Source organism: Salvia splendens, chromosome 14 (assembly GCF_004379255.2).
Source record: "Salvia splendens isolate huo1 chromosome 14, SspV2, whole genome shotgun sequence".
NCBI lineage: Eukaryota > Viridiplantae > Streptophyta > Magnoliopsida > Lamiales > Lamiaceae > Salvia > Salvia splendens.
In genome coordinates, this window is record NC_056045.1 from 15,558,183 (window position 1) to 15,630,271 (window position 72,089).

General features: G+C 38.7%; 5 protein-coding genes, 1 long non-coding RNA gene and 1 pseudogene across 16 annotated transcripts in view; 3 read left to right on the forward strand and 4 right to left on the reverse strand.

Moving 5' to 3' along the window:
• Nucleotides 1-16,550: 16,550 nt before the first annotated feature.
• Nucleotides 16,551-27,604, forward strand: LOC121766089 (phosphoinositide phosphatase SAC6-like). 8 transcript variants are annotated; one of them, XR_006042896.1, is made up of 9 exons: nt 16,551-17,042; nt 17,143-17,219; nt 18,495-18,565; nt 25,145-25,241; nt 25,777-25,849; nt 26,410-26,503; nt 26,905-27,008; nt 27,087-27,153; nt 27,356-27,604. XR_006042896.1 is itself a non-coding variant. In XM_042162431.1 (7 exons), the coding sequence occupies exons 2-6, from the start codon at nt 16,937-16,939 to the stop codon at nt 27,103-27,105; spliced, it is 396 nt and encodes a 131-aa protein (XP_042018365.1). In that variant the 5' UTR covers nt 16,556-16,829; nt 16,922-16,936; the 3' UTR covers nt 27,106-27,153; nt 27,356-27,604. The 8 variants fall into 8 exon arrangements, 2 of the variants coding, with proteins under 2 accessions (XP_042018365.1, XP_042018363.1); XR_006042898.1 differs by lacking the exon at nt 25,145-25,241 and having other exon boundaries at nt 16,552-17,042; XR_006042894.1 differs by lacking the exon at nt 18,495-18,565 and having other exon boundaries at nt 16,554-17,042.
• Nucleotides 27,605-27,625: 21 nt separating this feature from the next.
• LOC121766088 (dehydrodolichyl diphosphate synthase 6) lies at nt 27,626-28,767 on the reverse strand. The gene is made up of 2 exons (XM_042162428.1): nt 28,704-28,767; nt 27,626-28,558 (listed from the first exon to the last, which is right to left on the reverse strand). The coding sequence occupies exon 2, from the start codon at nt 28,529-28,531 to the stop codon at nt 27,734-27,736; it is 798 nt and encodes a 265-aa protein (XP_042018362.1). The 5' UTR covers nt 28,532-28,558; nt 28,704-28,767; the 3' UTR covers nt 27,626-27,733.
• A 3,447-nt stretch (nt 28,768-32,214) lies between these two features.
• On the reverse strand, nt 32,215-36,556 carry LOC121765261 (rab escort protein 1-like). 2 transcript variants are annotated; one of them, XM_042161344.1, is made up of 7 exons: nt 35,678-36,556; nt 34,962-35,001; nt 34,607-34,844; nt 34,452-34,527; nt 34,024-34,219; nt 32,916-32,986; nt 32,215-32,732 (listed from the first exon to the last, which is right to left on the reverse strand). In XM_042161344.1, the coding sequence occupies exons 2-7, from the start codon at nt 34,989-34,991 to the stop codon at nt 32,633-32,635; spliced, it is 711 nt and encodes a 236-aa protein (XP_042017278.1). In that variant the 5' UTR covers nt 34,992-35,001; nt 35,678-36,556; the 3' UTR covers nt 32,215-32,632. The 2 variants fall into 2 exon arrangements, with proteins under 2 accessions (XP_042017278.1, XP_042017279.1); XM_042161345.1 differs by lacking the exon at nt 35,678-36,556 and adding an exon at nt 35,077-35,616.
• Nucleotides 35,676-41,679, reverse strand: LOC121765260. 3 transcript variants are annotated; one of them, XM_042161343.1, is made up of 3 exons: nt 37,751-41,679; nt 37,110-37,231; nt 35,676-35,777 (listed from the first exon to the last, which is right to left on the reverse strand). In XM_042161343.1, the coding sequence occupies exon 1, from the start codon at nt 41,476-41,478 to the stop codon at nt 38,485-38,487; it is 2,994 nt and encodes a 997-aa protein (XP_042017277.1). In that variant the 5' UTR covers nt 41,479-41,679; the 3' UTR covers nt 35,676-35,777; nt 37,110-37,231; nt 37,751-38,484. The 3 variants fall into 3 exon arrangements, with proteins under 3 accessions (XP_042017277.1, XP_042017276.1, XP_042017275.1); XM_042161342.1 differs by having other exon boundaries at nt 37,729-41,679; XM_042161341.1 differs by having other exon boundaries at nt 37,110-41,679.
• A 137-nt stretch (nt 41,680-41,816) lies between these two features.
• On the reverse strand, nt 41,817-42,850 carry LOC121765262 (annotated as a pseudogene).
• Nucleotides 42,851-61,128: 18,278 nt separating this feature from the next.
• Nucleotides 61,129-62,448, forward strand: LOC121764620. The gene is made up of 2 exons (XR_006042572.1): nt 61,129-61,454; nt 61,629-62,448. It is a non-coding gene; the product is annotated as an uncharacterized LOC121764620 (long non-coding RNA).
• An 8,817-nt stretch (nt 62,449-71,265) lies between these two features.
• LOC121764619 (serine/threonine-protein kinase/endoribonuclease IRE1a-like) overlaps nt 71,266-72,089 on the forward strand; it is a 3,157-nt gene continuing 2,333 nt past the window's right edge. Inside the window, 1 exon segment of the mRNA XM_042160638.1 lies at nt 71,266-72,089. This exon segment is cut by the window's right edge and continues 815 nt beyond it. The gene's annotated coding sequence lies outside the window, so the exon portion shown is untranslated.

Sequence of the window (72,089 nt, forward strand, 5' to 3'; positions counted from 1 at the left end):
CATCTTGGAGGAGACTCTCCATTTCCAACACCCTTCATCTTCTACCATTACTCCCACAAACCAAGAGTCACCCACTTCTTCTTCATTAACCTCTTCTCTAACTCCTCACCATTTGCACTCAACAAAAAAAAAAGAAGAGAGAGAGGGAGACTTGCGAGAGAAATAGCCGAGAGGAAGGAGGGAGAAGAAGGAGTTTGCTTTCACCATTTTTTGTTCAACCACCATCAAGTTTAAGCTCTTGAGGTATACTATCTTTTCCATCCTCAAAGCATGAGATTATTATAGTCTTGCATAGTGTATATAACCATTATTATTGTTCCATGACAAAACCATGTAACAATCCTTAAGAATCAACCAAACGATCGCCGTACGTGACCGAAACTAAGAAATAACGTAACTTTATGACCATAACGCGTGTTGCGGGTTGATTCGGGGTCGTTCGGGGTAGTTTCGAATGAGAGGAAGTTACCGCCGGCGACGGGCAGCGACGGACATGCTGCGCTCGACGGTGCTGACGACATTCAGAGGCGGCACGGTTTGCGGCCTCCTAGGCGACGACCGCGACGTTTCCTCCACGGCGCTCGAGCAAGCGGCGACGACGGGTGAAGAGGGGTGGACGGCAGCAGCCCTCGGCGGATGGTAGCAGCTCCCGGCGGATTGCCGCAGCTCCTGATCTGTGGCAGCATCTTCCGGCGGGCAGGAGCACCTCCCGGCAACGATCGGTGACGGCTGGGGAGTCGACTTCCGCCGGCTGCTGCGATCGGCGAGCGGCAGAGAGAGAGACGGGGAGAGAGAAAGATAAGAGGATAGAGAGAGAAGTGGGGTAGGAGAGTGAAGAAGATTGGGCCTCTTTTGTTTTTGTGAATTGGGCCTTGAATTAAATCTTTTTTTAGTTGGGCCCTTATAAATTATTGGAAGATTAAGTTGAGTTTTGGGCTCCTTTTTTTAATTGATGGGGCTCACTATTTAATTTTGGAGGAATAAGGTGGCTGAGAAATTTAATCTTGGGCCGGTAATTAAAATTTAATCGGGGGAAATTATTTAATTAATTTCCATAAGACTTTTGAAGAAGAATAATTTACCCAAGTATGAATTAATACTTTTTTTAACGGTAAATAATTACGGAAATTTAAAGTATACGCTTAAATAATTTTTAGAAATTATTTTCCGACGTCATGGAAAATACGAGGGGCCAACGAAGAAAAGAACGAGCGTAAGCAGCCGACCGGCGTCGCACGCGACGCCTTGGGCGGCCGCCGAATAACCAAAAATGCACAGAAACCGAGAAAGAAGATTTAAGGAATTTAATTAGAGTGCATGCATTCTTAATATCGTCGTTACCGAGAATTTATATGAATTTTATGTATTTTCTGAAAAGGTGGTTCACACGCACGCTAAAAGTCGGAACGAGGAATTTTACGGAAATCCTAAGCTTTTGAGGTGGGCTTTATTACTTAAACTCTTTTATTTGAAATGATATGTTATGGTGAAATAAGGGTGGTTTAAAATAGTATGTCATGCCGTATTTTATGTTTTGAATTGCCTATCTGATTGTCTACTGGGATAATATCCTACTAGACTTTTATAGTTAACGAATTCGGGTCTGACTAGGGAGTGAGTCCCTACTCGGACTAGTGCACTGATAGGGATCGTGAGCCGTCCCCTAGGTTGGCCGGTCTAGTGATCGAGTTTGTGGCCACATTCTCGTTTCACATGATGGTTCAGATATGGTATATGATGGAGGATGATGTTAGTCCGCGCGGACACTTTTTTTAAAGAAATGGATTTTAGTGTTTCTCGGCCTTTGAAAGAAAAACCCGGGATTCACTCGATGATGGCTTGACATATCTTAACGATGAATGTTTTCGGGCATGAGTTCACTGGGTGCATCAAGTACTCAGCCCCTGCATATGTTTTCTCTATGTGCAGGTTGAGCGAGGTCGAGAGGCGGAGGATGTTGAGTGATGATTCAAGAACTGGTCCGGTTACTATTATGTCTTCATACATAGTAGTAGCTAAACTCTCATTTTGCTTCCGCTATTCTACGTTTTAAGAATTTCTTTTATTTCCATTGGATTATCAAACTATGTCATTCATGTTATGTACTTTCGAGATTTGAAACTTTGAATAAATGAAATTTCATCTTTGATCGTTAAGTTGCATTGTCTTGATTGTTTCCCCCCTTCTTCCCCGCTTCTTAATTCCCCCACTAGTCGCGATCCACCGTGCTTTCTATCCTTAGGAAGTGCGGTCGTGACAGAATGGTATTAGAGCAATTTTTCCTTCCGCTCTGGACCGAGAGTCATTTATTCAATCTAGTCTAGACTCGTTTCGCTAGACTAAAAGAGTATTCGCTTAACACTCAACACTCCGTCTCACCGCGCTCAACGCGAAAGAAGGCAAAAGTTTGAAACAAAGTATATTAGAAGTGATAGAACGAACGGGGCGCAGAAGGGCGCGATTTCCAAAGAATGATGAGGTGACGAGGCAAGGATAACCTTGTGAAACACGATTGTGATAGATTGAAGGATAGACGAAGTTGCAAAAGTACCACGTTTATAAAATACGAAACATCTATCCTTAGATGTTAATAAAAAAAAAGAAAGAAAAGAATTGTTATGACTTTTCCTTTTGGAAATCGACAGGTATGCACGGTAACACGGATGACGTTCTTTGCGCGTTTTATCTTTTCTACCTTGCTTTGTTTTTTTTTTCTGCGACTGGTTGCTAAGGGGACTCACTTTTATGTAGATGGCGATCATGATCCACGCACCGTTAAGGGGAAGGTATGTCGAGAATGGATTGCGGGCGGTGGAAATGTATCGCGGGTTCGAGAGGGACGAGAGGGCCCCTTTGATATCTTATGTCGCCGATTACTTGACATTATGGCGGGATGCTCATGGCTGTGGAGTGAGGCACTATGAGGGAATCAAGAGATTGATTGATGGACTACCGGCACCTTGGAATAGGTGGGCCGACGAGGCTTCACGGTCATACGTCTGGCATAAGCTTCCCGAGTACAGCATGCAAGGGGACATGCATGGTTTTGTGAAGGTTCTCATGAAAGCACTGGTTGATGCTCGTAATGGACCACCCCCCTATGCTCCTCCTAGGAAGGAGGCATCCTCATCGAGTCGCAGCCCTTACAGTGGGGGTAGGTATGAGAGTGAGACGCCGCAGCCAAACTTCCCCAAGAGGAGAAGGCTTGGGATGCGCACCTCCGCACCTCCCGCGACGGAAGTTCTTGTGGTCGATAAGCATATCGACGTCGCTACTTATGTGCGGGAGAATGATGAGGAAGAAGAGGAAGATCCTCTCGAGTATGAGGAAGACCCCGAAGAAGAGCCCCTTGAAAGGGAGGTTGAGGTTGACAGCGAGGAAGGGGCAAATTACGAGAGAGCTCCCGAGGAGTAGTGTTTTCTTTACCGTTTGCTAGCTTTTGAACGTTTTGTTTTGACGAACTATGTAATAGTTTCTCTTGATGTTTGTTTTCTTTCCTTGTTTCAAAGACCTTGTGGAAACACGTACTTGCCTGGTTTTAAGTTAATAAAGCTTCCCGTTGTTTTATCGTGGTGTTCGTTTACCTTGTTATGTTTGGGAAAGTTGGTGTTATCGCTTTTGGAAAAGTTGTGTGGTGTGGTGTGGTGATGGTAAAATTGGACTTTCGTACTAACGCATATGTTGAACAGAATGCCTCCCCGACGTGCAGCCGTTCACCACGAGAATGAAGCAAGCAACGAGACCCAAAGCAGTATGGGTCCTGAAGGACAACCACCACAACCACCTCACCACCGCCACAGCCGGAACGGAACATTGAGAAGGAGTTCCGAAAGGAACGTCCTCCCGTGTTTGACGGAATGGGAGATCCAACCAAGGCCGAGACCTGGATTCGGGCCATAGCGTTCATCTTTAAGCTCTTAAGGTGCACCGACCAGGAGCGCCTCTCGTGCGTGACTTACCAGCTCACCGGGTCCGCAGAGTTTTGGTGGGAGACTAAGCAGCGGACAATGACACAGGAACGGTTAGACACCCTGACGTGGGAAGACTTTAAGGAGGAACTGTATGACAAGTACATTCCAAGGAGCTATCGCAAGGCTAAGGAGGCCGAGTTCTACAATCTGAAACAGGGGCGGATGACTGTGACAGAATATGACCGTGCCCTATGTGACATGTCTCGGTACGCACTGGAGCAGGTAAACACAGATGAGAAGATGGCGGAAAAGTTTTGTGCCGGTCTGAGGCACGAAATCAGGATGGCTTTGGCATGCCGTGGAAGACTCTCGTATGCCGAGTCATTGTCCCGTGCACTAGATGTGGAGGAAGCGATGCCACGGGAAAAGACAGTTACACACACTACTCCGACATCGCCGACCCCACAGCAGAATTTCCGGGACAAGAGGAAATGGGACGGGAACCGCGCACCCTTTGACAACAAGAGGTTCCAGAGTACCCCAAACTCTTCCCAGGGAAAAGGAAAGCAAGCTGCTCCATTCCAAGGTGGAGATTTCCGCCAGAGAGCACCTCTTTGTGCCAAATGTCAGAGGAACCACATGGGAGAATGCAGAGTCGGGACCAACGTGTGCTATAAGTGTGGCGGAGTTGGACACTTCGCCAAAGAGTGCCCGAGCAACAACAATACTGGAGGTGGGGGAACGCCGAACGGACCTCGAGGGAATCCTACACCACCTCAGCAGCAGCAGCAACGTCGCCAACCGTACCCGACTCAAGCTAGGGCCTATGCCTTGGGACGCAAGCAAGCTAAAGCCCCACAGGGGGAGCCAAAACAGGAAAATCTGGCAGGTATGGGAACATTACTTGACATGCATGTTGTTGTTCTGTTTGATACGGGTGAGTCGCACTCCTTTATATCGCACTCTTGCGTGACTGCTTTAAGACTGCCTGTTGTTGAACTTGAACGTAAGATGAATGTGAACTCACCGGTAGGAGGCCTTGTAGAAATTTCACAATCTTGCTCGAACATAGAACTCATGGTGGGAGAACTTAGCTTAGTGGCTCACAACTTGCATGTTATGCCGATGGATAACGTCGACATTATTCTGGGGATGGACTGGCTAGCTGAGAACTATGCTACTATCCGATGCCAAGAGAGACAAATCTCATTACAAACCCCGGGGAAGGAGCCCTCTACCTTCCACGGAATTTCGATGAATCAGCGAACTTGTGTGATATCGGCACTTCAAGCAACTACGATGATTAGAAAGGGGCGTCCGGCCTATCTTGTGTATCTACAGGGACATGACAAGAAAGAGAGGAAAGTTGAAGATGTGGCAGTGGTACGTGAGTTTCCCGACGTATTTCCCGATGCGTTGCCAGGCCCTCCGCCTGATCGACAGTTGGAGTTTAGTATCGATCTGGAACCAGGAGCCGCACCAGTGTCGAAAGCACCCTATAGGATGGCGCCGAAGGAGTTGGAAGAACTCAAAATCCAGCTACAAGAATTACTGGACTTGGGTTTTATCCGACTGAGTGTGTCGCCATGGGGAGCACCGGTGCTGTTTGTGAAGAAGAAAGAAGGGACACTGAGGATGTGCATAGACTACCGGGAATTGAACAAGTTAACTCTCAAGAACAAGTATCCTCTGCCGAGAATAGACGACCTATTCGATCAACTCAGGGGAGCAGGAGTATTCTCGAAAATGGATTTAAGGTCGGGATATCACCAGTTGAGGGTACGAAGGGAGGACATACCCAAGACGGCATTCCGAACGAGGTATGGGCATTATGAGTTTGTAGTAATGCCGTTTGGACAGACAAATGCACCAGCAGTATTTATGGATTTAATGAATCGAGTATTCCATCCATACTTAGACAAGTTCGTCCTGGTGTTCATAGATGATGTACTGGATTACTCGAAGAATGAAAAAGAACATGAGGAGCACCTAAGGATCACGTTGGAAACACTCAGAACGGAAAAGTTGTACGCCAAGTTCAGTAAGTGTGAATTCTGGCTAAAGGAAGTGAATTTTCTGGGGCATATTGTGACGGCCGAAGGGATTCGAGTTTACCCTGCAAAGGTGGAGGCCGTACAACAGTGGAAGGCACCGAAGACCCCAAACGAGATCCGGAGTTTCCTTGGACTGGCAGGATACTACCGGAGATTTATTGAAGGATTTTCTAAAATCGCAAGGCCAATGACTCAACAACTGAAGAAAGGGACCAAGGTCAATTGGACACCGGAGTGTGAAACTAGTTTCCAATTGTTGAAGGAGAAGTAGACCACTGCACCTATTCTAGCCGTTCCGAAACCGGGAGTAGACTATGTGGTTTACACCGATGCGTCGAAGGTTGGACTGGGGTGTGTTTTGATGCAGAATGGTAAGGTGATTGCCTATGCTTCGCGGCAGTTGAGGCCACACGAGTTGAACTACCCTACTCATGACTTAGAACTAGCGGCTGTTGTGCACGCATTGAAGATTTGGAGGCACCATCTCTACGGAGTTCGGTGTGAGATTTTTACAGATCACAAGAGTCTGAAATACTTCTTTGAACAGAAAGACTTGAATATGAGGCAACGCAGATGGCTCGAACTAGTCAAGGATTATGACTGTGGCATTAACTATCACCCGGGCAAAGCAAACGTAGTGGCGGATGCTTTGAGCCGGAAAGCTCAACCGCAGTTGGCTACTTTTCTCACTCAAGAAGCGGAATTGATTCGCGATTTTAGCAAGATGCGATTGGAGGTAGTGAGAGCTCCGGAGACCGTGAAGGGAAAGATTGCCACCTTGGTAATTGCATCCGATCTACGGACAAAGATAATAGAAGGGCAGCGAAATGATGAAAATCTGGAGAAAGTTCGACTGAAGGTGAGAAAGGGCGAACAAGAGAAGTTTAGAGAGGAGGCTGATAATGCTCTCTCCTACGAGGGGAGACTGTGTGTGCCAAGCGACGAAGGACTTCGAAATGAAATTCTGACCGAGGCACACGAGACTCCATACACCGCTCATCCTGGAAGTACAAAGATGTACCAGGACTTGAAGGGATCATTCTGGTGGGATGGAATGAAGAGGGACATAGCTTCGTTTGTGGAAATATGTTTGGCGTGTCAACAAGTAAAAGCTTTACATCAACGACCCTATGGAAAGTTGCAACCGCTGGAGATACCAGAATGGAAATGGGAACATATCGCCATGGACTTTGTGACGGGATTACCAAAGACCCGGCAAGGGAATACGGCCATTTGGGTAATCATAGACCGCCTCACCAAGAGAGCGCATTTTATACCCATCCCTATAACACATGGATCCGACAAGCTAGCTCGGATTTATGTGAAAGAAATCATTCGGCTACATGGAGTGCCAGTGACAATCACGTCGGACCGAGACACCAGGTTCACTTCAAGATTTTGGATAAGTTTGCAACGAGAGCTTGGTACACGACTAAATTTTAGTACTGCTTTCCATCCACAAACCGATGGACAGTCCGAGAGAACGATTCAAACTCTCGAGGACATGTTGAGAGCCGTGGTTCTTGACAGAGGAGAAAATTGGGAAGTTGTACTACCGTTGATCGAGTTTGCCTACAATAACAGTTTCCAGGCGACGATAAATATGGCCCCATATGAAGCATTGTATGGAAGGAAATGTAGATCACCACTCTACTGGGATGAGGTTGGTGAGAGAAGAATACTCGGGCCAGATTCAGTAGAAGAAATGATTGAAATTGTGCGACAAATTCGTCAGAGGATAAAAGAAGCTCAAGACCGACAGAAGTCGTATGCTGATGATGTCCGGCGTACAGATTTACAGTTCAATATGGGAGATAAGGTGTTCTTGAAAGTATCTCCGTCGAAGGGGATAACGAGGTTTGGTGTAAAGGGGAAGTTGAAGCCACGATACGTAGGGCCTTATGAAATCCTTGAGAAGGTGGGACCCGTAGCGTATAGGTTGGCACTACCACCAAGTTTTGGGACTGTGCATAACGTTTTCCATGTGTCTCAATTACGAAAGTATATGTTCGATCCCAAACACGTGGTGCATCAAGAGGAAATGATTTTGAATCCCGACTTGAGTTATGAGGAAAAGCCCGAAGCTATTCTGGACAGGAAAGTGCAGGAGTTGAGGAATAAATCGATCGCGTCCGTGAAAGTACTTTGGAAACATCATGGTCATGAGGAGGCCACTTGGGAACTCGAGGATAAAATGAAAGAGAAATACCCGGAGCTTTTCGTTACGAATGAGTAAATTTCGGGACGAAATTTCTGTTAAGGTGGGTAGAATGTAACACCCGTACCTTAAATAAGAAATTAATGTTATGTAACGAATTAAGTGATAAAATTATTCCGATATGCTGTGCTTCTCGATAAATGTGATATGAAAAAAATTATGGTTTATGTGTTAAATGTGAAAAGGAACGTGCTTAATTGTTTAATTGTGAACGTTGGGAGACATGTTGAAGGTCTCGTTGAAAGAAGGACGATGAAATTTCTATTCTTGGCAAGACAAATGAATTTATGTGGAAAGGAATATACGTTTATGGAAGATGACGCGCGAAAATCGAGGAACGGTCGAAGAAAATATATTTGGAACAACACCAAATATAAATGATGCCGTTAAACGTACTTTAATTTTTGGTTGTGAAGAACGAGATAACAAAATTAAATAAAGACCCGTGAATTTTAATTATCGGAGGAAAATATGAAAATATAAAGTATGAATTTATTTTGGACTTTTTCAAAATAAATTAGAGTCCAATTACCTACAAAATAATTTGGATTCTAATCACTCTTTTAAATCCACCAAGTAATAGTACTTTTTCTAACTTGGGCTTCCAAATTATTTTGAGCCCAAACCAAAACCAATTAAATAAAAAAAAAGCTTGAAGCCCAAATGTGGGATTTAAAGTAGACCAAGCCCAAACCCCATTTTTTTTTCTCTTCTTCTTCTCTTCTCCTCCCCATGACCGACGGCTTTCCCTTCATCTTGGAGGAGACTCTCCATTTCCAACACCCTTCATCTTCTACCATTACTCCCACAAACCAAGAGTCACCCACTTCTTCTTCATTAACCTCTTCTCTAACTCCTCACCATTTGCACTCAACAAAAAAAAAAGAAGAGAGAGAGGGAGACTTGCGAGAGAAATAGCCGAGAGGAAGGAGGGAGAAGAAGGAGTTTGCTTTCACCATTTTTTATTCAACCACCATCAAGTTTAAGCTCTTGAGGTATACTATCTTTTCCATCCTCAAAGCATGAGATTATTATAGTCTTGCATATTGTATATAACCATTATTATTGTTCCATGACAAAACCATGTAACAATCCTTAAGAATCAACCAAACGATCGTCGTACGTGACCGAAACTAAGAAAGAACGTAACTTTATAACCATAACGTGTGTTGCAGGTTGATTCAGGGTCGTTCGGGGTAGTTTCGAATGAGAGGAAGTTACCACCGGCGACGGGCAGCGACGGACATGCCGCGCTCGACGGTGCTGACGACATTCAGAGGCGGCACGGTTTGCGGCCTCCCAGGCGACGACCGCGACGTTTCCTCCCCGGCACTGGAGCAAGCGGCGACGACGGGTGAAGAGGGGTGGACGGCAGCAGCCCTCGGCGGACGGCAGCAGCTCCAGGCGGATTGCAGCAGCTCCTGATCTGCGGCAGCATCTTCCGGCGGGCAGGAGCACCTCCCGGCAACGATCGGTGACGGCTGGGGAGTCGACTTCCGCCGGCTGCTGCGATCGGCGAGCGGCAGAGAGAGAGACGGGGAGAGAGAAAGATAAGAGGAGAGAGAGAGAAGTGGGGTAGGAGCGTGAAGAAGATTGGGCCACTTTTGTTTTTGTGAATTGGGCCTTGAATTAAATCTTTTTTTAGTTGGGCCCTTATAAATTATTGGAAGATTAAGTTGAGTTTTGGGCTCTTTTTTTTAATTGATGGGGCTCACTATTTAATTTTGGAGGAATAAGGTGGCTAAGAAATTTAATCTTGGGCCGGTAATTAAAATTTAATCGGGGGAAATTATTTAATTAATTTCCGTAAGACTTTTGAAGAAGAATAATTTACCTAAGTATGAATTAATACTTTTTTTTAACGGTAAATAATTACAGAAATTTAAAGTATACGCTTAAATAATTTTTAGAAATTATTTTCCGACGTCATGGAAAATACGAGGGGCCAACGAAGAAAACAACGAGCGTAAGCGGCCGACCGGCGTCGCACGCGACGCCTTGGGCGGCCGCTGAATAACCAAAAATGCACAGAAACCGAGAAAGAAGATTTAAGGAATTTAATTAGAGTGCATGCATTCTTAATATCGTCGTTACCGAGAATTTATATGAATTTTATGTATTTTCCGAAAAGGTGGTTCGCACGCACGCTAAAAGTCGAAACGAGGAATTTTACGGAAATCCTAAGCTTTTGAGGTGGGCTTTATTACTTAAACTCTTTTATTTGAAATGATATGTTATGGTGAAATAAGGGTGGTTTAAAATAGTATGTCATGCCGTATTTTATGTTTTGAATTGTCTATCTGATTGTCTACTGGGATAATATCCTACTAGACTTTTATAGTTAACGAATTCGGGTCTGACTAGGGAGTGAGTCCCTACTCGGACTAGTGCACTGATAGGGATCGTGAGCCGTCCCCTAGGTCGGCCGGTCCAGTGATCGAGTTTGTGGCCACATTCTCGTTTCACATTATGGTTCAGATATGGTATATGATGGAGGATGATGTTAGTCCGCGCGGACACTTTTTTTAAAGAAATAGATTTTAGTGTTTCTCGGCCTTTGAAAGAAAAACCCGGGATTCACTCGATGATGGCTTGACATATCTTAACGATGAATGTTTTCGGGCATGAGTTCACTGGGTGCATCAAGTACTCAGCCCATGCATATGTTTTCTCTATGTGCAGGTTGAGCGAGGTCGGGAGGCGGAGGATGTTGAGTGATGATTCAAGAACTGGTCCGGTTACTATTATGTCTTCATACATAGTAGTAGCTAAACTCTCATTTTGCTTCCGCTATTCTACGTTTTAAGAATTTCTTTTATTTCCATTGGATTGTCAAACTATGTCATTCATGTTATGTACTTTCGAGATTTGAAACTTTGAATAAATGAAATTTCATCTTTGATCGTTAAGTTGCATTGTCTTGATTGTTTCCCCCCTTCTTCCCCGCTTCTTAATTCCCCCACTAGTCGCGATCTACCGTGCTTTCTATCCTTAGGAAGTGCGGTCGTGACACCAATCTTCTAAACCAAGCATCCACTTCATCTTTCAAAGAGAGAGCAATAATTCTCAGCTTGAAATCCTCCTCACTTGACCCTTTTGGCCTGTACACTCTGCAAATTTTGTTGAACTCACGATGGAACTCAATTGGATTCTCATCACTAGCTCCTAGGAATACAGGTAGAATAGCTAGCAATTCTGGCTTCACATATACAGCTTCTTGACCAGAGGTGTTGGAAATAGCGTGGGTTGGCTCGTTCTTCTCGTGGGAATAGAGCGAACCTATCTCTGGATCATTCTCCTGATTGCCATCCATGGTGGTTTCTACCCCCTCCGGGTAGGCTACTGACCTTGGCGGACTCACGAAGGTGATGTCCTGTTTTTCTCCTTTGTCGGCATCTGGATCGTTCGCCTGGCCAGGAAGTGATTCTGGTCGGACAATGTTAGACTCCTCTTCTTCCTCTGACTGCTTCCCGAACTCAGTGCCTTCGAACGGAGGAAAACAAAAAACAACAAAGAGCTTATTTACAAAATTTAAACTAAAATGCTTAAACAAACCCTGAGAAGCTCTGTTCATCTAGGTGCTAGCATAATCCAACATTCCCTTCGGTCACACCAGCAGGGGATAACGCTTGATCCACATAGACATGGATATCGATTCTCCACTATTGTCGCCCTGAGCTGCCTCTTCACTGAAACCAAACAAGAAATTGTAAAAATTTAAAATATTTACGCCCAAAGTTGTCGCCCTGGGCTGTCTCTTAACTTGGAAATGTAGGGTAAGCGCCATAATCCCCGGCAACGGCGCCAATTGAAAAAGTTGTTGCAGTCTAGCATCTCTTCTCTCTCTTTTATTATCGTTGTGGCTTGCTCAAGTTGGATTGTCAAACTAATCCGGCTAGCCAATTTTGTGCGCTTCTACCCGTGAGAACAGGTTAGTGGATCCAATTAAAGATTTGGCCTGATCAACTCGACCTACTCCTACTCGAGTGAGATGAAAAGAACTCGAAAGCTTGTTTTCAAAACCTTAACCCACAATACTATTAACTAGTATAGGGAAGTAAGGATCCCACAGAGATGATGCGTTTAACATTTGCTTGTGAGACACGGAATGGGAATGGCTGTTGCCATGCTTTACTACGGTAAGTTAAGTTAACTACTGGACTTGAGAAATTAAAACTACTCAACTGATCAACTCATGAAAGCTTAACTAGTCTACTTGATCAACTTAACTGAACTTTCCAGAAGTGGACAAACAGAATAAACGGGGGAATGTCTGTCCCCTGCAAAGTGTACGATAAAGTAAAAACTTTTTAACAACTTCATCTTCTTCACAGAATCAACATGAAAAAACAGAGCAAGAACAAATCTGAAAATGCTACGGAAGACGAAATATCAAAACAACTCATAGAATTGAATCTACTCCTAAGATCTAAACTGTGACTGCGTAAACCAGAAACTAATCCATAATCATGCAGAAATGAAACATAAACACCCAAATCTAAACATCCTAAGGCAGCTCAGATAATAAACATCTGATCTGACTCAATCAAAGCACAACGAAACATTCTTAGCTAAGACATGAGTCGGAAAACAGAATTCGAAGGCAGATCAGAAGTATCATGGATGAAACAGAACACATCAGCGGGAAATGAAAACATAACTTCAAATCTACTAAATCAAAACATGAAAAGTCAATAACATCCAAAAGTAAACTGAAAATAAACTATGAAAGCAGGAAATTGTTTCATCACTTCTTCTCAAAGTGGAATAGCAAGAACAAAACGATAACAGTGCAGAAAACTACCACCAAAAGCAAACTAAACTAGACTAAACTAGAACAGGACCAAGTGTGTGTGCGAAAACAGGAAGATGAAGTGTTGGAGCTCCCAATTCCAGCTCTAGACGAGAGTTGAAAACTAATGAGTGACACCGATCGAAGCTCCCTCCTTCCTCCTTCTCTATGTCCATTTATAGGAAGGCGTGAGGTTTGAATCCTTAGGACATTTTTTCTTTGAAAGGTCATCTTTACCCTTTGCCCTTGAGGATTTTGTTAGAGTTTGTATACTATAAATCACCTTTCGAGTGATTGAATACTGTAAAACTCTATATGTTATTTTCCAAAGGAATGAAACAGATTATTTTTGTCATAATGTTGTTATGTTTTATATTTAATGGATGTTTATTGCATATTTAAATGTATAAGCAATGTAACAAAGTCTAAGTCTTTGTTTTAGTAGACTGGTTGTGGGTGTCGTCCACTGTAAGGTAACACGGTCAGTTCTGAATAAAGAAAAATAAGAATTTCACTATCTAGATAGGCCTAGACTACCTATCGTGAAAGGTAGCAATGTCAGTCCGCATATTTCTAAGCCTTACTGAAATAAGATGACATTGGTGTGGTATAGCACTGAATTGGATCTAACAGCAAGACGAGTCTTCATGCTATCTACTGAAAGACGAGGTCTTGATAATTAATTTCTTGATCAATGTGCTTTAGCATTAAGCATACGGTATTGATTATGCACTACTTTGACTTACCAAAAGGTGCGGGTTTTTCACAGCCCAAGAATCCTGGTATATTGGGTAGTGGTGATTAATATCTAGCGGTGCTAGGATTGCTATTATATTGAATCGTGCGCGAGGTGAGTCTCGTTTGATAACGTCCACATGAGGAGTTCGAAACAAGGTTTTATTATTCAGAACCTAGCTAGTTGGAGTTTGATTACTCTATGAATAATAAATAAGCGTTTCTTGCTAAGTACACTCTTGGAGATAATAATATGTTAATTAATTAAGTCCATAGCAGACATTGATTAATTAATGGACGTTTCTATCTTAAGCATGAGAAATAAATGACAAACAAATGGAAACCCGAAATACTTGTAATTTCGGATTTGGATGGGCAGTGCAATATTACTTCTGTAGTGACTGCTCGTAATATTCCAATATAAGCTTATATAAAATTGTGGGTTCAATTTAATTAGTAAAAAGATAATTGGGGGAGGCCATATCCAAATTTTCCATAGATCCTTGACTGAGCCCAATATGTGACTTCTTTATTTTCATAAAAAATTTTGTCCCCCTTTCCTTTAAGCTGAGGTACTATTTTCAGCTCCCTCCGTGAGCAGTTTTCGTCTTCTTTATTCAAGTCCTAGTATTCCGGTGAGATCAGCCCACACTGATATCAGATTACAGTCTGGGAACCAGTCAGAAGATTCGTGGTTTAGTACTCAAGATCTTCACGTGGAGAAAACGCGAGCCATCTTCGATTCTTCAGTGAATCAACGAGGTAGATTGGCTAACTCCGTAGCAAGCGTGTTTTAGGGATTATTTGTGTTAAAGCATGTTTAGATTCAAGTTATAAGCATGATACATGTGAAAATTACGTGAATAGAATTTGTCTAAATAATCTGCTAAATAGATCATAATTTTATGTGATCCGTTAGAACGCACGCTTCTGCTGCCAACCCCTTCAGATTTTTCTTGTGCGACGCATTAGTCTTCTCATTGGATGCCCCGCTGCGTGTTATTTGCATCAACTTGATCCATTTGTGCAGCAATTTGGCTCTTCCTCCAGATCCATTCGTTCGCCCAATTGATCAACTCATTCTTCTGAAACATGGCGGACTTCACACACACTTGGCTCAAAATTGGACGTTAGATTAAAGGATTTGATGTAGTTTTAAGGCAGAAAACATGAGTGAAACGAGCCTCATCAAACTTGTTCCCGACTTCTTGATGAACTATTTAGATAACCGACTAAACATAAAAAACTATTCCCTCTGTCCCGTTCAAGATGTCCACATTCTTGAATGACATGTGATTTTAGGTGGAGTAATTGAGTATGATAACAATGAGTGAAAAAAGTGATTGAATATTTTAATAAGGAGAGAGTGATTTGTTTTTATATATGGAAAGTGAACATCTTGAGTAGAACAAAACAAAAAAAAGAAAGGTGGATATCTTGAGTGAGATGGAGGGAGTTTCATAAACAAAATTAACTACACATGAAATAAAGTAAAATTTTGAAAACCAGAAAACTTCAATATAATGTATTACCTGTGTCATAGATTCTGCCGGGACGTAAGCGACGTCCATCTAAAACAGAAATTCGAAGCAATTTTAGTAGTTAATTAAATTGGTCTTACTGTGTTACCTTTTGCGACCATATCTAATGAAAGTGTGTTTTCTTCAATAAAATTTTTAGCAGTTAATTAAATTGGTCTTACTGTGTTACCTTTTGCAACAATATCTAATGAAAGAGTGTTTTCTTCAATAGCATTTGTTTAGTCAGAGCTACAAAATTTAATGGGAGTTGACTAGTTGAATGACGTATATTTGGTGTTATACAACGAGAAAGAAATGATCACTATTGTTTCTAATTTTGAGTCATTTTTAGGATATGAATATTTGTTGAAGTCAACTACTCCATCATCTCTCTTTCTAAGTGATCCATATTCCTTTTTGAAATGTCCGAAGATAAGTGCGTAATTTTCTTTTTTGGCATTCCCTCTCTTACTTTTTTTTCACTCTACTAAATTCACTCGTTTAGTTTGTTCACTTTCCACTTTATTAACTAAACCCTATTTTCTTAAATCTCGTGCCAAAATAAATGTCTCTCTTAGCATGAGACGGATGAGTACTATTTAAAGATATCTAATAAAACTATATTAGGGGTAGTGATAAAATACAAGCTCTATATATTGTACAAACTCCAAACTCCTCAACACAGTGTTACACATTATTAAATTTCAAGATTTTGATGTTAACACAACATCAACCGTTGAAACTGTGTTGACATTTTTTGTTGCTGTTATTTTGTCATATGTTGACATTTTCTAACGGTTTAAATCATAATTTGGAGTTTATATAATATTTAGAGTTTGCATTTGATTACATCCCCCATATTAGGAATATATTTTCAACAAAATATCCGTCCACCAAAAATATACATAGTTGTGTAAGACGCGGGTTTTCATGTGCAATTGGTAAAGTAAGAATATATTTTTCTACGAAATATCTGTCCACCAAAAATAGATATAGTGGTGTACGACGCGGTTTTAATGTGCAAGTGGTAAAGTAAGAGAAAAGTAGTGTTAATGGATTATGAGATCCACATTATTAGTAGAATTTTAATGTTTACAACTTTTCATATTTTAAAAATAATCTAATTTTGGTGAACGAGCAATAATGGTAAAACTAGCCTATTTTTTATGGACGGATAGTATTTATTATTCTATCCGTCCCATTATAAGTGAGACATTCCTTTTTATAATAAAAAAACAAGACTCTATCTCTATGTTACTTCATCCTCAACTTTTTTTTCTCTACTTTTTTTTCAGTCATATTTTATTCTCTTTTCATTTAATAACTAAACACTACTACCTAAAACTTTGTACCCCAAAGAAATGTCTCACGTGCACCGTGTCCAATCCCACGGGACACATTTGGATTCATATAGTTTGTATATAGTGTATCAATATTAAAGTGATTAGTTCGGAAATCGGGTATGACTGTATACGCGGCATTTTCAGTTCCGTTTTTTATTTTGTCCATTTATTTGAACCATTCCACTCCGTCACGCGATTTAGACGCTTTTAATCAATCGCGTTTTGCTTCCGCTCCGACATTTTTCTGCTTCAATCTGTAAGAATGTCTCGCTGATTGGTTCATGTTGGGATGAAATAGAACTGAGTGGATTTGCAGTCGGTAATTTCATGATGACGGATCCTGCGCAGAAGCTGTATGCCAAAATGCGGCTGTGGGAATTCCCGGATCAGTACGTGGTGGAGCCGACTGACGGATCCTCCGCCTCCTTGCTCGCTGTTAGCCGCCTTGATGGCTCCATGAATCTTGTTGGTAATTTCATTCCTTTACATTTTTTTCTTCCTTATAATTTTACTGTATTTTTCTCTGTGTTATGGGAAATGTGTTTTTAATATTACCTCCTGGTGTATAGGAGAAATACCACAATGCAGCAAGCTTCGAGTTCCTAAAATTCAGACGATCTATGGTGTGGTCGGTTACTAGTGAATTGTGAGGGTTTTTCTTTTTTTGTTCTAAAATATAACTTAGATTCCGTGTTTGTACTGAACTTTTTTTTTGTTCCGGGTTTGGGAGAGACGCATGACCCTCATGCGTCTCCTTTTAATGAAACGCATGACGGAGATGCGTCTTTTATAGAGACGCATGAGGGACATGCGTCGTTAAATTTTTATTTTTTTTCTTTATTTTTTTTGAAAGACGCATAAGCGTCATGCGTCATAGGCAAAGACGCATAAGCGTCATGCGGCTTTCATTTTTTATTTTTATTTTTATTTTATTTTAATATTAAAAATAAATAAAATAAATAAAAATATGAAAGACGCATGACGCTTATGCGTCTTTGCCTGTGACGCATGACGCTTATGCGTCTTTCAAAAAAAATAAAGAAAAAAATAAAAATTTAACGACGCATGTCCCTCATGCGTCTCTATAAAAGACACATCTCCGTCATGCGTTTCATTAAAAGGAGACGCATGAGGGTCATGCGTCTCTCCCAAAGGCGGAATAAAAAAAAGTCCAGTACACTCGAGGAATGTTATCCGTGGTCTAGAACAGTCAACGCTAATTAACAATGACATGACTGTTAGTTTTTGACGGAACCGTCAAAAAAGAACCACTCCGACAAGGATTTCATTTGTTATGGACATGATTTTCATAAAGTAAATGTTTTTGACCAAATTCGTATTTTGGTCATATGTTTAGAACTAAAATTGACCTTTACTCTTCAATTCCACAAACATCTCTTCCATATATGAGAATATCAACAATATATACAATGAGAATGACAATACCTTATGCTTGATGTCGCACAAAAACCGAATTGCAGACATGGTAATGCATAAATTGCTCAAAAACTAAAAGTTCCAAGAACACTGCTCAAAACTAAAAGTTCCAAGAACACTGAACTTATCAAACCACGCCTTCGGACTTTGTTTAAGACCATAAATTGTCTTTTTGAGACGACAAACCTTATTGGCATCCCAGGAAAAACCTACCCCGAAAGGTTGCTCCATAAAATTACCATAGACGAAAGCATTCTTCACATCAAGCCGATATATAGTGTGAAAAACAGTTCTCATCATTTGAAGGGATCATATGAACCATTACATAGGTTGAAAACTCCTAGGACTTTTACAAATATTAGAAGTCTACGCTGAGGTCAAATTGGTATTAAATCATATAAGTGACTCCCGTTATCTTATATATTATAATCAATCTACTGTTGAAACTTGGCTTCCCACCCTATTTCTTTGAAATTTCTAACAGCATGGAGATGAGGGGCGCTTGTCTGAAAAGTTTTGCCAGGCAGTGGAACCTATTGTTAGTGATGATATAAGGTAGGTCGTATTTCAGTCTTATTATTTTGCAGCTATACATGAAACACTTAAATGTAAACTTTGTACATCCTAACCTACACCATTTTCAGATATATACACTTTGATTTTCACAAGATTTTTTGGCATGTCCACTTTGAGCGCCTAGCCATTCTTTATGAAAAACTTGAGGATTTGCTCATTAAAAGCAGGTGCAGTTACTATTTAGACGTGCTTAAAGTTTTCTTGCATCACCCTCACTTTCTTCAACGTGCCCCGTCAAGATGGACTATATATGCTATTAAAGTTCATCTTGTCCAAGATAGACTTAAAAGCACTTTCTCCCAGCGGCTTGGTGAAGATATTGGCCAACTGCAGATTATTCCGTATGTGTAGCGGCTTGACTACTCCATTCTAATATTTCTCTCTAACCGTGTGACAATTAATCTCTATATGCTTAGTTCTCTCGTGGAAAACTGGATTAGAGCATATATATATGGCCGATTGATTATCACAATACAAAGGAACAACCTTTTGTACCTTCACTCCAAAATCACCAAGTATGGCCACAGCCCAAACTATCTCACAAGTTGCTTGAGCCATAGCTCTATATTCTGCTTCAGCGGATTATCTAGAGATTGTACTTTGCTTCTTTGCTTTCCAAGATATCATAGAATTTCCAAGAAAGAGGCAATATCCCGTCATAGATTTTCTTGTATCAGGGCAGGCAGCCCAATCTGCATATGAAAATATGCTCAGATTTGGCTTGCTGCTGCTAGAGTAGAATAGGCCATGAGCTGGACTTCCTTTCAAGTATTTCAGGATTTTCTCCGCTGCTTGGCAATGTTCAACGCAAGGTTTTGAAACATATTGACTCAGTTTGTGAACAGAAAAAGTGATATTTGGCCTGGTGATGCCCAGATAGAGAAGTCTTCCAATTAACCTTCTATACTTAGAAGCATCTTCCAATGGTGTACCTGAATCTAGCCCTAACTTATTTAGGGTTTAGGTATTGCTGATGGTTTGCTGCCCATAAAACCCTAACTTCTTCACAGGATCCATAGGTATTGCTGATGGTTTGCTGCCCATAAAACATGTATATTTCAACAAATCCATGGTGTATTTTCTTTGTGAAATCTGGATCCCTTTCTTATTTCTAGCTATTTCAATTCCAATGAAATACTTAGGAAAACCAAGATCCTTGAACTTGAAGTGTTGTGTCAGAAACTTCTTGAAGCTATCAGTCATCTCTGGATCTGTGGTAGCAACCAAGATATCACATACATAGACCACTATTCCAAAGAATCCAGCATCACCATCAAATTTATAGAAAAAAGAATGATCAGATGTGTAACCCGAAGTCCTGGAGAACTTCTGATAATTTCAGATACCACTGCCTTGAAGCTTGTTTCAGGCCATAAAGAGATTTCTTCAACTTGCAAACTAATGTTGATTCAGGAGTGGCCCCTTCAACAGTCAGCCTATCTACTTCAAGGCCCGGTGGCAGAGTCATGTAGATGGATCTCCATAAAGGAAGGCATTATTGATAAATGAGTTAAAGACCAGCCCTTGATTGCAGCGAAAACAAGCATCATCTTTACTATTGTGAGCTTAGCAACAGGAGAAAAAGTATCCAGAAAATCAACTCCTTCAAGTTGTGTGAAGCCTTTGACTACTAATCTAGCCTTATATCTTTCCACCTAAGCATCAGAATTATACTTGACCTTATAAACCCACTTGCAATCAATTGGTACTTTGAGTTCTTTCAAAAGCAGAAAGCTCATCTTGCATTGCCAACTGCCACTCTTTTATTTGTGAGGCTTGTTTATAGGTAGTGGGTTCATAAATTGCAGACATGAGGACTATGTATTTTAGGTATTCAGGAGTGAGCTTTGAGAGAGAAAAGTGAGCTGAGATTGGATAAAGAGAGGAGGAAGAGACAGAATTGCACACAAAGTTTGTCAAGTGTGCTGGTTATTTGGAGGATCTGCCTGTTGTTTTAATTGTTGAGCTAGGCTGATTATTTGAGGAGACTTGGTTTAGTGAAGAACATGGTGAGGGAATAGTGTTATTTAGAAGGTCAGAGGATGGGAAATTTATCTGAGAATTTTCAGGAAAGTCAGATGGTGTGAGATGAGAAAAAGGAAAGACTTCTTCATGAAAGACAACATGTCTTGTTATAATTTCTTGCTTGGAATCCACCTCAATCAACTTATATCCTTTGTAGTCAGAAGGATAGCCTAGAAGAACACACTTAGTGGCTCTAGGTAAGAATTTATCTCTGCCTCTGTGCAAAGTTGAAGCATAATTTATAAAAAAGAGCTTGAAAGGGTGTGATGTTATCTGGGAGTACAAAAGAGGGGGTTTTGTTTATCAGATATGAGGCACTCAGAATGCTATCCCCCCAATATTGTATAGGTAGATGGGCTTTAAATAAAAAACTTCTGGCAACATTGAGAAGATGTTTGTTGTGGAGTTTCAACACATGAATGTTGTACAATGGTTTCAAAGGAAGTGTATAGAGAGGGTAGATTGAACTCAGGTGCATTATTGTTCTTATGGCTTTGATTTTTCTGGAAAATTGAGTAGAATGGTGTTGAAAAACTGGCTGAGAATGGTTTGCACGTCTGATTTATTTTGCATCAGAAAAGTCCACACAAAACGTGAACAATCATCAACAATAGTGAGGAAATATCTGTATCCCTGGGATTAAAAGGTCCCCAAACATCATAATGAGATTAAAAATCTATGAAGCAACAGAATCGGATTTATTGAATGAAATGTGTTACTGTTTAGATAAAGGACACATTTCACATAAGGAATGATTTTTATTGCTGAATGAGAGAATATCAGACATAGATTTCAACTTATTGTAAGATAAATGACCAAGTCTCATATGCCAAACATCAATGCTGACAACTGAATTGATACTAAGGAGATCAGATATGGGGCTACTAGCAGAAACAGAAGAACCTTAGTGAACTTTAGGCTCAGAATCCACATTGAGAGTGTATAAATTCCCCAATCGACTACCTCCCAATCACAGTTGCCTGAGAAGCTTCCTGAATTTCAATCAGGCGTGAATATGACATTGCAAGACAAAGAGCTTGTCTAGGAGCTCACAGATATGAGATTAAAAGTAAAGGAAGGAACATAGAGAACATAGTGAAGAGTTATGGAGGAAGTCAAACACAATGTTCCTATGTGAGAGATTGAGGCTGTTGCACCATTAGGTAATTTGACAGATGCATTCTGGATAGGTAATGAAGAGCTAAAAAGAGATAGGTTGCAACATACATGATGAGTAGCTCCTGTATCCAGAAGCCAAACAGCTAGTGGTATGGAAATATTGGCAGTAAAAGGAAGATACAAAGTTGTACCTGAGAATGGAGGAGACTGTGTTGGTGGTGGTGGATTTTGGAGTGTGGCTGAAGGAGAGCTGGAGGAGGTGGTAGCAAGCTGACTTTGCAAGAGAGCAATCAGCTGTTGACACTGATCCTAGGTAGGCATAGCTTGTGCTGCAGCACATTGAGAACCTGCAGCTCTGTCATTTACATCCATGGAACAATCATCAACAAAATTAACAGACTTAGATGTTCCAAATCCCTAGGACTTGGTTTGAATTTGCCTTTCCCAAATCCTGGTGGAAATCCGTGGAGAACAAAGCACTTATCAACGGTGTGGTTTGCAACCTGTTTTTATTGAACGAAGATGAAGCAGCATTAGCCATATACGGTTGCTCACTCTGAGGCAAACACGCAAATGAGGTGTTGCTGCCTTCAATCTACCGCTGCCTTTCCTCTTGCAACACTAGAGAGAAAACCTTAGATAGATTCGGCAAAGGAACCATGGATAAGATGTGTGATCGGATCTGAGAATAAGAGGCATTCAAACCGATCAAAAATAACATCACGCACTCTTCTTCCTGGTGATTGCGCCATTTAGTGGAGCTGTGACATCTGCAGGTGGTGCAGACGCACCATGAAACCGGCTGAGTGCCCTTATACTCATCCCAAACTATGCGTAAATTGGTGAAGTATTCATTAACATCATCATTTCGTTGAGATAGCACCATGATTTTCTGGCGAAGCTGATAAACGCGAGCTGAATCACATACAGAGAATCCATCACGCAGATCTAACCAAATTTCCCAAGCATCTTCCAGATACATGATGCTAGAGCAGATCTGCTGCGAAATAGAGTTTCTAATCCAAGAGATAACCATGCTATTGCATCGGATCCAGGCTGGAAGAAGGAGATCTCCATCATCTGCCAGAGGCAAAGCACCATTGACAAATTGCAGTTTGTTTTTGGCGATCAAAGCTGTGATCACAGATCGACTCCAGTTGATGTAGTTGGAGCCAATTAGATGCTGAGGAACGAGTTGTAGAGCTGGATTATCGCTCGGATGTAGATAATACGGACTGGTTGTATCTTCAAACTGAGGAGGAATGGCATTACCGCCGCCGCCGCCACCTCCATTACCACGTCGGCCGTTCATCGTCGATCAATCGACGAAGAGAAACAAAGCGGAAGAGATATTGTTCACTGATACCATGTAAAAATTCACAATGTAAACTCCATTGAAAGGAGAAACTTTTATTGATACTCAAAATAGAGAATTACAAGATACAATCAACACAAAAGAACTAGAGCTATTTATACAAGCAAGCTCAAGTTAAGATCGAAAATATCTTCCTAACTAACTGACCAACCAACTCGTTCTCTTTTCACACTCTTGCTGACTAAGAGCTGACGTGTAGATGACTAGACTTCAGCTCATCATGGCCACAGTTAGTTATCGCAACTCCCTCGTCATTCATGCATACACATGCGTGCAAGCATGCATCACCCTCACTTTTTTCAACAATGTTAACTGTCGAAAGTTGATTTCTTCTCCATCGGGTAGGGATAAAAGAAGATTCACTGTTAAAACTTTGTTTCCTGGTCCATTTTAAGACAGCAAGCTCTCAAAAGTTGAACGAAAGGTACATAGATTGCGGGCTTGCAGATGGTTAATCTCCAAAAATCATTGATAAACATATGGAATGAGCATGAAAAGCGTTTGTAAAGAAAAATATAGAGACAGCTTCTGGGACACTTAGCTTTGATTTGGAGACGCAAGAAAATTTTCTGTCAATAGCTTATAGTTATTCCTAATTTGTTTATCTTTTCCATATCCTGCTTCTGAAGTTAAGCGAGCTGGAAATCAGTTCTACATGTTTGTGATAAATTTTGGTTTGTATATGTTAAATTTGATTGACGTAGTATTTTAATTTGGTTTGGTACATCTGAACAAAATTCCTGTAATCTTAACACTTACCAATTTGATCTAAAAACATACTGCTTCTATCCTTTTGTTGATCTCAGTCTGAAGTGAGGTAAGCATAATTGGAGATATTGCATGAGTGTTTCTATCTTTACACATATCAATCTTGTCCAGATTTGATGAGTCTATCATTTAAAACTGCACTTCTCTCTGACTTTGGAATTTGAGTTTATTATTTAAATATGCAGCATGTCTTTTTTAGTCATAATTATTGAGGTCAACCCAATTATTTGACTATGTAGTTTGGAGCCTTTACTCCCTGATACACAACAATACTCTCTCCGTCCCCAAAGAATATGCACTTTGGGATCGGCACGGGTTTTAATGTAAAATTGATGAAGTAAGAGAGAGATAGAGAGAAAAAGTAAATAAAGTATGCATACTTATCTAGTTATTTTTAGGATTTGATTAGATTTGTATTTATTAATTTACTTTTTTAATTAGTTAGTTGGGATTTGATTTAGTTTTATCTTATCTGTTTCTAATATTATTAATTATTTTGATTAGGATTAGGATTACTGATCGAGTAGGATTCATCATAATTTCCTATATAAGGATGAGTCTTATTATTAAGAGGCATCTTGGGAAAAGATCAGAGATAGAACTGTATTCAGACGGTGGCCTCGTGAGTGAGGATTAATTTCTTGTATTTTCTACCTTTACTCCTATCAATTTGGTGCGGTGAACGATGGTCAATTATCGGACAGATGCCACACTTGCTCCAATATAACCTTCTCCAATCCAACCACAGGAGAGCAAGTGTGGCATCTGTCCGATAATTGACCATTGTTCACCGCACCAAATTGATAGGAGGAAAGGTTGGAGACTAACGAACAAGAACATAAACAGGAAATAAAAGATTGAAAAAACACGAACCGGAAATAACTTAATGGAATTAAGCTAACGAAATGGAGGCCAATCCTAGGCCACCGACTAAATACCGTTCTATCTCTGATCTTTTCCCAAGATGCCTCTTAATAATTAGACTATATATAGGATACTGTTCTATCTCTGATCTGATCTTTTCCCAAGGTGCCACTTAATTAGTAATCCTAATCCTAATCAAAACAATTAATTGGAAACAGATACGATAAAATCAAATCCTAACTAACTAATTAAAAAGTTAATTAATTAATAAAATCTAATCAAATCCTAAAAATAACTAGATAAGTATGCATATCCTGCGATATGCATATCAACCATATCAAATCTTGTTTTGTATCACTCTCTATGTGTGTGTTATAGATGTCCTTACTGCTATATTAATACTATAGGTACTTTTTGTTAAATGAGAAGAGAGAAAAAGTTGAAAATCAAGGAGTTGTGAGGACCAATTGCATAGACTGCTTGGATGGTACAAATGTCACTCAGGTGCATTTTGTTTTCTTGAGGATGCATAGTTTCTTGTCAAATTAAATGATGAAGAATTAGTTTAACTTAAAAGGATATGTAAATCTTGTAAAAGCATGCCACTTTTAAGGTTTTATGTTCTAGTATTCTGTTAGTTTGAGAGGTACTTGCTGATTTAGAGCTTTGTTATCTTTACTTCTTCTATACAGCATTTGATTTTTGAGTTTTGAGGACCAATTGCATAGACCATTACTTCTGGTTCTAGGGCAGCATTTATCGTTCACTTTATCGTCTTTATCTTCGATTTGCAGAGCATGATAGCTCATAAAATGCTGGAATTTCAACTCCGGCACCTGGTATTTTTGAAGCTTAGGAAACTATCAGTTCATATCCCAATTTTGATGAAAGCTTTAAAATTTGTAAAGCACCACCTTTTAACCAACAATATTCTTATGTTGTTCTGATCTACCTATTTTCTACAATCTTGGTTTGGTCAGAATAATGTATATGATGTATTAATTTTGAAATCTTTCCATCTCTCTACTTTTGTTTTCAGTGTGGGCGTTCCATGGGGATGATGTAAGCATCCAGTATTCTGGTACTCCTGCTTTGAAGGGGGATTTTGTCAGGTATATCTTTTGATAACCTAGCATTGATTCCTGATTGATCCTTTAAGGAAAAACAAAATTATGGCATATTATTCTTGTTCTTAATTTCACCAAAAAATAATTCACCTATCAAAATCATGCAATAATAATATATCAAAGTACTCCAGATTTTAACAAAAAGAATGCCCTACTTTTTTTATATTTTTTATAAAATAAACTGTCAACTTCATTCCCTTGAGTTGTTGGAGGTCAATACTAATGCAATGACCACAACTTATAAAGCATTCAACTATATCCTTCTGTTATCGATTGTAGGTGGTAGAGCCAGTATTCATGCATCAAAGATATTTGTTGATATTTTTTGGCAGCCTGACATTATTTTGATGCATCCAGTGTTTGTTTTCCTGCTGTTACTGGAGCTTCTTATGTTACTAGTCTCCTCTCTTTATACCTTTAATTAATTCAATCATCATACTAAAAGTAATTTCTCATTGGCCTTGGCAGCATCAAGATACAAGTTAACTGGGATAAACTCGCAAGATTTGATATTTTTGTAATTTTGATTTTTTTTTTATAAACAGATGTGGCAAGAGAACTATTCAAGGTATTCTGAATGATGGCTTTAATGCTGTCATGCGATACTTTTTGAACAACTTCGTTGATGGTACAAAGCAGGTTTGCATGCTTTCCTCCTCATTTTAACTGACTTGCAGAATGCAGAATTTCTAAAACATATCTTTATAGAATTTTGTATCACCATTAGCTGATCTAGCGTTGTCTACTTAGGATCGTAGCTCTGATAGATCTAATTTTTTTGTCACTTCAATGTGTAGAAGCACACATGTAGTAGTTTTTCCCAATCCCACAACAATTCCTCCATAAACACTAATTTTTTGCAAATTTTCATTCAGCAATGAGCTAACTCTTATTACCCATAATTTTGTAGCATATGTATGCCTGTAGCAAATTGGCTTCATAATTCCTCTCGGTTTCTCTATGTGATGGACGTAAACAAATTCTGCTCATCTAGTTTCATATTTTAGCTGCGTAATTTAACCTTTGATTCCATTTTGAAGGATGTTGTTGATTTAGTACAAGGACATTATATTGTTTCTGTTATTCGAAGCATGACTCCTTCAGCACAGAAAGGCGGTATTGAGGCAGTGGCAGTAATCCATAAGTACCTGCTTTCTCCCCCTTTATTTAGCTAACTAGCTGAATGGTGGGGACTAATATTGTATTATTTGCACTTCTGCAGTCCTTTCCATTGGCTTTAGGAGTGATTCTGATTGGCTTGTTCTTCACGTTGTTGTCACTTAGACGAGGTAAGGATGCGCACTTACAAACTTATGAGGCCATGCTTGTTATTGGGACTTTCATCATATGAGATTATTGGATCTTCATTCTATCGAATTCGAATGCGTATTACTCTGTACTGAACCTCTATAACAGAAGTAGATTAGGACTCACAATCTATGGAATTTATCAGCATTGAGTACTACTGATTAATACCTTGTTGTTTTGTAGTTCGACACGATCTATGGAATTTACTGTTTACCTTCATGTGGGCAAGCATGAGTTTGACAATAGCGGTATTTCTAAAGGCCTACGGCCGCATCTTCTGCAACCGCCCTCGTCTGCACCAACCTAGACGTTGAGTCTGGGGTTTTAGCTAAATTAGCCATACTGCTACTGCTGTTAATTTATGACCTACATGTATGCTTTCATTGTGGCACATTTTATTTAGCTGATCAATATACATATAATTAACCTGTATTGTAAGCTTTAAACTGGCAATTCAAACGAAAATGCTTATTATAGATGGAGATAAGGATGGCCACAACGCCTCAGGCGAATACAGCAGCTCGTATGACAAGAAAAGAAAAAAAAGGAAAATGATCAGAGTCACGGGAGCTGCTTCTTCGTTTTCTCTAGGTAAGGCTGAACCCTCTGAAAATTCAACACGAGCCATACAAGGTGGCGCAGCCCCATCTCCGGCCACAGCGCCTTGGGTGAAGACAGCAGGGAGCTGGATGTCTGCCACAGTAGGAAGTTACTAAGACGTGTCTCCCCTGAAGTCCTCACCAGTATCTCGGGATCAGGCGCCACCCCCATATACATATGCCTCTCCACATCGGACAGCCTTATCACACCCTCACTCTTGTCAAGGCACGACTGATGAGCAGCATGGGCGATTTCATCGGTCGAAGTGTATGCAACCGCAATGAGAAGAATGGCTCGGCTATTGTGAGCAGTGACTCTCATGGCCTTCTCCGCGGCATTCCTCACAGGTTCACTCAAGAGCTTCAAATTCCCCACAAACTCGACCCTCACTCCGTACTGATTCACAATGCTCTCCTCCTTGAGCAGCCCTTCGATCTTCTCCAGCATGAGGTCCATCACGCCCTGCACCTCGTCCGGCTTCCTCTTGAAGTTGTCTATGCTGAACGCATACACGGTGATGTACTTCACTCCAAGCTCGTAGCAGTACTTCATCAGGGTCATGAGGGAGAGGAATCCGGCCCTGTGGCCCATCCCCTCCCCCAACCCCCACTTCCTCGCGTATCTCCTGTTTCCATCCAGGATGAACGCGAGGTGGCTTGGGACCGGCCCCACTGATATCACTCGGAAGAGGCATCTTCTCATATAGCTCACCCAACTCCCAAACAGCCTCACAGCAATGCTGTTGCTCTTGCTCTCCATCTTTAATCAATTGTTATTGTTGTGAACCTACAAATCAAGAATATTTATAAGAATTATAGAGCTGATATATTCAAGATTACCTTTAAACACAAGAGAGAAAACATGCAGCAAACAGATTATCATAACAAAATGTAAAATCAAAATATTTTTTGAGCAAGATCTAGTTGCATACCACGTTTATGAAAAATTCCTTTGTTAATTTTGAAATCAACAAGTATGTATATATACACAAACCTGCATATATGTAGACAAGATTCCATTTCTATATACTTCCTCCGACCCAAAAAATATGTACACTTTCCATTTTTATCCGTCCCATTAACATAAAGGGCATTTCCATTTATGGAAAGTAACTCATTACCCATATATTTCAATTTATTTACAACTTATATAACTATGGCTCGCTATTACAACTTATTAAACACTAATAATAATATGGGTCTTAGGCCATCCGCAACGCTGTCTCTTATCCGTCTCTTATCCGTCTCATCTCTTAACTATTCATGGGCCCCACTATACTTTTTACTCCATCTCTTAACTAAGAGACATCACCTGCAACTCTCCATCTCTTATCCGTCTTTTAACTATTTCATCCCTTAACTATTCATTCAATTTCATTTTTTATTTTTATTTCCAACAAATTCAATTAATAAAAACACACTTTTGTGGGAATGATTTGATATTTATAGAAGTGATTGGAGGCTTAAAAAATAATAAAAAATTAAAAATTTGCAAAAAATGCCTATAAACGGCTAGTATATTTTTTGGGATTTTTTGCAAATTTTTTTATTTTTCCTGAATTTTTAAAAAAAACAAAAAAAAATATTTTTTCGGATAAAAACGACGCTCACTCGCGGGCCGGCGAGTGGGCGTCACGGACGAACCGGAGCTCGTCACGTCGCCAACGCGCGTGGCGAGACGTCTCGCGAGCTGTCCCGGTTGGCGACGTGGCTGTCCCTCCGAGACGGGATGGAGAGGGAAGGCTGCAACGCCGTCTCTTATCCGTCTCGTCTCTCCGGGACGAGATAAGAGACGGCTAAGGAATGCGTTGCGGATGGCCTTATTATCTACTAACATTACTTTAACTATCTTCTCCTCTTCTCTTATTTTATTAATTGTGCATTAATCCTCGTGTCATTTTAAATGTTCGTATTTTTAAGGGAAGGAGGGAGTATAAAATTAATTTAGTTAAATTTCGTCGTTCAATATTGCACGTCCACATTTTTATTGATGTATATATAATGAAGTTAAGATGAGGAACGTATACATGTGTCAAACACCAATAAAATTATATTAGTAAGAGATAAAGGAGGAAGTCGATCAACCACTAACGTAACATTCTTTGTGTTTGATAATATATACTACTATTTTATATTTATATTGTGTGTGAATAAAGATGTGCAATAAAAATTATACGATCAACACAATTTTGTTGGCCTAGCATGTTGAAAAGTTGGTGTATCCATCATAATGAAAATTGTAGTTGGGAAGAGGTAGGTCACAAAATTTTCCAAGTTTTCATGAAGTATTCATTTTAAAGAATCTGTGCTTGTCTTTACTCTCCCTCTAGAAGCGACCACTCGCTGTCGTTTATATTGAAATGTTTGTTTTTGAAATTTAAGTAGCATTGAAAAAAATTACTATAATGAAAATATAATATAATAATTCAAGGCAGACAATTTTGAGATAATCATCACTCAATTATTGCATCCACATAAATTTCGTGCGCTTATTTTTATTTTAAAATATATTTATCACTACTAAAATGATGTTTTGATAATGTCCATCTAAGTTAAAATTTGGCCAAGTCATTTTTTGGTCGATTCGGTGTAAAAGAAACATAAGCCATATGTTCCCATCACCGTGGTTGTACTAACCCAAAATAGTATGATATTTTTGTATTGAAACTCTATACCATTCAATTGTTAAGGCTATTTCATTTGAAATAGTTGAAGAGCATAAAGAAAGAGAAGGGAATCTTGGTGATATTGCTAAACAACCATCAAGAAGCCTCGATAAATACTATCTGAAGCTATTGCTATTTTGAGTGTTATATCCGTACAAGTTAGCATATTCATTCAAGCTATATGCGAAGGAAAGAAGAAAGTGGATAAGTATCATCCTCCTTGATTAGACCCTCAAACACGAAGGGGAAAAACATAAAGACTATCTCCTAACTTCCAAAGTCAAGTTCAAGAATGGTGCCACTAATGTTACAGAATGATGCCACAATTGAGTATGATTGGTCTCAATGCACTAATCTACAATTTTGTTCAAGGGATTATTTCCAATTAAACATGTTCAACTCAGTTTACCAATAGATAGCCTCCAATAATACTACTCCCTCCGTCCCGACTAAGTTGAGTCCAAACTAATTGACACGGAGATTAAGAAATTATGTTGAAAAGTAGATAAAGAGAGAGTAAAGTAAAAGTGATTGGATGTTTTATTTTTTTTGTCTCAACTTAGTTGGGACATCCAAAAAATAAATACGACTCAACTTAGTTGAAACGGATGGAGTATATCGTATCGTATATCTATTTAGGTGAAAGTTAGCCTACAAGCCCATTTTAAAATAAAATTTACGACGTTTGGATTTTCTATGTATCAAGTGAATTGGGTATGCAAATGTTTAATATGGTTTAGCTTTGTGTGAATGAGTAATAAATCCGCAAAATGAAAGTGATATGTGGTCGAAAATGACAAATTAAGTATGAGGAAGCATGGTAGTGACGTTGATTAGAGTTTATTAATTTTGAGTTAATGCTGTAGGGATAATCACATTTTGCCTTATATCCATTAATCACATTTAATCAGCTAGTATTTGATAGTACAAGTTTTTGTAGTCGTTATAAAAAGACTAAAGTCCAATTTTGGTCCCTTATATTTATCCTAAAATTCTTTTTGGCCCCATACTTTAAGTTTGTAGTCTTTTGGTCCCTAACATATTGTTTTGGTACATTATGGAAAATGTACAGGACCAAAATTGGACTTTAGTCCTAAATTATAATTAAGTTATTAAATTGATCAAACATTTTAACTGTTAATTTTAATAGAAAATGATTGTTTTGGACCAAAACAATATGTTTTGGACCAAAATGTACTAAAACGATATGTTAGGGATCAAAAAATCACAAACTTAATATAAGGGACCAAAAAGAATTTTAGGGTAAATGTAAGGGACCAAAATTGAACTTTAGTCATATAAAAATAGTAAGGAATTTGACAAAACACTACAATCATTATTGACCTTGTTTTATATGTTAATGAATCGAGGAGATCTTAGGCTAATATGATCAAAACTTGTAAGCGTCACTTTTTTTATGCTAAATAAATAAAAAGAAACAAAAAAAGAAAACTAAACATGAAAAACACAAACACTTAATTTGGAATACGGTAGCAAATGCATTTTCCCCAATGAGCACACATCCAGCATCGCAGAGCACGATGCATTCCCCTCAATTTCACCACTGAAGTACTTTCCGGGCATCACTGTATACCCACTTGAGGCAAGGGACAAGATTTAGAACATCAGTGAGCAGCAACGACACGGGGTATTTCACTCTGGACTGGGACCAGGCTTGTGTTAGAACCTGCTGGAGCACGAGGGGTGCTCGACGAAAGGACACACCACAACTTACACACCAATTGTTTGTTGAATTGCCACAATGAATCACAATAACTTTTGGGAATGAAAAACTCTCGGCTTTATTAATTCTGGAATTGAGAAGAACAAAAGTAAACAAGAAAGTGAAATCCTCCGCAGAGGCCTAATCCTCACAAGGAGGCCTACGATATGAAATCGTCCTAAATATGATCTCTCCAAGATAATTCAATATCTCTACAAGAGCTCCTATTTATAGACTATGCGAAAATTGAAATAAACAAATGAAAGCAAATCTTCCTAACAAAGCTGCCGAGATATTGAAAGCAAATCTTCCTAACAAAAGCTGCCGCCCAGCCACAACTTCCAAATCTTCCTTGCTATTCTTCCGGATTCGGCGGCCAAACGACCTCCCGATCTCCCCTCTTGTAGACCTGCCACTTCGTATCAGCTTGGCAGTATATAACAACACTCCATAAGTTTTTAAGAATATTTCTCTACGGATCCAACTCAGTGTTCCCATCATCATCAAGATGCTCCTCAGATGCGCTTGTCACTGCGAAAAAAGTCTTCGTTTGGAAATAATTCTTTAAAGAGCTGCAAAAGGAACAGCCAAATGGCCATAGCTAGTTAACTGGCAAGAATTAAAGAGAAATGCAAGGTAACAAAAATCATTGGTTTGCTACTCATGCTTAAGTAAGGGACTTGTTTTTAACAACAGTTTCAGTACATGTCACAAATTACAAACCTTGGCAGTTATCAAACTCGAGAACAAATTACCTTTTATCATCATAATGCAGATGCTCATCTGGAATCGGAGTGAACCTGATGGAGTCATAAACACCGTGAAACTGCAATCAATGATAATCATATTAGATGAAGATTAAAGGAACATAGTTCTCAAAGTTTTGCGCACTCACTGTCTCAATCTGAAAGTGTCATGGATCACCTAACAGAAAGGTGACCTTACATGCGATTCATTAAATTATATGTGCTATATGTTTGACGGAACAAATATTTACACCCAACACATGTGAAGATATTACATGGGATGATCATTCTAATGATGGAAGTGTTTCTTTGCCTAAAGACTACACTTTGTCCTAGGGCTGGCAAGTCGTGCGGATTGGGTCGTTATCGGGTCAACCTGATAATGACTCAACCCAATAAGGCCTAACCTGAACCCGACCTGTTAAGGAAACTGTAAATCCGAACACGAACCCGACCTGCTACCTTCAAATCCGAACACGACCCGCACCCGACACGAACCCGTTATCGACACGATATAATATGGGTTGACACGACACGATAACAACCCGAACCTGATATTACACGATTAAAACCTAATATTACACGATTAAACCTTAATTTTTAACCTAATTTACACAATTAAAATTCGTTTTATACTATTTAAACCTAATTTATAAGAAATTAAAACATTAAAGTAATATATATTTTTTTAAATAATAATAAAAATAATAATATTATTTCTTAATGGGTTACCCGTATCCGACCCGCATCCGACCCGAACCCAACCCGAAATTATCGGGTTCTTAATGGGTCAACCCGATAAGGACACAGATCCAATAAGACTTGACCCCAACCCAATAATTTCATGCGGATTCGTGTCGGATTATCGTGTCGTGTCGAAAATTGCCAGCCCTACTTTGTCCCATTGTTTACTACTTGTAACAATTGACGACCTATCCACACTGCAGCACACTGATAATACATAATATCATAAAAGTCAATATCCTGAAATTTAGACCACCGTGTAGGAAACTCAAAAGCCTACTACTTCAAAATGCTCACTGGGAGCAAATGCAGACAATTGTAGACAGTGAATTAAACTTTACGAAGAAAAAAAGTGAAGTACAAGAGACGAAACCTTAGTCAGATCTTGAATGTACAAGGCGCTCCAAAGCAAACAAGGTTTTTCTTCTGTGTGCTCACATAAATTATCTATCTCATTGTTCTCAGGTGATGAAGATACAGCCATAGAGAACAGAGCATTTATGGCTGCATTTAGTAATTTCTTCCCTTCCACAGCATCATCACATACAGCTGACAGGTACGTCACAAACCTGGAATTTAGACACAGTAACAAGTGTAAGATGCTCTAGTTGCCAGTTTAAACAAATTTATTTAAGTTAAAAGAATACAAATGCAGCAGTAAAAAAGCTTCTCTCAAAAGACTGTCATAAATTAAGATTTTCATGACTAAGTGAGAAGAAAGCAACTCTGAGTCAATAGAGAAAAACAGCATATTATGTTTGGGACTTTGGTCATTTTTTTTAAATCTTCACAGATACTTACGTCTTAGGGGGGCAAACTCCCACATTACTGCTCAGCTGTAATACACGGACTGATGTTATCTGTTCTGGGTACAGAGCTACATAAAAAAAATTAGCACATGGCATGTTTCGTTTGACAATGACAATTATCAGCACAATTGAATATAATAAGCTCACATCTTGGAGGAAAGAACACCAGGCAACTAGCAGCTTCTGGCTTTATAGAATTCTTGGCAATGCAAATTCCCCGGGCAACCTTCCCTTCAGCATCTGAGGGGCTTTTATCATTAGAAATTTTCACCTCTACAGCATGAGGTGAAGTTGTTGGATTCGTGAAAGAAGGAGCAAGAATCAGCTGAGGACTGGATAGCTCCTGGCCAGATGCTAATCTAACACCTTGATAGGTACGCCCATCCTGTTAAAGAATCACATTACTAAAAGGGAATAAACATACATGTGCTCATAATATGGAATTGCCCATCAGTGAAAATTCTGATTTTGACATATAAAACCTAACAGATATCACTCGAACCTTATCCAAGAGCAGAGCAATTACAGGCATTCCTTAAAACCTGTACAATAAATTAAAGAGATGAAAAAAAAATTAGGGACTATCTAAAGAGTGCAAAATAAATAAAAGGTCTAACATTGGTAGCTGACTCAATAGTGTATGCAAATAAAGGAATTGTTCATGAATTGCAATCTTAATAACTTCAACATAAATCCTGATAAAATTGAAATGGGGGTCTTGAAAATATAACAAGAAAGGTATAGCTGAGAATAACAAATGCGTGGAGAAAAAATAGTAAGACGTCTAAAAGCCGAAAATTATGTCATTGTTTGTCAAACCTTTAAAGAAACTTAGAATACAAAATAACTTTATAGGGATAAATACTTATTATTGATAACCACATGTAACTTGGATTAACTTTTACCGTTCCATCAATACTATCCGACATAACCAATTCGACAAACTCTTAAGCATGTTAGTCTTCTTCTACCTTTGTACACCACAAAATGAGCAGAGAAAGTATTGAAGTATCCAATATCACGCAACATAATAAAAAATGCACCAAATAAAAGCTAGACTAGCTAGTGCACAAAAGATTTGTGCTGCATTAACAGAATCAGAAAATACGGCAAAGATAGAGACAATATCTGCACATAGAAAATATCAGCAAGCAACAGAAGAAAACACATACCAAATGGCAACAATCAACTAAGACAAACAGAGGTAACTATACTTACATAAATGCACCCCTTGACAGCAGCACGACGACAAAAAGCTTGAGAAAGTTCCCCTTGGCCATAAATAGGGTATATTACGGCACCATTTGCATTAGGAAACCTAAAAAGGTCGAGAAAAAACTTTCTAATTAAGGTCTTCACATCCTTTGATTCTATGAGCTAATACTTATTTTAACTATATCATCTGAAGTTGCAAAGTAACCTAATACTAGTTAGTTTATATTGGTAAAGACGCACCCTAACTCCCAGTACAAATAATGAGTATACATAGTGACTACCAATTAATTCGCCAATTACGCTATCTGGTTGGTTATTGAATGATGACAAGACGTCAGAAAGCAAAGAACTACCCAGCAATTTGGAAAAAGAATGATAGTTAAGAGGGACAGACAGGGCATTGAAATAAGAATATAGCAAATGGAGAGGTGGAAATCAGATCTACTTTGGGCATGAAATTAAATGCAAAACAACAATGCAGCCAAAGACACTGTAAAACAAACACGAGGTCTCGCATAAAAAGGGCTTGTCTTACAATCAAGTTCTATTTCAAAGCAGGTCAAACAACTACTTGATGGATGCCAAACAAGAACTCTAAACAATGTCAGATGGCAATTTTTAAAGGAGACATTAGCCTTCAAACAATAGCTATCCCACATGCAAAGGGTTTGTGTCATGGGAAAAGATCATTTACATATGTTCTCACTTCTCAGGAATTCACAACATGGCAAGTTAGCCTGTTTATATCTAGAAGACTTGACTATATATATTATAGTCTGCACTCTATAGAACCCACTTTCTCAGTTTCTCTACATTTCAGAATTTTCATATGGAAAAACATATGGAAGTGCGCTGCAGACTGAAAATAGCTCCCTTTTGATTTTCCCTCTATCTAATTGGCAATGCATACAACTGAAATAACAAAAGAAAAGTTCATAAATTATAATTTAGGAATATGGAATCTGCTTGAAAAATATGGGTAAGATTACAAGGTCCACTAGGGAATTTACAGCCTTCTAAAGAAACAGATTTCTAATACTAAACATCCAGAATCTTAGGCTGACTTAATAAGACCAAATATCAGACACTTATCCACAACTTGACAATGAATGACAGGTTAAGGAACTAGCTAGATCATCTACCATGCCATAAATACATTGTTGCACTATAAACTGCTTGCACAGTAAATTCCTACAAAAAGGCAAAAGCCCAAAGTGGTAAACAACAAAATATTTTGCAGCAGCATCACTACTACTGCAACAAGATGGCAAGCACTAACTCTCTGTCTTACTATTTGAGGCATGCTTTATAGATCATATTCAGATTTAATGACTCTGTCATGAGGTAAGAAAAAGTTTATGCGTAAGAATTAGCTTTCTGGAATATGAACTGTTCTTCTATGATTGCAAGATCACTCTTTAAAGCAAGAACTGACCTTCCAATGGATGAGTGGTAAAGAGCAAGCCAACTTATCCCACTTTAGTACTGATAACATCTTTACACAACTCCAAGTTTTCCTGATCATGATCAGCCCAGGCTATAGTGAACAATATAATCCTGGAAAAAGTTATGGCAAGTTAAGAAGACTACAAACCAGTACATAGCAAGGCAATTGTTAAATGGTAAGAAACATATGTGCATATGAATAAATCAGTGACCATAAGAAGGAATTCTGAACGGCTGATAAAGACTTATCAAACCTATCCTGTTCTTATGCAAAACAATCGCAATCAAATTTAACCACTACGTAATGTTTTGGATTTGGTTGGACTAATAAAGCAGAACTTTCTTGTCACATGGAGACTGGAAAGTACAATCCGCTACCTATATCAAGCAATGTCGTAAAACATACCGATCTAGAAAGAGGTGAGAATATCAAAAGCGAATTTGGTCAGTTAATTGAGGGTTCAATTTAGCCTATAATCAGAGCAATCAAAATAAACATGCACATTAAGAAAACAAGCACACATATAATTTCAAAAACTTTACCATAAATAGAGAAACTATAAGTAAAAGAGGAAAAATAAAGATATGACTGAGGAATTGATGTATACGATTTGAGTTTTTGCGACAAACCCCTTTTGGCTAAGAACTCCACAAATGGAATCTACAAATCTTCCTCGGACCCGTTCGCGAAAATTCCCTGCACGTGCTTGAAGAAGTTCATCAACTGATACTTCTCCGGCCCCAGCAAGCTCCGACTCTGTTACGATCCGAGCTCGTAGCTTCCCTATTTTAGCTCGCCACTGCCGAACTCAGTGACTTCTTCGCGGTCTTCCTATCTTAGCTCGTCACTGCCGAACTCAGTGACTTCTTCGCGGTCTTCCTATCTTAGCTCGTCACTGCCGAACTCAGTGACTTCTTCTCGGTCTCCCTCTCTTAGTTCGGCATTGCCGAACTCAGCGATAATACGCAAAGCAACTCTTGAATGAACAATCGAGGATCGTATTATTGAATCAACAAGAAGTTTACACGATAGAAACAATCAAACGAAGAGGAGGAACTAGATCCACGATCTAAACTCCGATTTACAATTCAACACTATACTCGACATAACCGAAAGAAATAAGCAACTCCTCTACTTATACTGTTCATCTTAGCTCACTTAACTAACTAACATCCACGTGCTCGACTCTTATTGGCTGCAACACGTCATATCTCACGTGATGATTGCCAGCTGGCTTGAGTTAGTTACACAGCAACTAACTCCTACTTAACTCCCAACTTCCAACGACTTCCTTTATAGCTCGCTATCTTGTGTTGCATGCATTTTACGCATGAATGATCATGCATGCAACAATACCCCCGACTTAAGGTTCCTTGTCCTCAAGGAACCAAGGGAAACGCTCGGTGATCACGTCCGCGAATTCCCAAGAAGCATCGGCAGGGGATCTATCTTTCCAATGGATCAGCCATTTTGTAGCCGCTTGATTGTGTCGCTTCACCATTTTTCTATCCAGAATCGCTTGTGGTATAGCATCATTGATATGAGATGTAGATGGTAGATCTGAAATAGGCCCGAGAGGAGGTGCAGCGGGCTTCAGTAATGAAACATGAAAGACATCATGTATAGCAGCTGATGAGGGTAAATTCAGCTTATAAGCTACCTTCCCCATTCTATCCACGATCTGATATGGTCCAAAAAACTTAGCTTCGAACTTGTGGTGTTTGCCCCGAATAGATTTCTGCCTATAGTCTTGAAGCTTCAGCCAAACCCAATCACCAATCTGAAACTCTCTGTCAAAACGATGAAGATCAGCTTGTTTCTTCATTCTTGCTGCAGCTTTCTCAATATTTTTCTTTAATATGACAATCATCTCCTCTCTATCTCTCAAAGCAATGTCTATAGCTTCAATATCTGAATCCCCAGGTAGGTATGGGACATGTAAAGGAGGTGGAAATCCATATAATGCTTCAAAGGGAGTCATCCGAATACTCGAGTGATAAGTAGTGTTGTACCAATATTCGGCTAATCCCAGCCATTGAACCCAAGAGTGTGGTTTCTCTCCCATAGAGCATCTCAAATAACATTGTAAACATCTATTAACAACCTCAGATTGTCCATCGGTCTCAGGGTGATAGGCTGTAGAATATAGCAATTCCACACCCAATAAAGTCATAAACTCCTTCCAGAAAGCTCCCACAAACACAGCACCTCGATCACTCACAATTTTAGCAGGCATGCCATGTAATTTGAAAACAAAATCCATGAATATTTCTGCTACTTTCTTGGCTGTAAAAGGATGGGACAAAGCCATAAAATGAGCATACTTACTCAACCGATCTACCACCACAAATATAGTGTCTTTTCCATGCGAAGTAGGTAAAGCCTCTATGAAATCCATAGTGATATCAGTAAAAATTGCAGCAGGCATAGGCAGGGGTTGAAGTAATCCAGCCGGGGAAGTAGTGCTTGGTTTATATCTTTGGCAAGTCACACACATGCGCCATGATGAGTCCTTCTTCTTGACTAAAACAATAGGGCTAGCAAAGGAACTCTCACTATGCCTTATAACTCCAGATTTCAGCATTTCATCAATCATAGTTTCAATGATATCTTTCTGTTTGGAAGCATATTTATAGGGCCTTATGTTGACAGCATTAGACCCCTCTTTCAAAATGATTTTGTGATCTTGCTCCCCCGGTGGTGGTAATGAACTTGGCTCTGCAAATATGGCTTCATTCTCATCCAATATCAGTTTAAGTTCTGGCCATATTTCCTCTGTACTGATCTCATAACAGAAGGAAATTTCCTCTTCTATTGAAGGCATCAGCTGGCTGATCTTTCTTTCATTTTCATCTTTTTCTTGCAGGTTGCAGATATGTAAACAATGTAATTGATCAGATTTTGGTGACCATAGCTCTCCTTGCAACTTCACAACCGCACCAGATAATTTGAATTGCATAGTCAGCTTGTTGAAATCCCATGTAATCTCACCCAAGGTAGACAACCAAGCACCACCCAATATCAAATCATAAGTTTCTAAATGAATAAGATAGACCTCAGCTTGAAATGTTGCTCCCTGCATTTCCCACTCAAGGCTACTACATTTCTGATTGCATTGCAGTAGTTGTCCATTAGCAACCTCTACAGCCTTAGAGCTCACTGCAGTGAGTTCACACTTAATCTTTTTAGCTACTCTGGAACTCAAGAAGTTATGAGTACTCCCAGTATCAATTAAGATCTTTAAAGCCTTTTTCTGACAGATTCCCCTAATCCTCATCAGTTGAGGTCCATTCTTACCCCAAACAGCATGTAAAGACAGCTGGAGATCCGGTTCTTCACCAGCCCTTGTTTCATCTGCCAAATCTGCTTGTTCCTCACTTTCTGCTGTGTCTCCCAGCTCAATCAGTTGTATAACATAAAATTTCCTCTTAGAACATTGATGATTAGGAGTGAATTTTTCAGTGCACCAGAAACACTCCTTCCTAGCTCTTTTTTCATCCATTTCTTTGGGTGATAGATTAGTGCTAGCTCTAACACCACCCAAACGATTAGGCTCCTTATTACCTCCACTCCAATTGTTAGTATTCACCACAGGTTTACTATTAGTGGTGACTGCCAGGGGCTTACTACTCGAGTAATAACTGCTATTAGAATACACATTACTCTGCATCACCTTAGGCTTAATTCCTAAAGCCTTCACAGTTAGTTCTTGCAATTTAGCTAATGAGTAAGCCTCAGCCAAGCTCTTAGGTTTAAACATTCTCACTGGCATTTGTAGTTCATCAATAAGTCCAGATAAGAAAAAACTAAGTGCTTGATCCTCTCTTATACTAGCTCTCGGATACAACTCATCAAAAGTATCCATGTATGATTGTAGCGTACCTTTTTGTTTGAGATTCCTCAGATCTGCAAGCGGATCCTCAAAAGCATGAGCTCCAAAGCGAGCTGCTACGCACGAGATGTAATATCTCCAATCAACATACGCCTCATTTCCATGTAGAGTCAAAAATCCTCTATGCCATTGGAGAGCTTTTCCTTCCATATGAATTGCTGCTACCTTTACTTTCTCCGCCTCTGGTACCCTTGCTACTTGAAAAAAATATTCAGCTCTCATCATCCAACCTTCAAATCCTTCACCATCAAATTTAGGAAACTCATATCGAGTAGATCTTCCCCAATCTGATTTTCCTTCGCTACTTCCTTCACCATTATCCATTGCTGCGTTGTTTTTCTGATTCTGCAATTTAATCGTAGCGATTGCTTGCCTCAATTCCAAAATTTGGATTTCCTGCTCATGAATGACTTGATCACGCTCACTTAACTTCTGATCCATCAATTCCGCCATTTTCTTCTCCATTTCAGCGCCTCGCGTCACCGTTCCAGTTTCCGGAGATCGACTGCTCTGGATACCACTTGTTACGATCCGAGCTCGTAGCTTCCCTATTTTAGCTCGCCACTGCCGAACTCAGTGACTTCTTCGCGGTCTTCCTATCTTAGCTCGTCACTGCCGAACTCAGTGACTTCTTCGCGGTCTTCCTATCTTAGCTCGTCACTGCCGAACTCAGTGACTTCTTCTCGGTCTCCCTCTCTTAGTTCGGCATTGCCGAACTCAGCGATAATACGCAAAGCAACTCTTGAATGAACAATCGAGGATCGTATTATTGAATCAACAAGAAGTTTACACGATAGAAACAATCAAACGAAGAGGAGGAACTAGATCCACGATCTAAGCTCCGATTTACAATTCAACACTATACTCGACATAACCGAAAGAAATAAGCAACTCCTCTACTTATACTGTTCATCTTAGCTCACTTAACTAACTAACATCCACGTGCTCGACTCTTATTGGCTGCAACACGTCATATCTCACGTGATGATTGCCAGCTGGCTTGAGTTAGTTACACAGCAACTAACTCCTACTTAACTCCCAACTTCCAACGACTTCCTTTATAGCTCGCTATCTTGTGTTGCATGCATTTTACGCATGAATGATCATGCATGCAACAGACTCTTAAAAATTGCGCTCCGGGAATCAGGCACACTCTCCAATTTGCCCTCTCCGGTGCTGACGAAGCTCGCATCCACGCTCTTGAACTCCATGTACAGATTGATTCCCGTTTTTAAAATCAATTCGATCATGGAATCGGCGCAGAGAAATGCGCGAGGGGCCACCAAGTCAAGGCTGCATTTTCTGGAATTGTCGAGTGGCTCGGAGGAGAGCGATTTGATTTCGAGGTCGGAGTAGAGCTGGCGAGTCCCAAGAGGGATAGAGGCATCATCATCGGAGGTTTGAGATGGAGATTGGGATTGGGATTGGGATTGGGATTGGGATTGGGATCGAGGTGGAGGACGGTCTTTCCGGCGGCGGAGGCAGCGGCGGCGACGATGGATTCCGGGAGGCCAGTGCCGACCACAATAAGGTCGAAATTGGAGGGCTCGATAGGCGGATACGACGTAGTTTCGTCCATTAGTGAGGTTTTACGGATTGATAATTTGCCGATTTGTAGATTGCGGTGCGTTTCTTCCGATTTTGACTACAATTCAGTAGCGCAAGTGTACATTTTTAGTACTAGGTTGTAATTTCATTTTATTTATGCTATATGATTTTAATCAAGAGAAAAAAATGAAAGAAGAATAAGAATAAAGATGGTGAATTATGAGCTTAAGTGATACTCTCGTCAGAGCGTCTCCAATAGTTCTGGACAAGCCATAGGCCAGCCACAACTCCTCCGATCACATCATCAGCATTTAAAAACTCCTCCTGCCACATCATCGCCACATCATCGCCACATCAACTGGACAAGCAATAGGCTAGCGACAATAAACAAAATTATAAAAAATAAATAATTACCAATCACACAAAATACGGAATTAAATTTACGACACAAATACGGGAAAATTCAATAATAACATTTAAATTTAAAAAAAATATATTAATTAAAAAATTACATTAATTTTAAAAAAAAACCCTCTTCCACGCACGAGCCACTGCCTCCGCCTCACTCGTCGCCGTCGTCGCCGCCGTTGTCGCCGTCGTCGCCGCCCGCGTCTGAGCCCCCCAACTGTGTCGCTGCGGCATCCAAATCGACCCGCATACTCTCGAGCATTGAGTGAAGATACCTCTTCTCCACATGGTCAGTTGTCGTCTTCCAGTCAGCTAAGATCTTGTATATCTTGTGCAAATAACGTATATATAGTGTTTCGAAAATTAAATAAAAAAAATAAAAATCGGCTGGCCGATCGGGAGCCTGCAATGGCGGACAGCCGATCGGCGAGGGCATCGGCCAGCGCCCGAAAATCGGCGTGCGCTCGCCGTTTTTCTCGCCGATTTGCCGCTCGCCGCCATTGTGAATGCTCTTAGTGTGGAAGCACCCGTGGCTTAGTTCTTGAGTTGGTTCGTTGTCGGACTAAGATGTTCTTGTAGCTGTCTAACAAACATCTATTCATTATATTTGAAGTGGGAAATGAATCAGAACACAGGCTATAGCTATATGGCGTTTGGCGTGATTTTCACATGTCCAGGTGGCTAAAAGGCCAATATACCGTGTCGGGTGGTAGATTCTATCCTTTTGAGTCACCAATCTGGTACAAGTTTTGGTCGTACACAATTTTCGTAAAATGGTCATAACTTTTTTTGTCGAACCTCGGTCGAGACGTGCATTTGGATATCATCTTTCTAAGTTGATTACTATGTACCTTCTCACCTTCGTCCATTTTTTTTCGGTTACTACTTACAATAGCAAACTTACAACATAATGAGTCTATATACTTAAAAGGGTATAAAAACAAGGGTAAAAAATCATGTAAATGTGATACACATCAACAAGGATTTTGCATGTTTTTGAGACCTAGATTTGACTTGTTTTAAATGTTATATATGTACTTCATCCGTCCCACAAGAATATGCATTTTCTAAATTTGGAAACTTTTTTTCTCTCTAATGAGGTGAGACAATACTTTAATTATTGTTTCTTTCTACTTTTCTCTTACTTTACTAATTGAAAAACTGCATCAACGACTCAGTCACGGATATCGAAGGTCCAACGACCCATTACAAAAATCGTCTAAGCAAGACAGCTTGTCCAACAATCCACCGAAAATGAGTTAGTGCTCCACCGAGCATGCCATGGAGAATGACGAGAGTAGTCAGCAATCAACTGAAATCGTGCGGCGAATGAAAGCAGCCCTAAGTCGAGTCAATTCTTGCCTTTTGGAGTTTAAATTTTACCAAGTTAAAGGATCAAGTTTATCAATACTTCCCATAATGCATCAATGAAGAGGTCTAGAATTCATCTCCCAATTCCACATATTTACACTACCATTCCATCAAATCACTCTATAATCATTCATTCACTATTGGAGTTAGATCAAGACAAGAGAATACGGAGAAAAGCTTCAAGATTCTTCTTTTCGGGTTTTTATCTAATTGTTATTTTAATGTCTAGACTTTTTAGTATAATTTCTGTTACTTTCTCATGGGCAATTAAACTGTACTATTCCCTCCGTCTCCAAAGAGTATGAACTTTGGGTTCGTCACGGTTTTTAATCCATTATTAGTAAAGTAAGAGAAAGAGAGATAGAGAAAGTTTTTTAAGTATTGTTAATGGAGAATGGGTCACACCTCATTAGAGAGAAGAGAGTTTCCAAACTTGGAGTGTTCATACTCTTTCGGGACGGACGAAAAAGGAAATAGTGCATACTCTTCAGGGACAAATGAAGTATAAATTATAGGGATTACGAGTAACACATCATAATTATATAAATATTAGTTTTGATATCCAAATATTTCATTTACTTTGTTCAATTCTATGCGATAATGTTTATGGTTGCTTGACAAACAAAGGGTGTATGAACTAAGGGTTTTATAATCTGTTTGGTGTTACTTTCTTTTGATTGACAACCTTAAGTTAAGTAATCTACTTTCTCTATCAATCTAAGAGTTTCTAATTTATTTCTGTTGGAATCGTGCTTGGTCAAATGACTTTGACTAATAACAATGTGACAAGACATTTAATTTTGTGAAATTAAATGCAATAGCGCCGATCTACGTTCCGAGTAGATGACCGTAGTATATTCATTTTCTCAAATCCGATTCACGGTGAGTGAGAAATAATATATTAAAGTTAGTCACAATAAAGCTAGAAATGAGCTATGAGAAAAACTAAGGGATTAATTAACTGAGTGTTAATTATCCCACATCGGCGATGATAAACTTCTTTGATGAAGTATTTAATAAGATGCATTATTATGTGTAATAATTATCTTGGAATAAGACGGGTGACAGAGCCCACACGCGCGCGCAGCCGCTGCCCGCCCGCGAGCCGCGCACCGTGTGTCGTGTGCCGTTGGACCCCGACTCATAGCGGGAGACATAATGTCCCCGACGGTCCACGGTGTATCCCGTCGTTTAGTGTGTCCGGATGCATCGTGTCTCTTCAGCTCCAAACGGCTAGTGCAACAGTCAGTAACCCCCGGCGGTTACGGTTAATGGCCTTGATGGCAGACATTATGTCTGTTGACTCCAGCAACCCCTGCGGGTGGACTTGGCCTATAAATAGACATGCATCCCTTGCATTCTTTACACAACAAACTCAAGCATTCTTGCATACACGCTCTCTCCTTCTCTACATAATCTTCCTGTCGAAGCTCTACCCTCGCCTCACTCCCGTTCGGCGGAGCTCTGCTGCTAGCGGTGCTGCTACTTTAGAGATAAAGTTGTTTCACCTTTTGGGACTACACGCTAACTCGAGAGCACTACATGGCGTATCTCGTCTTGCGGAAAAATGACTCATCGACTCGGCTTACCGTTTTCCATAAGTTTTTCCGTGTAATTTTTCAGTTGTTTCCATGTAATTTTCTCCTTGTTTTGTTTCCGTGTAATTTTCTCCTTGTTTTTTCCGTATAATTTTCGTCCGGCAAGTTTATATCTCAAAATTCAACAATTTCTACTTCATCCATCTTCCATGGAACTCTAGGTACGAGAATATTTGTGTGACTCGCTCTAGTAACTTGTAATCATGTTTTGAATCTATAATTATTATTTTATAAACTGAAGTCGTGAAATTTTATTCCTAGAATGCTCTTGGTCTATCTGAATTCAAAACCATATTTATTTGCTTTAGTATGTTTTTCTTATTTAATTTGATTTATTGCTTCATTTAATTAAATCAAGCCCAAAATCATGTTTTACTAAATACTATATGAAGTTAAGTGATCCCTCCATTCCATGTTAATAGAGTTGTATTCATTTTTGGGACATTTCAACATAATAAAGTCATTTCTATATTTGATAAAAAAAAAAAGCAATACACTTTCTCATACTTTTTCATCTCTTTTACTTTGATCTCTCCTCATCATTCTTACTTTATCTCTTCACTTCACATATTAATCTTATCTATTTCTTAACATCCGTGCTGGAAAGATATGTAAGTTTTATGTCTCACATATGTGACATGTGATAGAATCCTAAATAGAATTGGATTTTTAATATAATACATAAATTTGGTACAAGACACATTTTTCCCTAATTAGCTATCAATTAGCTATTAATATATATTTGAATGGGACGTTTCTTAGTATGTGATTAGTTAGCCATTTAATTGACAAAATCAATTAGTACTCGATCACCATAAATAGAATATTTGATTTCTATTAATTAGGAAAATATACGTGTATATATATAACTATTTGATTAGCATTATGTAGGCAATCAAATGAGAATATATATATGGGTGTGACCACAAAGATTGATTCATATTATTGAGCAATTAGTCATTACCGATTTGACTATATATTTCATATGATTTGGATCAAATTAGTAAGTATATTAATATAAAAGAATCGTCCATCTTATTATATAGCCACTTTGATGGAAAGGGCTATAATTTTTGATAATTAGGGTTTTGTCCTCTCTCTGCCTATAAATACAAGTGTGGTGATCCTATCAAATCACACACATTACAGAGAACACATAAACGAGGGAAAGAGAGAAAAATAAATCCTTGGAGTTGCGCCACTACACCAAAGTCCGAGGAAGTTCTCTCCGCCTCCCCCAATCGCTTCCGCTATGGATCATAAAGGTAAGTTTCTGATCCATTATGTTTATGGTTAATACGTGAAATACATGATGTTCAAAGATCTTGCTTTATTCATATTCAATTATGTATTCTTGAATATATTATGATAAATAATTTTCAACATGTGGTATCAGAGCATGGTTGAGAAATCATGTATTTTCGTATTATTGAAAACCATATTGTTTGAATGTATTTTTTGATAAATTACTGTTAATTGAATCGATTGTTTTTTTTAATATGGTCAAATATATTATGAATTCAAATTTGTTGAATTGTATGTAACGTGTTTTATGAATATATATATATATATATATATATATATATATATATATATATATAGGGGAGCGTTATTCTCCTTTTCACATCTTAGATCCTTTTTCCTTCTTAATATTACGCGTTAGATCTAAGGCATCAACGGATCAGATTGATTCTATAAAACTGGTTCCGTGTTGCATTATAGAAGGTGGTTGTATGCATTACAGGGTTATTATTGACATTTGACGGAAAAGTAACTGCCACATTTTGGTATCTGCGAATAATGCACCACATGGTCACGAGTAATGCATATAATTGAATATATAATGCACAATATGTGAACTGCAATGCATACGAATAAGATGTATCATGTTATGATGTTTGGACACACGTTTCTTGTTTCCCCTAAGGGTTTAATAAGCTTAGGGGCTAGGGTATAGTACGTAGACACGTATGTAATCTTCACATGGTAACGAGTAATTGATATAATTGACTATATAATGCACAATTTGTGAACTGCAATGCATACGAACAAGATGTGCTGTGTTATGATGTTTGACACACGTTTCTTGTTTCCCCTAAGGGTTTAATAAGCTTAGGGGCTAGGGTATAGTACGTACGCATTAATAACAAATTATAAAACGATACGAATAATTCACCAAATTGTCACGAGTAATGGATGTTATTAACTATATAATGCACAATATGTGAACTGCAATGCATACGAATAAGATGTACCATGTTATGATGTTTGACACACGTTTCTTGTTTCCCCTAAGGGTTTAATAAGCTTAGGGGTTAGGGTATAGTACGTAGACATTACTAACAAATTGTTGTTATTGGAATATACGTATGTGCATTATTTGGTTTAGGTAGTGCATTATGTAGCTGTTAATTGTCATTATCTCAGTATATTATGCATTATTAGAGGTATTGTGTATATGGGTTAATCAACGGATTGAAGATTACATACGTGCATTTAGTAATGTCTACGTACTATACCCTAGCCCCTAAGCTTATTAAACCCTTAGGCTAAACAAGAAACGTGTGTCAAACATCATAACATGGTACATCTTATTCGTATGCATTGCAGTTCACATATTGTGAATTATATAGTTAATAACATCCATTACTCGTGACAATTTGGTGAATTATTCGTATCGTTTTATAATTTGTTATTAATGCGTACGTACTATACCCTAGCCCCTAAACTTATTAAACCCTTAGGGGAAACAAGAAACGTGTGTCAAACATCATAACACAGCACATCTTGTTCGTATGCATTGCAGTTCACAAATTGTGCATTATATAGTCAATTATATCCATTACTCGTTACCATGTGAAGATTACATACGTGTCTACGTACTATACCCTAGCCCCTAAGCTTATTAAACCCTTAGGGGAAACAAGAAACGTGTGTCCAAACATCATAACATGGTACATCTTATTCGTATGCATTGCAGTTCACATATTGTGCATTATATAGTCAATTATATCTATTACTCGTGACCATGTGGTGCATTATTCGTAGCGGTTTCCAGCCATTATTAGATTACTATTGTACCCTCATAATGCACAAAATAGGACAAATAATGCAACACGGGATTAATTACCCAATGTTGATCTTGACCGTCCATTTCTCTAATCTAATGGCTGATATTAAGAAGGAAAAAGGAGGAAATATAGGAAAAGGAAATGAATACATCCCTATATATATATATATATATATGTGTGAGTAGGACCACATAAACTTATCAAACTATACTTTATGTATTAATCGGCTGTTTTATTTTCTAAACTATGATCATGCATCTTATGACTTCAAAGTTTGGTAAATTGCATTACGTACTTGTGAATTAAATGTATGCATATAACTAATTGAAGTTTTATGTTTTGATTCGGCAATTTTTATTTTTTTTGGAAAATTGTTTCTGTATGAATATTTGATTTATCTCGCATAACTTGATTGTGAATTATATTGTTTGATTACTGTATCAATTAAAGACGGTTTATTTTGTATGATTATGTTTTGAAATATTTGTTTCCAAATTGATTCTATTTATGTGTATGGAATTGATTTGGGTATATTAATTGTGTATACTGTATATAAATTAAGTTTGAATATATGTATTGGTGAATTGATATTTCAATTAAATATTTCATGATTATGAATCTACCGAGGCGGTAGAATGAATGATTACATAATTCAATTCTTGTTTTAATATGTACTTTGATTATATTATGTTTATTTTGCAATCACCAAAGTGAGGCAAAATAAGGAGAGTCTATAATCAAATGCATATGAAAAACTGTTTAAGCAATTAATCACTATGTTTGTTGATTGTATCATGTTTATTTTACAATCACCAAAGTGAGGTAAAATAATATAAGTTTATAATCAAATTAAGTGAAAATCTGCTTAAACAATTAATCATTATACATTATTGATTATATAATGTTTATTTTACAATCACCAAAGTGAGGTAAAATAAGAAGAGTTTATAGTCAAATTAATATGAAAATCTGTTTATGCAATTGATCATAATGTTTGTTGTGGCTATTCGTTATCTACATAGTTTGTTTATCATAAAAAGTCTAGATTCCCAAAGGAAATAGTCTTTTGCGATATAATGAACACTAATTGAGTTAATAATATAAATTGGTGTCGATTACCCAAAGGTAAAGCCAATTTATTATTACCTAATTATTAAACTAAGATATGAATATTAAAAAGCATGATGTTTATTATTGTATGAAAACTACCCAAAGGAGTTTTCATAATTCTCTTATGATATGGATTTTCAAATTAATGTTCGTGTTATTATTCAAAGCTTTATATGTGAGCATTCATTCTCTTATTTTTTTTCTACAATGTCAAGCATCGTTTTCTACTAGTATGTTCACCTCAAACGTTCTCCAACTTAATGGAACCAACTTCTCTGAATGGAAAGAAAAATGTAGCACCCCGGAAAATTTTTGACTTTTTTTATTTGATGGCTTATTTTCGTTTTATTAATGAGGATGTTGATTTGGAAATGCATTTTTGGAAATTGATTTCTATGAGGTTGTGTTAACGATGTGAAATTAATGGTTGAGAGTTATGTGGAATAATATGATATGTTTTCCAATGGGCGGGATTTAATTAAATAGGATCGTGCATATTTGTGCCAGTTACCTTATTCAAATTCTTTTCGGCGTTTCTATTTATTGGAAGTAATATCTTCTTTCTTGGATTTATTTAATTATTTTGGGATATTTATCCAAATTAAATCCAAAACCAAAATATTCTTATTTATTTTTCCATGATTTTTGAAATCTCCTATTTTCGGGAGAGGAGAAATTAAGTATTCTATAATTGATTTCTTTCTTATTTCTTTCCATGAATGAATTGGAATATTCTAGCCAATCTTGCCTTACTTTATTCTATTAAAGATTTGGAAATTTTTCTAGTGGGACCTTAAACCACACGCCTACTTCTCATTATTTTTGGAGGATTTTACAAATTTCTCTACTCCGTATTATTTTATTCTACTCCGTGAAATACCAAATTAAATCATAAGCTAATTAAATAGCTATGATTTTCAAAAATCCTCCCCTTATTTCTCCATAATTCACGCCTCCCCCCCCCCCCCCAAACTCTCAAATCTTTATTTGATTTATTCTCCCAAATCTTCAATTAATTGTGGGATATATTATTTCCTAACTCTATAAATAAAACCAAAAACCTAACCCTAAACCCATCTCACACGCCTCCCTCTCAAATCACACGTCCCTCCCCTTGCTCCATCTTCTCCCACACTTGTTTTTCTACTCTACTCAAGATCCTTTCGATTCGCCAAGAGTTTGTTGAAGAATCAAGAGTTATATTCGTTTCTACCGATTGTTTCGTTCAAGAAAGGTACAATCAAACCTCTATTCTTCATTCCTCTCCATCCAAACATTGTTTCGACTCCCTCATGCATCTAGTGAGTGTAGGGATTTCAAATCTAAGGATTTAATCGGTGGGGAATTTGTGTTTGCATTTATGTATGCGTTTTGAATGCAATTTTGTGAAGTTTGATTTGAATCTTTGGTGAATGATGTGAGCTTATGGGAAAACATGTTTAAGAGAGTCTTATCAAGCATGATTGTGTGTTATAAGCATGAGAATTGGTGTTTGGATGATTGAGAAGGAAACCCTAATTTAGAAATTGTGTGTTTGTTATCTGTGATATTCGACCAGTAGCTTCTGATGAGTAATTGACCTATCAAACGAACTAATTTTGATATGAACATTTTACTGAGTAAACTTCAAGGTGTTTTCCGTGTCTCGTGTGAATTTCAGCCTTTTTTTATCGAAAAATGAATTTTTAATAAATTTTTGAAGTTGAATGCGCAAATCTGCCAGAAACTCGTGTTCTCGCCAATAATGTTTCATTTTCTGTTTGACTAACCAAATGACCTCCGATTGATGTGATTCTTGAACTAGATGAAAATTTGAAGTGTCTTCTGAGTCGTGTTAAATTTTCAGCCTTTATTAGGCATTGGATGAATTTATGGTAAAGTTTTCAAATGAACTGCGCAGTGCTGTTAGAAATTTTATGTTCCGACCAGAGAGTTTAATTATTGATTTGACTGACTAAACGACGTGATTTCAGTGTGAAAATTTGTCATGATGAACATGAATGTGTATTCTGTGTTGTGACCAAAATGTAGCTTCATATGAGGTCGGGTGAATTTTTAGTGATTTTTATAAAACGGTCGCGCAGTTCTGCCAATTTTCTGCTTTGATAAAAGGATATTTTTTTTCAAGTTTAAAAGTGTTATATGATGCATGTATATCCAAGGAACGTGTTTAATGATGTGATCGCGTGAGATACGTCGAAATATATTATGGTGTGTTTTTCCATCTTTGTGACGAACATTGGGTTGGGTAAATTGAGAAAAACGATGAGAGAGAAACGATAGGACATGCATGGTAACATGATTTTGTGGAAGGCTGACTTGTGTTGTCGTTGACAAGGGTGATTGTATTCGTGAACTCGAGGAACGAGAGTTGCCATAAGTTGGATTGTGAATTGTTAAGCGAACGAGGTGGGTTTTCTTTTCAAACCTGTTTATTTTTTCCGAAAATATGATGTGGTGTTATAAGGGTGGTTTAAAGTGTTATGTCATGCCGTGATTGTTTTGATGTTGAGATTTTTGCCTGATGCCTAGTTCGTTTGAGTTTGCTCCGTTAGGCTATAGGGCTATGTTGAGATTGTGCTTGATGCCTAGTTTGTGAGTTCGCTCCATTAGGCTAAAGGGCTAGGATAAACGAATTCGGGTCTGAGTAGGGCCGCAAACCCTATCAGGCTGTGTACACAGAGGGGATCGTGAGCCGTCCTTGCTAGTCGGCCGGTCTCGTGGGCGAATAGTGTGGCCACACTTTCGTCGCACTATGGTAAGAGGATGTGATTGATTGATTGATGAGAAAGTGGGGAGATTGTTTTGACCGGCCGGTCTGTGAAAAGTGTTTTTGTGATACTCGTGATATTTCTTAAATAAACGTAAAAACTCGAGTTCACCGGTATGGATGACATAACTGTTATAAAATGTTTTCGGCATGAGCCCATTGAGTACAACAAGTACTCAGCCCTGCATATTATTTTTCTTATGTGCAGGTTGAGCGGGATGTTGCGGTGGATGTTGAGCTAGCTAAAGACCCTAGGATACGTTGTGTCGTCATACATAGGCGTGATCCTTGACTCTCCCTGAACCTTATTTATCCGCTGCTATGTTTTAAATTATGTCTTAAGACCTTAATATTTTCGTGTTGTGTTTGAACATGTATGGTGGTGTTAGGTTTAAACGAGTGTTTACGTTGTCTTTCTGAAAATGGTGTTTTCCGAGATTTAAGTTAAATGTTCGTTTTACCTTAGTTTTTTTATATATAGTTGTATTTCTTAAGTCAAAATTTTCCGGTGCCCTTTATAAAAGTATGTTTCTTTACGTCTTTTCAAAAAAAAAAAGACCTTAACCTTCTTTAAACTAAGTTGTTTTCTTTCTTTAAGTCTTAAGTTGTTCTTTTAAACTGTTGTCCATGCATGTCGGTCACGATCGCCGCGTTTGTGATACCCCTGGTATGGGCTGTCGTGACAAAAAAGTTGAGTTCACACTGGGAGTAATGGACTTGGACCTAGCACTGTTGAATGACAAGCCAGCCAATCTTACAGATGAAAGTAGTTCGGCTGATTTCCCATAATGCTTGGAAAAATCTAACATGCTAAGTTTAAAGTTCATAAGAATGTTCGTTGCCAATAATATTAAAGCAAGCCTCCCGGTAACTGATGTTGCAAAAGAATATTTTACAGAATGTTGAAGATCGCTTCAAAACTGCATATAAGTCTCTTGCAGGAAAACTTATGAAGGATCTCATGGGCATGCAATATGATGATTCTCGGACCATGTACGAGCATGTGATGTACATAAATTATTCTTCCAAGCTGGGAAAGTTAGGATTATCGGTGGATGGGGGTTTCCTTGTCCAATTCTTCCTAACCTTCTTACCTCCTCAATATGGACCATTCCAAATTGATTCAATGTAAAAGATAAGTGGACTTTTAGTGAATTGGGAAACGTGTTGGTCTAGGAGGAGCAAAAGCTGAAGGAGCATGGAATGGGTGCATCTCATGCTCATATTGCAACCTAAGGAGCGTCTAAAGGATAATATTCATTCGAATTTATCATTCTTATGGCATAAAGGAACTAGAGAATATTTCCAGTGAAAGCATTAAGAGGCTTATAAAGGATTATATTCATTCGAATTTAAACTTTAGAAGCTTTACCGTTTGTGTGTATTGTATTAAAGGCAAACAAACAAAACACAGTAAGAAAAATGCCACAAGAAGCATTGAACTCCTTCAAATTATACATACAAATATTTGTGGACCTTTTGATGTCCTGACTTTTGGTGGAGAAAAGTATTTTATCACCTTTATTGACGATTTTTTTGCGTTATGGATTTATTTATTGCAAGAAAAATCTCAGGCACAGTTGAACATTTTATGACTGAGGTTGAAAGGCAATTAAATAGAAAGGTGAAAATTATTCGATCTGATAGAGGTGGTGAATTTTATGGTCGTACCACTGAAATGAGTCAATTACCTGGACCGTTTGCTAAATACTTAGAAAAGCATGGCATTTGTGCTCAATACACAATGCTTGGTACGCCTCAGCAGAATGGTGTTGCTGAAAGACGTAACCGAACCCTCATGGAAATGGTTAGAAGTATGTTAAGCAATTCTACCTTACCCGTATCGTTGTGGATTTATACTCTAAGAACTGCAGTGTATATATTAAACCGGGTTCCTAGTAAGGCTGTGCCAAAGACTCCCTTTGAACTTTGGACAGGTAGGAAACCCAGTTTACAGCACCTTCATTTTTGGGGCTGTCCAGCTGAAGCTAGAGTATACTCCCCGCAAGAAAAGAAATTGGATTTTAGAACAGCTAGTGGTTACTTTATTGTTTACCCAGAAAAATCCAAAGGGTATAGGTTTTATTGTCCTAATCATAGCATGAGAATTGTTGAAACTGGAAATGCAAGATTCTTTGAGAATGGTGAGATCAGTGGGAGTACTAACACTCGTAATGCGGTCATTAGTGAAATAAGGGTAGAATTCCCTCTTCCCTTAATTCCTCAAGAATCAAGTGTGCCAAATATTGTTGAACAACCTAACAATAATGAACACTTGAATGACCAACCACTTAATGATGATGCCGAAGTAATTGAAACAGATGTGGTAGAGCCACCTCCAGAAGTGCCACTAAGGCATTCTCAACGAGAACGAAGATCGGCCATTTCTGATGACTATTTGGTTTATCTCCAAGAATCTGAATGTGATATAGGAATACGCAACGATCCAGTTTCATATTCACCATTAAAAGTCATAATTCTAATGAATGGGTTGATGCCATGATAGAAGAGTTGAAATCTATGGATTTTAATGAAGTCTGGGATCTTGTCGCATTGCCTGATGGACACAAGTGCATTGGGTGTAAATGGGTCTTCAAGACCAAATTCGACATGAACGGTTTAATCGAACGATTTAAAGTCAGACTTGTTGCCAAAGGTTACACTCAGAAAGATGGTGTTGATTATAAAGAGACATTCTCTCCTGTATCAAAGAAGGACTCACTTAGAATTATTTTGGCACTTGTAGCCCATTTTGACTTGGAACTACATCAAATGGATGTGAAAACTGCTTTTCTGAATGGTGATTTGGAAGAAGAAGTCTACATGAAACGACTTGAAGACTTCATTAAGAAATGGAATGAAAATTTAATCTGCAAACTTAAGACATCAATTTATGGACTGAAACAAGATTCTCGACAATGGTATTTTAAATTCCATGACACTATTACTGCTTTTGGTTTTAAAGAAAACACTGTTGATCGGTGCATATACCTCAAGGTTAGTGGGAGCAAGTTTATATTTTTGGTTCTGTATGTTGATGATATATTGCTTGCTAGTAGTGACATTGGATTACTACATGACACTAAAATTATTTCTCTAAAAATCCAACATAAAAGATATGTGTGAGACATCCTACGTCATAGGGATAGAAATATCTCGTGACCAATCACGTGGACTTTTGAATTATCTCAGAAAAACTATATAGATCGAATTTAGAGAGATATAGGATGAGTGCATGTTCTCCAAGTGTTGTTCCAATTCATAAAGGTGACAAATTCAGTTTGAATCAATGTCCAAAAACTGAATTAGAACGTAACGAGATGAAAAATATTTTTTATGCATCTATCGTGGGAAGTTTGATGTATGCTCAAGTCTGTACTACCAGACATTAGCTTTGCACTCGAAATGCTAGGTCGTTGCCAAAGTAACCCTGACATTGAACACTGGAGAGCTGCAAAGATGAAATGAGATACTTAAAGGAGACAAAAGATTATATGCTCATATTTAGAAAATCTGATCAATTAGAAGTGATTAGATATTCTGATTCAGATTATGATTGATGTGTTGACTTTAGAAAATCGACTTTTGATTACATTCTTCTTATGGGTGGAGGAGCTATATCATGGAAAAGTGTAAAGCAAAGTTCTAATTCAACATTCACCATTAAAGCTGAATTTATGGCTTGCTTTGATGTATTAATGATTGCAAAATTTTATTTCAGGCCTTGGTATTGTCTCCTCAATATCCATGTCCTTGAAATTGTATTGTGATAATAGTGCAATCGTATCTTTCTGTAAGAATGACAAGTATTCAAAGGAGATAAACACATGGAATTAAAGTTTCTTGTCGTGAAAGATGAAGTTTGGGAACAAAGAATATCTATGAAATATATAAGCACACAACTTATAGTAGCTGATCCATTGACTAAGGCGTTACCGCCTAAGACATTTATGGAATAAGTTAACAGAATGGGTGTTGGGTATGTAAACGTCTAATCATTATGTTTCCATGTTGGTTCAGACACTTAAGTTATGGATATTTTGAATTCAATAAAGTTGTTTCTATTTTTCCTGCATAAACTTATTATTGATATGCATATGTACGTTTTTAGTATTACTGCAGGAGGTCTTGAAATAAGACAATTATGGACGTTGTGTCACTTATAGATTATATTAGTGCGGTTATTGGTGATGTGGTACATGGAAGGAACTATGTCGATTGAATGATATACGCCCGCCATGACCCGCATTAGTAGTTTGTCTAATATAATACTTATGTTTGCCAATGATGAAAGTATTTATAAAGTCCAATATTATGCGCGCCTTATGTTTATTATGTCTATTTTACTGTGGCTCTGTCAAGTGTGACAAGTGGGAGAATCGAAAACTTTGTGTCCCACATGTTCGTCAAGTGGGAGAATGTAAGTTTTATGTCTCACATATGTGACATGTGATAGAATCCTAAATAGAATTGGATTTTTAATATAATACATAAATTTGGTACAAAACACATTTTTCCCTAATTAGCTATCAATTAGCTATTAATATATATTTGAATGGGACGTTTCTTAGTATGTGATTAGTTAGCCATTTAATTGGCAAAATCAATTAGTAGTCGGTCACCATAAATAGAATATTTGATTTCTATTAATAAGGAAAATATATGTGTATATATATAACTATTTGATTAGCATTATGTAGGCAATCAAATGAGAATATATACATGGGTGTGACCACAAAGATTGATTCATATTATTGAGCAATTAGTCATTACCGATTTGACTATATATTTCATATGATTTGGATCAAATTAGTAAGTATATTAATGTAAAAGAATCGTCCATCTTATTATATAGCCACTTTGATGGAAAGGGCTATAATTTTTGATAATTAGGGTTTTGTCCTCTCTCTGCCTATAAATACAAGTGTGGTGATCCCATCAAATCATACACATTACAGAGAACACATAAACGAGGGAAAGAGAGAGAAACAAATCCTTGGAGTTGCGCCACTACACCAAAGTCCGAGGAAGTTCTCTCCGTCTCCCCCAATCGCTTCCGCTATGGATCATAAAGGTAAGTTTCAGATCCATTATGTTTATGGTTAATACGTGAAATACATGATGTTCAAAGATCTTGCTTTATTCATATTCAATTATGTATTCTTGAATATATTATGATAAATAATTTCCAACAAGATATGCCCTTATTAATATGGAACGGAGGGAGTATGTGGTAGACGGATTGTCAACTTATTTTTCGTGTTCGATATTCAGGTACTAACCTGTTAGGATTGGTATACTGAAAATCATATTTCGAGCGTGTTGCACGGATAGAATTGCTTGTATACAATAAACTCTACAATCCACTTTGAACCTAAGACAAGAAGAAGTAATTTTGTCGCATTGGTGTTTGCTTATGCATTTACAAGACATTGTCAAGCATTTAAATGTATAAGAAGCAAACAAGTCTAATTCTATTGGTGTTTTCTTATTCATTTACAAGACGTTTCTCAACCTAGATAGGCTATGACTATCTATTGTGAAAGGTTGCAGTGTCAGTCCGCGTGTTTCCTTACCTTAGGAAATAAACGACATTGGTGTGGTATAGCACTGAAGGATCTAACAGTTGAGATAAGTTTTTCTTGCTATTTACAGAAAAATGAGGTCTCGATGATTGTTATTTCTTAATCATTGTTGATATAGCATTGAGCATGCGATATTGATTATGCCCTACTTTGATTTATCAAATGGTGCAGATTTTTTGCAATCCAAGAATCCTGATATCTTGGTAGTGGTGATTAATGTCTAGATGTGCTAATATTGTTATTGCAATGAATCGTGTGGTGGGTGAGTCTAGTTTGATAACATCCCCAAGATGTGTTCGAAAAAGGTTTTATTATTCAGAAACCCGACCAGTTGGAATTTATTCCAGAATAATAAATAAAGATTTTGAACTAGATAACTCTTGGAAAAAAGATACTATTAATTAATTAAAGTCAAATAACAGACTTAAATTAATTAATGGATATTCATATCTTAAACACTGAAAATAATAAATTAAAGAGGTAAAGCCAGGATTACTCGTAATTTGGGATTGGACGGACTGTCAATATTATTTTATTGTAGTGGCTGATAATAATATTTTGTTGAACTTGTATTAAATTGGGGCTCAATTTAATTAGTAAAACTCCAACAGCTTTGACCCAAGTTCAATCTCCATGGTCCCTAATCTAGCCCATCATAGCTCTATATAAAGGAGATTAGATAGAAGAAAATTTAATTAATTCATTAATTCATTTTAATCGTTCCTCTCTCTCAGATTGAACATGTTTTTAGGGTTTTGGGAGAATTGGATTTTTATCTTCTTCTCTAATCAAGCTCTTTTCTATTCTGACAAGCTTTCCCTACCCAAATGTCATTATCTGAGTTCGAGATACAGATTAGAAGGTTCATGATTTAGTATGAAGAACATCAAGAGCAGAAGGCACAAGCAATCGACGATTCTTTGGAGAATCAAATCGGTATTTCTAAACCGTAGGATATTCATGAATTAGAGTTTTAATTCCTTTTACATGAATTATTTGTGTTCTTGTATACAATTTTGTGTTTAACATGTGAATCAATTAATCTCATAATCGGTCTAATAGATCTATAGATCAGGTTTACTTGTGAATGCAAGTCTTTCATTGTGCAAGGGGCACCATAACCCCATCATCAATATCGCTGGAAAATTTAATCATAGTAAATTTACTACAAGGTCAAAGTTAGTATATTTTTTTACCACATTTAAAGTTTGATAAAAACATGAACTAACTAAAAGTTGATGTAATTCCTTCGTCTCCTAAAAATAGAAATTCTTTCTTTTTTGTCCATCTCTTAAAAATAAAAACTTTTCTTTTTAGGAAATAATACATTTTCTCTAACGAAGTGGGACCCATTTACAACTATTACATTTTTTTCTATTTTTCTTACTTTAATAATTTTGCATTAAATCTCGTATCGTTTCAAATATTTCTATTTTTAGGGGATGAGCAGAATTTTATTCTTTTATTGTAGAAATGAAGCTCATTTTTCACTAGTAATACCTTAATCATTTTTAACTATCTATCTAAGTTTAACAGTTTTGCATTACAATTTGATATTGTCCATCGTTACCATGTCTATAATTTTTCAATAAAAATTAGTAATCCCTATGTCCTAATTAAATTAGGGTAAAATAAGAAGATTAAAAAATTGAATTGAATAAATTAAATAAAGAGAATAAAATATACGAGAAAAGAAAGATAATTTTGGCGATATATTTTTTTTTATTAAAACAGAACATTATTCAATTTAATTAGGACATTTAAAATAGGCATAAGACTAAAGATTAGGAGAGTATAAGAGCATCTCCAATGGCGGCGTCGGCACCGGCACGCCGATTTTTCGCGGACGCCGGTGCTGACGCCGAACCATTGCGAGCGGCGTCGTCGAAATCGGCGTCAAAATCGGCGTGCCCACGCCGATTCTAGGACTGACGCCGATTCTCACGCCGATCCTCACGGCGCCATTGTAGGCCCCGGATCGGCGTCAGATCGACGTCAGATTTTTAAATTTTCCGAAACACTATATATACGCGCAGTTAATGGACCAATGCGTTTGTGGCATGTCGACTGCATTGCTGATATAATGTACTCCTGTATTATCATGCACAACATGATTGTCGAAGATGAAGGTGTACAACTGACTGATTGGGCCAACGACGATCATGAAGCCGGTCCAAGCCACAGTGTCGCCGCCGCCAACGTACGAGGTGGGGTACCTCACGATGAAGAAGCCCTCCTCTAAGCAAATGCCGACATGCGTCATACGGATGCTCATATTCGACTCCAAAAGGATTTAATTGAAGAGTTGTGGGCCCAGATGATTGCAAGGCGTTAGTTTTTAATTTAATTGCATGTAATTTTTTTAAATGTACATTTTTTAAAATTATTGTACTTTTTAAAACTTTAATAGTATTATTCAATTTTCATGTATTTGTCTCGTAAATTAAATTCCGTATGTTGCTACAATTGTAAATTAAATTATATAATTGTTAGTGATGTGGAAGTCTATGTGAGGGCTATTGGATGTCCAGATGATGTGGCGGGAGGATTTTAGTGCTGTGCTGATGATGAGGCAGTGGGAAGGCTTTGTGAGGGCTATTGGATGTCCTATGCCATTGAAGATTCTCTAATTGGAAGTAAAGGTCGTAGTTTGACTGATGCATTTGGCGTCGAAACGAGGAAGACGAAGCTACCAAGAAATCCCGCGCGAAAACAACCTTCTTTGATCATCTCCTATTCACTCTTCGAATCTTCGTTTCCCCTTCGATTTCTCATCAATTCTCTTCCTCTATCTAATCACTTTGGCTATTTATTTATGTGTACAATAATTGCCTATGATCCGATACGAGATGAAACGCCGCTTTTTTCTGGTTTCGTTGTTTTTGTTGTACCACTCCGCGCTTGCTTCTCCCAACTCTCCATGGGGACTCAATGTTTTCCAAGCTGCCGGCCGCCGTGTTTTGATGTCCGATGCTACCAAGTGAGTTCGCCTCTCTTTTTCCCCATTTTCTTAAGAAGAAATTAATTTTACTACTGTATTGTTGAATTCATCTCTCCGCTATGTTTTAGTTGGTATTTACAAGGAATTAGGCAGTTGTGGGAAATTCAATTATTCATTCTCTTTTATTTTATTTTATTTTATTTTCTGGCTCAGAGTGCCTGATACTGCATTAGTGGCTGCCTTGGATGGTACTACTATTTATCTATTGGATGTTGGTTCCCTGAAACCCCTTTGGTCATTTTCGTCACTCAGCCCCTGTTAATGATAAGGAAAATGCATCTGGAGTAGAAACTAATTACTTTATTGATTGTGGAGATGATTGGGAATTATACAGCCTTGACAAACTGGTATGTATCTATTCATTAGAATAACTGGAACTTTGCTGCAAGGTTAAACATATATGATGCTTCTACTCAAATTACTAACCATGCTATATATTGATCAATCCAACAACATTGTAATCTTGGATGTACTTAGTACTGTCAGTGAACCGGGCCCAGTTCAACTATGAATAGCTCAAAAACAGTTCGTTTCAGTTTGATAACCAAGCTCGAGCTTGTTCATTTTAAATATACTATTTAGCTTGCTAAACATTGAGCTTGATTCTTAACCAGATCGTTAATCATCTTAGAGTTTAGACTTATTTCATTAAGTATATTTGAGCTCGAGATACGACTTGTTTGTTTATAGCCATTTGTATAATGGAAATCTTTGAAATGCCAAATCATTATTAGCTTAGATTATGAAGTTTGTGTATTTACATTTCACTTTATAGAGGGTAAAGTCGGGGTCAATACTTTGTGTCACTTAAAACTGAATTCTAGGCACAGGAAACTCCATGGAAATCAATGTAAGTCAAGTATCGAATTTTGAATCTTTATATTGGTACGGAGATACTATGCTGGTCTGACTTATTATGATCTATATTGAATTGTGTTTACTAGAATTGCTGGCCTTAATGGTCTTCCTCTTATATACGTTGTTTAGTTGACTGTCTAACATTTCAATGATGTAGGAGTAGGATTACTGTATTAATTCTCTATACTTCCTCCGTCCCACTACAAGTGAGGATTTCTTTTGGGCACAAGATTGAGAAAATATTTATTGAGTTCAGTGGAGAGAGAATAAAGTAGAGAAAGAATGGAAATTGATCACTACATGGAACAACCAAAAAAGAAATATAAATCACTTGCGGTGGTATAGAGGGAGAGTATTAAACTTCTGTGATAAAAAACACAGAGAAATCAAATGATTCAGTTCCTTCATGTATTTGGCCCTTTGACTTAAAAGCTATAGCAGACTATCTCTCATAAAAAAGAAGAAACTATCTCCGTCTTTGAAAAAACTGACACTTTTAAAACGACACGAATTTTAATGCACAATTGGTAAAATAAAAGGAAAAAAATGGTAAAGTAGAAGAGATGAAAAGAAAAATGGGTAAATTAAGAGAGAGGAATGGAAAAAGTAGTAGAAAGTGTTAGTGGATTGTGGGGTCCATGTCCTAAAGTAAAAAGTTTAGAAAGTTTCTATTTTTAAGGGATGACCTAAAATGGAAATAGTTTCTATTTTTAAGGGACTGAGGTAGTATATCAATAGTCTATGCTCTATAATGTCTATCTAAGTCCAAACATTGTAAAATGTATTTTAAAGGAATAATAACTATGATGTTGATAAGCATGTAAGTTATGGAGCCCTAACTTGACCCAAACTCAAACTCATGGTTAAAAGGTTAATACTTGACTCCCACTTATATCCTATTCCCCACTTTCATGTGCAACTGATTTGAGATTCGTATCAATCCATCCCCCCCATTAAACACCTTCGGTTATCCCCTTTCCGTAGGCTGTCGGATCCACGCTCACCGCACCCAATTTATAACCATATAAGTTAGGAAGCTCTAAAATAACCCAAAATCATGGTCAAAGGTAAATGCTTGACCCTCACTTATATGTTCTTCCATATTTTCATGTTGAACCGGTGTGGGATTCGTATCAGATGTCTCCTTACATGATAAATAGAAATTTACCTTGATTTAACTCATTGAGGAGAACACAAATGCATGGTTGGGACTATTAACATTGGGGTATGACCCATCATTTATGTGCGCCAATAAATTCCAATTCAATTACATAATCCGACAACAAAAACAGTCGTAGAGGATGACAAATTAGCTTTACTAGCAGCAGCAATAGTGTTTTGTTGAAAATATTTAGCCAATGGAACATATTTGGTTTTGCATTTAAATGGTATCTAACAAAATATTCGCATCCCAAGGAAGTTTTTATTAATAAAAACTAAATGTTTTTTAGTTATCAACAAAAAATGAAATCAAAATTGCATGCGAGTCCTTGACTTCTTAATTTAATTGATGTATTGTGTTACTATGTAAGTGATGTTCCACTTTCTATTTTGTTTTCTTCATATCTTTAATCTTAATCCATGTCATTTGTTTGTTTATATTTGAAAGACTAAAGTCTATTTTTAGTCCCGAATATCTGGTCGTTTTACAATTTTGATTCAAAACATTATGTTTTGTAGCTTCTAGTCCTCAACATAATGAATTGGTACATTTTAGCCCATTAAGTGACAAAGTTGTTAAATTTTAACGGCAAACTCAATTTTGACACAATTAGTTAATTAAATTAGTCATCACGATTATACTTTTTTGTTACATTGGTCCTCCACATTATAATTTTGTTTTATTCATTAATTTTGCAAATATGTTGCAAAAAAAAAAACTGAAATAATAGCAAAATTATACTCCCTCCTTCCCCAATGAATACGCACTTTGGGATCGGCACGAATTTTAATGTAAAATTGGTAAAGTAAGGGAGAGGTATAGAGAAAAAGTAATTAAAGTATTATTAGTGGAGAATGGGTCCCACCTCATTAGAGAGAAGAGACTTTCCAAAATTAGAAAATGCATATTCTTGTGGGACGGACTAAAAAGGAAAGAGTGCATATTCTTGTGGTACGGGGGAGTAAAGTTTAGGATCAATTTGGCAAAAATTAAAATGTTGATTGTTGAAGGCCAATTTAATTGACTAATAGGGTTAAAATTAAGATGACCGTTAAAATTTAATGGCTCTATCAATTTTGGGCTAAAATAGACCGATTCGTAATGTTTTGGACCAAAAGCTATTAAAGATAATGTTTTGGGACCAAAATCGTAAAACAATGATATGTTTAGAACAAAAAATGGACCTTAATCTTTTAAAAACATTCTGCCTCTAAATAGAAAAAAGGACCTCAATCTTTTAAAAACATTCTACCTCTAAATATGTATGTGATTTGCATATATTTTAGAAACTTATGAAGAGTATATAAGTTCTACACCTCAAATAGCGGAGGATGGAGGAATCGTACTAGGTACCAAAAAGAGCTCCGCTTTTTTAGTTGATGCAAAGACTGGAAAGGTTATCCATGCATACAGAATTCTCCATCAACCACTAAGGGAAGTTTCAATGAATTTCCTTATAATGCCACTGTCAATAAGCAGTACGAATCTGAGACTGAGTCCAATATAAAGACCAACGAGCTAACAAGGACAGATTATACATTGACGTCATTTCTTCCAAATTCAGACAAAGTCCTATGGAACGTGACAGTAGCTGAAATTGGTGCTGCGTTCCTTTGTCAAGATGTTGATAAGTCACTTACTGATACTCTTCCTGATGAGTCTTTGGAGCCTGATCTTCCTTATAAGATGCCACTGTTGTGCCAGTCAAGGGCACTTGTCTTTCGCTTGCGTAACCAGAATACGTTCGAAACCTTGTCCTTGGCCAATTGGCCGTCAAAGGCTCTTAATCATGATATGATGCTTCCAGCATCCACAGCTGATGTTCTTCCACCACAGCCAAATGTTGAAAATGTTCTGGAACTTCTTCCTGTGCAAAACAATGGGGGTAAATTTTTAGATGGACTTGACAGTAAGGACATTAAGGGCATTCTTCCTTCGGATGCATTCAAGTAGTACGCATGATGTGCAGGTCCTTTCAGATTATGGATCTGTAAGACCTCATCGGAAATTAAGCACATCCCAAGCTCTTATTTTTATCACTCTTGCAGTCTGTTTTGTCTACTACCACTACAGTGTGGTCCCTAGAACAAACGCACTGGCTGTGCAGGCCACTGGTACGAGTTATACGAATGTACGTTCAAAGAGGAAAAAATCTCGCAAAGCAGGAAAAAGCGGAAGTTTTGATGGGAAACAAGATAAGGAAGACAATGAGGTTCAACACACACATACTGGGAGTGATAATGTTAGGAGTTAAGGCTCGAGACTAATGAACACGAAGATAAACGAAAAAGGGAAGGAACTCAATATTGTTGGAGAAGATTACGGAGATCTCGTAGAATATTCTCCAAATTACCGAAGATATGCGGAATTATGCTATACCAAACATAGAAGATGCTAAATTAATGTAATTAAAGTCCTTACCTTGTATAGAAGATCATAGGTCTATATTATAGTACTCTATGTACAAGAATAATATGAATGAATATACAATCCCTTTCTGTACCGATTCCTTTAGACATGGCATCAGAGCCGGCTGCCTCTCGGCTCAGAGAGTTATCATCATAGCCGGAAAATATACCAATCCCGACCCTTATTAGCCAAGAACCAGAGCAACCAACCCTACATCCAAAATGTCAGAAACGAATGATACCAAAACCAACGATAACAAAATCAATCCAGAACCAACACTGAAGAATAGCAAGAATGTCACGGTGGCATTCAAACTCAACGGGAAAAATTACCCGTTATGGTCTCGACTTATGAAAGTCAAGATAGGAGGAAGGGCGCTTACTCACACATCCGGGAAGAGCCCCCGGAACCCGGAAGCCGGGAGTATAACAATTGGGAAGAGGACGACTTGATAGTGTTCTCTTGGATCGTCGACAATATAGAGGACTAGATCATTGCTGATTTCGCCCATCATCAGACCTCGAAAGCACTTTGGGACAACCTCGCTATCACTTTCGAGAACAAAGCGGACAAATACCTCATCTACGACCTGGAGGAGAAAATAATCACGATTAAACAGGGGAGTATGGACCTAGAAACGTATTACCGGAAGATCCACGGGCTGTGGATCAATGTCGACCAATGCCAAAAGCAGCCAGTCACGTGCTGTGACAAAGGTGTGAACCAATACCGAACCCACGCAAACGAGAAACGGCTATTCAAGTTTCTCGCCGGACTGAATCCAGAGTACGATTCCATCAAGCGCGACATTCTCAAGGAAGACCCCTACCCATCAGTTGAAGCCGCATACGGGTGGGTGAAGACGGAGGTGGCTCGACGTCTAGTCATGCTACCGACATCGTCATCTCCTACCCGCGAGGCCATCGGCGGAGAAGCCGGGAACACATCATCTGGGGATGGAATTGGGAGCGGATTCGCGGCTCAGAGTCAGCGACCGCCATATCGGAACGGAGGACCGCCTCGCTCCACCGTCGCAACCAGCCGGTCGGGAGGACGACCGGACAAATCCGGCCTCTGGTGTACTCACTGCCAGAAATCGAAGCATACGTACGAGACGTGCTTCAAATGCCTCGGATACCCGGAGTGGTGGGAAGAAAGGCAGAAGGCGAGGGCGGCACAGCAGCCGCAAGCGAAGATGGCGGTCGGAGTCACCGAGGAGGGACAACCGCGAAATCAGAACGGAAATCGTGGGGGGACAACTAGTCGCGGGTCAGGAGACAACCCAGAAGGTCCAACCGACGGCGGCCACGTCCGGGGAGCCGGCAATTTCGCCGGAAGAGAAGGAGCGGCGCCAACGCATTGAGGTATCGGGTTTGGTTTAAAACCGAACCCTAGACCCACTTTGTTTTCAATTAAAACCCCTAGAACCTGCATATTAGAATTTCAACCCCACAAGAATTCTAAATACAAATATCAGCCCCATGTTTTGCAGAAAGACCCCCCAGAATGCTCAAATTCGATTTCTGACCCCCATCATGATAGAATTTCGAATAATAGCCCCCAATTGTGTGATTATGTGTCTAAAAATTCATTTGCTCCCCTAGAAAGAATTTCCGCTGCATTCAATGTGAATAAAAGGGCTAGTATATCGAAGGGTTGGATATTTGATTGTGGGGCAACGGATACTATGACCCCGGACAGGAATGATTTTATTAACATGAGTACGGTTACCAAGACTTATATTAAAACGGCTAGTGGGGAATTGATTACGGTAGAAGGATCTGGTACTATTGAAATATCTCCTACTCTGCGCCTTGAAAACTGCTTATATGTTCCGACTCTATCTCAGCGGTTGATGTCTATCAGTCATGTAACACGGGAATTGAATTGTACACTTATGATGCACCCTGATTTCTGCATTTTACAGGATATTCGGACGAAGAGGATACTTGGACATGGCACTGAGAAATGTGGACTTTACTACGTGGACGAGATAGCTCAAACTGGTAGTGCGATGCTGGCTCACGGGTCCATGAAACAAGAAATTTGGCCGTGGCACCGAAGACTAGGACATCCTTCCCCTGGTTACTTTAAATTACTATTTCCAAAACTTTCTATTCCTCATGATTTCTTTTGTGAAACCTGTGTTTTGGCGAAAAGCCACCGACAGTCGTTTAAGCTTTCAAACACTCGTGTGAAATCTATTTTTTCTTTGGTTCATTCTGATGTGTGGGGTCCAGCACCTTTTATTGGGGCGAAGGGGTTTCGATATTTCGTTATATTTGTTGATGATTGCACTAGAATGACGTGGATCTATTTCATGAAACATAAATCTGAAGTATTAGATAAGTTTATCTTGTTTTTTAACATGGTTCAAACCCAATTTCATACTTCAATCAAAACTCTTCGATCCGATAATGGGAGGGAATTTGTTAACAACCCTATGACAAAAAATTTTCAAGAAAAGGGGATGATCCATCATACTTCCTGCGCCTATACACCTGAACAAAATGGGGTAGCCGAACGAAAAAATAGGACAATCCTAGAAATAGCCCGTGCCCTCATGATTGAATCCAAAGTTCCCTGATATTTTTGGCCAGAAGCCATAGCCACAGCCACATCCGTCTATCTCATGAACCGCCTGCCCACAAAAATCCTGAACCAAAAAACCCCACTTGACATCCTATCCTCTCTAACCCAAATTCCCCAACATTTGAACCTTACACCCAAGATTTTTGGTTGCACAGTCTATGTCCATATTGACAAACACGAGAGAACCAAATTATCCCCATGTGCTACCAAGTGTGTTTTCGTTGGGTATGGGGTGAACCAGAAAGGCTATAGATGTTTTGATCCCACCACTCGGAAAATAACCACTACCATGAACTGCAACTTCTTGGAGACCGAATTCTTCTACCACACCCACCTTAGTAGTCAGGGGGAGAATGAGTCTAATACTTCTGTGGACTATCTAAGTTGGGTTGTGCCACTTCCAAATTCTTCGATTGAGGAGCCACCAGAACCAGTTGTCACTACCGCCGAGCATGTCTTGCCAAGTGAGTCCTCTCAACCGCAATCCCTCGATCCTGCTTCGCCGATATCCGAGGTAATCTCTGAACCGAATGTCCATACGGTTGGTACTGACCCGATAGATGCAGAAGTATTGGAGGAGAACAACACAGTTGATAGTGACACTGGAAGATATGTCCTTCCCCCAGAAGCACGAGGGGAATTCCACCAAAAAGATACTCCCCGGAAAATATTGGAAAGAAAAGTCGATACGGAGTAGCAAACTTCGTGCAAGGAAACCTGACGAAAATGGCAAGGGCATTAGAAGCTGCCCTATATGATGAAGAGGAAATTCCACAAACAGCCACAGAGGCGATGGAGCATAAACACTGGAGAGAGGCCATGCTGACCGAGATAAAAGCACTGAAAATGAACAATACGTGGGTCAAGGATAGGTTGCCTGAAGGAGTTAGAACAGTTGGCTGCAGATGGGTATTTACAATAAAGAGGAAGCCAGACGGCACAATAGAAAGGTATAAAGCCAGACTTGTGGCAAAGGGATACACCCAAACCTATGGTGTCGATTACGCTGAGACTTTCTCACCGGTGGCAAAGATCAATACTGTACGGGTTCTTCTCAATTGCTGCTAACAAGGAGTGGCCACTTCATCAGTTTGACGTGACTAATGCCTTCCTACATGGAGAGTTGCCAAAACCAGTATTCATGGATCCCCCGCCCGGGTTCACTGACGAATTCCAGGGAGGAGAAGTATGTAGACTGCAGAAGACCCTTTACGGGTTAAAACAATCCCCGAGAGCCTGGTTCGGGAGGTTCACAGAGGTAATGAAGAAGTATGGGTATAGACAAAGCAACTCTGATCACACGTTGTTTATCAAGCGAAGAGGGGAGAAAATCACGTGCCTGATTATATATGTGGACGACATGATTCTCACCGGGGATGATACAGAAGAAATGGCGGAGTTGAGGAAAAATCTGTTCAGCGAATTTGAGATGAAAGACTTAGGATCGTTGAAGTATTTCTTGGGTATAGATGAAGGAAGGGGCAAAAACAGACTGACAGAGGAAGGTACCAACGATTGGTCGGGAAGTTAATATATCTGTCACACACAAGACCAGATATTGCATATGTTGTAGGGGTCGTGAGCCAGTTCATGCACGCACCCCAAGAGGAGCATTGGGAGGCAGTTCTACGAATTGTACGGTACTTGAAGGGGACAGTCGAACACGGAATTCTTTTCGAGAAGCGTGGGCACCTACAGATACATGGATTCACTGATGCTGATTGGGCCGGGAATCCAAATGATAGAAAATCCACAGCGGGATACTTCACCTTTGTAGGAGGTAACCTTGTAACATGGAGGAGCAAGAAACAGAAGGTCGTAGCACTTTCAAGTGCAGAAGCAGAATTCGGGGTATTAAGATTGGATTAACCGAACTCCTATGGCTTCGGAAACTTATGAAGGAACTAGATCTTTTCTCATCAGAACCGTGCAAGTTGTACTGCGATAACAAGGCGGCAATAAGCATTTCAGAGAATCCAGTTCAACACGATCGCACGAAACATGTGGAAGTCGACAGGCACTTCATAAAGGACAACATGGAAGCAAAGGTAGTTGAGATGCCTTATGTCAAATCTGAAGATCAGTTGGCAGAAATATTGACTAAGGCGGTGAACTCGAAGTCCTTCCGAGAAGTATTGTGCAAGTTAAGTATCGGGAATCCCGTCACTTAACTTGAGGGGGAGTGTTGGAGAAGATTACAGAGATCTCGTAGAATATTCTCCAAATTACCGAAGATATGCGGAATTATGCTATACCAAACATAGAAGATGCTAAATCAATGTAATTAAAGTCCTTACCTTGTATAGAAGATCATAGGCCTATATTATAGTACTCTATGTACAAGAATAATATGAATGAATATACAATCCCTTTCTGTACCGATTCCTTTAGACAAATATAACTAATCAAACTGGAACAAGAAATAATCCTCACGAAGGAGGCCTCGGCTACGCCATCTAAATTCTGATCTCTCCAAAAGATCCTTTTCACCACTTAAGAGCGTCAATATATAGACTTACAAAATGAGAGAAATCTGCAACAACTTAATTCAAAATTCAAATCTGCTAACAACTAACTAATTAAAGAAGTAAATTAATAAATAATATCTAATCAAATCCTAACTAACACTGACTAAGTATGCATATCTTCTGTATCAATTGCCTCACTCTCAAAACAGCCTTGCCCTCAAGGCTGAGCTCAAAACTGAAACCAATTACATTGTTCGGTGGAGGCTCCCATTCATGCTTCTGGACATGAGGTGAAAAGCTGAACCAAGGAATGTGCCCATGAACAAGAAGAAGTAGATACATGATTGTGGCCAGCTCAGCAACAGCGGCAGGAACTGTACGTCGCAGCAAAGGGAAGAAGGGCTGAAACAGTGAAATATCAGCACTCGAGAACCACAGCGGTGTTGTCACCACTGTTGGTGTAGGCAGATTGGTAGTAGATGACAGAGGCACTAAAACAGAAATATGAATAGGCTGTTGTACTACCAAGGGTAGGGGTGTTCTATTGTCCGCTTTGGTATCGATATCAGGGTGGATTGTTGACGTGGTAATAGGCGGTATCTCCGGCAGGGCTGTTGTAGACAGGCTAGAGGCCAGCAATGGTGCTGTCACGGTGGGTAGGATAGCTGCAGAATTATTGCTGGTTCTGGTTGGAATTTTTGGCTGGTTTTTGGCATCATAGACAGTAGAAAAAGGATCCTTACTACTGTACTTGGATGAATTGCCAGCGACACAGCTTTCTGATGTGATGGTATCACATAAACGTTGCAAGAGCTCTTGAACAAACTTGTCCCACGATAAGGAGGGGCAGCGACGAACGAGCAATTGCTTCCAAGGCTTGGCTGGTCCGTCTATGGCGAGCATGGCAACGTCGACACGTCTATCCGATGATGTTTTGTTGACGAGGAAATATTGGTTTGCCCTCGCGAGCCACGCGAGAGGCTCAGATCCACCAAAAGTTGGCATTGGCGACGTTGATTTGTTTCCGGCTGACACCGAATTAGATTCCCGATTTTCTGAGGACGCACCGTCCTCCGGCGTTGCTCTGAACTTGTGGTTGATGGCCGCGAAACCCGCACGCATTTC

Bases quoted from the DNA above. Each gene is read 5' to 3' on its own strand.
- LOC121766089 (XM_042162429.1), top strand. From the start codon at position 16,901: ATGATGACGGATCCTGCGCAGAAGCTGTATGCCAAAATGCGGCTGTGG. The intron at 25,850-26,409 runs GTATATCTTTTG...TTTTATAAACAG, and splicing joins TTGAAGGGGGATTTTGTCAG to ATGTGGCAAGAGAACTATTC. The intron at 26,504-26,904 runs GTTTGCATGCTT...TCCATTTTGAAG, and splicing joins TCGTTGATGGTACAAAGCAG to GATGTTGTTGATTTAGTACA.
- LOC121766088 (XM_042162428.1), bottom strand. From the start codon at position 28,531: ATGGAGAGCAAGAGCAACAGCATTGCTGTGAGGCTGTTTGGGAGTTGG.
- LOC121765261 (XM_042161344.1), bottom strand. From the start codon at position 34,991: ATGCCTGTAATTGCTCTGCTCTTGGATAAG. The intron at 34,845-34,961 runs GTTCGAGTGATA...ATTCTTTAACAG, and splicing joins TTGCTCTGCTCTTGGATAAG to GATGGGCGTACCTATCAAGG. The intron at 32,733-32,915 runs GTAATTTGTTCT...TTCCTTTTGCAG, and splicing joins CTGCATTATGATGATAAAAG to CTCTTTAAAGAATTATTTCC.
- LOC121765260 (XM_042161343.1), bottom strand. From the start codon at position 41,478: ATGGAGAAGAAAATGGCGGAATTGATGGATCAGAAGTTAAGTGAGCGT.